General features: G+C 46.9%; 1 protein-coding gene across 1 annotated transcript; it reads right to left on the bottom strand.

The window, feature by feature from the left end:
• Window positions 1-26,839: 26,839 nt before the first annotated feature.
• LOC8051568 (grpE protein homolog 1, mitochondrial) lies at window positions 26,840-58,610 on the bottom strand. The gene is made up of 3 exons (XM_029984181.3): window positions 58,439-58,610; window positions 52,274-52,418; window positions 26,840-28,167 (listed from the first exon to the last, which is right to left on the bottom strand). Exons 1-3 carry the CDS (start codon window positions 58,534-58,536, stop codon window positions 27,739-27,741), a joined length of 672 nt encoding a protein of 223 aa, XP_029840041.2. The 5' UTR covers window positions 58,537-58,610; the 3' UTR covers window positions 26,840-27,738.
• Window positions 58,611-72,089: the final 13,479 nt, after the last annotated feature.

Raw genomic sequence — 72,089 nt, 5'->3', positions numbered from 1 at the left:
GCGGCCGAGATTTTTAGAGCCTTTGACACATGATCCTTACGTTTAGACCCTCAGCCACTATCTAATGCGCTTCTGATGAACCCAAAACGGTGAATATTTGACGCACATCTCCGAGAGATTCGGGAGTAAAAAGTAGTAAGTAGAGACAGCGAATGCAATTGCGGAAAAACTATATACTGGTCTTTACCTCCAGGACTTCTGTCGCAACTCAAGAAGAGGAGGAGACGGACCCCTTCTACGTGGAGGAACTTCGAATGATAAATAATTCGTACACTGTCGTGAAATGTAAGCAGGCCCATTCTATCTATTGCCGTGGTCTGCATCATCATTTCATAGGCCGCACATGAAGTCGGTCAGCTGCTCTAGGCGAGGGTGTAGTAGTCTGTACAATTTTCGCACAGTGCATATTACAGCCTAAAGTGTTTCCTCGAGGGCTTGTGCACATAGCCAACTGATTTTCCGTTTCTGTCCGTGACCGTCTTTGCATGGTTAATCAGAAGTATTCTGAGAAATTTGTTGCAAATTAAACCAGCCAAGCGCTTTGAGTGACTGTTGTCCATGCCCTCTGGGCAACTTAGGATTGGCGCGTCTTCAAGATAGGGTGCAATGGGTAGTTGCAGAACTTCGTGCACATTTGTACGCGGAAAGTGCTTAACAGCCTTTAAAAAAAAAAAAAAAGCAACAATGTTGTTCAGAAGTGCGAGGAACCTAGGATTTAGATAATGAATTCCGCTTTTATCCTGGCCTTGCAATGAGACGAACAGAGGATCACCTCTGTTACTCGTAGTCAACAGGATAACACAGGCGTCGCACCCAAACTCACTAATGAGTTCAATAAACCTTTGCCAAAACAACAACCTACGAAGCTCGAAGGGACTTTCCGAGTGGGGTGAAGTGGGGTGAGGTGGTTGCGCCCCTGGCGGCAAGCAAGTGAACTACCTACGGAGAAAAAATGCCATTGACTCCCCGGCGATTGCAAAGGCCGTAAGAAGAGAAAGAGAGCGCGCGCTTCCAGTCCGGCCGTGACTGCACCTACAACCATGAAAAACTTCGAGGGAACCACAAATTTATTCGCTGTTAACCAGTGTTGGAACTAACACCTTACTAGTAACGGCGTTATTGGTAACGCGTTACTTTTTTAACTAACGCACTAACGTGCTCGTTGCAATTCCAAGTGACTAACGAGTAATGTCGTTATTATTTTACGGTCTCTTCTATCAAATTACGTTACCCGTTACTCGTTACTTTTGATTAAAAATGACCGCATGATTGTTTTGAAAGCAAAATAATTTTTATTCTGTACAACAAAGCTATGTATAAACGGCGTCATTTCAAACTCCTTCGGAAGAGTTCCCACGACCGGGCACAAAAGGCGCGAGATTATCGCCGCACGGAACCACTAAGCGTCCTATGTGCAGTCTTTGTAGAGAAATTCTAAAGTCACCGTCACCGTAACCTGAAGGAGCAGACGTCTCTCTGGAAAGAGACATCCGTCCAGATGGTTACAGTCTGCCACCGCTCAAAGGATTTTAGAAGCGAAGCTCCTTAGGGTCTAGCCTTGTCCGGCGTCCGTGCTCACATCGATTGCCCATCCCATCTGTCTTCTTAAAAAAAAAATGTTTGCGCAGTCGACAGGATTCGAACCTGTGCGGAGAGACCCCAATGGATTTCTAGCCCATCGCCTTAACCATTCGGCCACGACTCCGGGACGAATAGGGGGCTCTGAGATGTGGTAGTAACTCAAGAGCTGGGGATGTCATGGATGAAACGTTGCATGTAGCCGCTCAACGTCTACACAGGAGAGGGCGCTGCGGTCAAATGCGTATATAATCCCATTAAACTTTGCATGCATTGGCTCAACGTTTATAGACCAGAGGGCGCTGCGGTCAAATGCTCAAATGCGTATATAACCACGTTCCATACCACACATTATCTTTCTGACATGGATGAAAACGAACGAAAAGCTCGGCCTGCTGCGGCTCAGCGTGTACGCAGACAGCAAGCTGCTCCGGAGACCAGGGCGCGAGAAGCTGCTGCAAAGCGTCAAAAATGCCAAGCGGACCCGGAGTTGAGAGCTCGGAAGCACCATCAGCACTACCTATGAACAAAATCAGTATCATCAGCACCCACTAGAGCTTCGTCCGAATCAACATCATTCACCACGTGGGGATGCGGTCATTTTTCCTCAGCGTCCCTAGCTACTCTAGCTGGTCACACCCTTCTCTCCAAAAGAAATAAATTCTCGTCCTGTCAACAACGGAAAAAATAAACTAAGTTTGGAAGCGTTGACGCTCCCACGCGTTGAACTAAAACAAGTTTCATGGTTATCGCAGCATTGAACGGCGACTGTCACCAGAAAGACGGCACCACCTTTTAGAATCCCTGCCGCCGTGATACAAAGGCGCGGTCTCTCGCTGGAGAACGACTCCCGTTCAGAAGGTCGCCTCTCACCAAACCCTCTGGGCATCCTTTCTCCCATAGCGCCTCAAAGATTAGACGAAAGACTCCGTCACCACCACGGACGGCACCTCCTTTGTATCGCAGTTCGTCAGACATAAATAGCGTAGTCTTACACAAGAAAGCTCCCTGGCATCTAAAGACCGAATTATCTATTGCTGGACGTTGCGCCCGCCTTTCCTCCTCGCAGTGCCTGGTTGTGTGTGAAGGCTCCTGTACCATTCTTCTATAGAGAGACATTCTTAGCAGTGATAGTGATGGCTTTCGTTTTGCTTCGCCCTTACTTTGCTGCTGCTGCCGGCGTGAAAAAAAATAAATAAAAGGAGCCGTGCCGTGAACGAGAAACTTAGGTTAAAGAGCTTATAAACGCTCGCCACCTTTTTTAGTCATATACACCATGTAAAGATACTACGAGTACGCATGTGATTATAACCAAAGTATGGCCGGCGCTATACTTCGTTTATAATCACCCATAATCATATTTGATTATAATTATGGGTTATAATAAGCGATCGGTGTCCTCTTCTTGTTGCTTCTGTAGCCTAAACCGGACCGTTACTAAAACCGGCGTGGCTATGAGGTGCGTTGTTTGTGAGCTGTCCGTGTACTGAACAGTTGTTTCTGTCACGTAACGTCTGCCTCTAACCAGCGAGGCCGTTTTAGAATGCTTGTTATAAATGCCCCTTCTACTGCCATTTCCCACTGACTTTTCGCGCAAAAGGGCAACGGCCACCTTAACTCCGTTACCATGGCCCGGGCTAAGTGCTATGTTTGAACTGAGGTAAACGAAGTCAGACAATTTGCTGTTCGCATGTCTAGTCTGTATGCCGGAACTCAACCTGCTGAGCACACCAGGGAGGTCGAACTCTAATATGAAAAAGCACATTAAGGTAAGTCATTCTTCAATGGCACTTACTTTTTTACGTAATAATGTCGGGGTTAAGTTTCGTTAGTTAAAAGAACGCACCATTCTTTAGAGATCATTTTGTTAGTCGCACAGTTTTTTCAGCTATATCTCACAGTGCTCATTAATCTAAGTTAGCAAAAACACTTCAAAAACGGCTTTATTGAGTTCATTTGTATATTTCAGAAGGAGGGCATATAAATCAAGGCAGCTATATATAAACACGCCTATTTAATATTTGTTTAAATTTGCGATTTTTAGACAACTTTTTTTCTGTCCTAATTCGTGACGCAATTTATTTAGTTAACATTTCGTTGTACCACACCACTGATAACTAGAAATCAACAACAGTGCTTCGCATCAGTCCTAATTTTTTTTCTTTTTTTCCGCCAGTTCCTCCATTCGCAGAAGCTATCAGAGCTCCTAGGTGCTTTCAAAAAAACGAAAGACCGAGACTAGAACCCACTTTCCCGACGCGCCCTTACCTAAGTAGATGAAGATCAACCGAATGCATCAAGTTCCCATGTCTAAAGAACGGTTCGACAAGCTTGTGGCTGGCGACGTTTGTGGTTGAGACGCTATACAGTCACATCCTAACATTCATATACTAACATCTGTCATATAATAACAGAATCAACAAATTGCAGAATGTTAGAAGGCACGCGAAGCATTTTACGGCTTTCTGAAAAACCGCACAAGAAATCGACGGGTTTTTAAGTTTCGGTTTGCTATCGGAGCGCATCTCAGCCCCGGCGGCACCGCGCCCCGTGGAGAGAAAGTGCAACCAGCCTCGGCTGTGTCGCGCGATGACAGCGCAGCAGAGGTTGGTTGCACTATCTCTCCACGGGGCACGGGGCCGCCGGGGCTGAAATGCGCTCCGATAGCAAACCGAAACTTAAAAACCCCTCAATTTTGTGCGGTTTCTCAGAAAGCCGTAAAATGCTTCGCGTGCCTTCTAATGGCGAATTCCACTGGGCGTTTTGGAGCACGCCGGGATCAGTTGACCAGATCTGGAATGGAGCACACGATTCGAACGGAGTCGCGCCGCCTACGTATCCCCAGTGGAACATGACCACAGCTCCGGAATCGGCGGATGCCTTCCCGTCATTCAACTGCCCGGGAATCCCCCTTCCGCGGCCGCCGCCATCGTTTCGAAGACGTTTTCGCAATCGCGGCGCTAACACGTGTTCGACGCACAAGCGGCAGGAATGGCTCAGGCGCTTCTAGCAAAGATTGCCGGCATGCCCGTAGCGCGGCAAATACCTTCTCTTCTCCTTCCTGGAAAACGAACCGGCTGTCGAGCCAATGGGTAAGCAAGCGGCCATTACGAATTCTGCTGATGTCGAGACAATCTAGGAGCCCAGCCCGCGACGTGCTTCTTCTTCTGAGGCAAGATGGGCGAGATCAGGTGAGATGCCCCACGAGAAAGGAAGTCACGTGTGTGCGCCGAGGGCTGGCCCGGCTGGCTTCCGGTTGAATCCCCCGAAATCGTCGGAGCGACTTTTCTCGGATCCAGATCGAGATCTGGAGCGGGAGCTAATCCAAAACGACCAGTTAAACACGTCGGTCTCGATCCCAATCGCCCAATGAAATAGGCTCGCTCCAGAAAAGTCGATCCCGGCGCGCTCCAAAACGACCAGTTGAATTCGCAATAACATTCTGCAATTTGTTGATTTGGTGTTTTTCGGTGATGCTGAGCAATTTTCTGATTTAAGCCTTGCCCTTAAAAATAATATTAAAAAAGTTAATTACGCAAAAATAATTAACAACTTAATTATCCCGGACTTTAATAATTTTCCTAAATGGGCCCCTGGCCCAGGACCAAAACGCCACAAGCCTTTTTTTGTTGCGATGAGTAGTTTTCGCAGGAGCGATTTGGCCTGCGTTTTCTTGAAACACCCTGTATATATATACAAAACAAATACACACAGAAGGTATACCATGATAGGCGACCGGTTGAAAGGTTTGTTTTTAATTATCGTAGTAAAATTAGTGTGATTTAAATCACGGTCTATATCGTCTGGATTTTATTCTCCACCATGACTGAACCCCACCGAAGTAGAGTACGCTTCAAACCTGATGTCTTCGACGTTAGATCAACATATCCTCGGCATTTAAGTGTTCGTATTATGAATTAAATGGCCTGGTAATTTTCTAATTTGTATCCTTGTAAACACACGTCTCAAATGACCATCGACAGGCAATCGCAATACTACGCTATCACCTGCATGGTGATAACTGTCTGCCAAGAACATCGACAGTTGTCGGACAACGAGGGGAGCAGACGCACGGTCGTCCGTCGAGGGACCGGCCGTTCCGCAACCATCGACCACTCGGAGTGCGCCGGGAACTCCTTATCAGTAGAGTCCTGCGCGGATAAAAGTTGGATCATCCGCGTCCGATCCGGATCCACAGACCTTGTATCCGCATCCGACCCGCATCCGCAAAATTTGGAATAGTATCCGAACCGTATTTCGCGAATTCATTTTATAAAATCAAATGTAAATATAAAAAGTAATAAAAATTTGGATGGTATTTTATAAGCCGTTCGCTTATCTTAGTACAGATAACTCTTCGAGTCGGAATACGATGGTCATTTTATCGTATTTTGTTTTATCGTATTTATGTTATAAAAAAGCGATCATCCTTGAATAGGGTCAGTTGTACAATTACAAACTAGAGAAAAAAAGAAAAAAAAAAAAAGAACGAGCGTGGAAAAGACATACACACCTCTGACTATCAACTTGCTTTTTTTTTTTCCTTTTTTTCTACTACAGCTAGTGATAAAAACTAGGGTGCCTTCATGTGCGCCATCCCCCATGTCCGCGCTCTTGCCCACCCCCACCCCAATATCCTCTTTCTTCCGCGTGGATCGTGATAGACGGGGTGCTCACGCACATTTGACCACTTTCTTCAATGGCCAGGGCTTTAATTACTTCGCGTGCATATACGTTCCAATGTCGCCCTATAATGGTAATGTTGTTAATATTGGGAGTGCAATTACAGGACCGGCAGTGTGCAGAGAGATGTCCGGCCGATGTTCCTTTAACAGAAGCCGCGTGCTCCCTAGCTCGATCGTTCACACACCGCCGAGTTTGCCCTATGTAGCACTTGGCACAGGAAAGTGGTATGTGGTACACAACGCAATCGTGCATTGTTTCTTTTCTTGATTTGTTCTCTCATTAGTTCTGCGGAACTTGAAGTACGACTTGTTTGGTGCCGAGCACGCAACGCGAATATCATGCCTCCCGGCAATCTTTTTTTTAAGTTGTGTGTGAGTCCATGAATGTAGGGTATAACCGCAACGTTTCTTCGATTTGTAGCTTTCAATGAAGCCTCATTCCCTGCATGCTGGCATTTCAATTTCTGGCAAATGGTTTCAGAAAACTCTTATCACTAGCTGTAGTAGAAAGAAAAGGGAAGAAGCATTAAAGCAAGCAAGTTGATAGTCAGCCTATTCCTCGCTCGGTATTTTTTTTATTTGTAACTGTTCAGCTAACCCTATTGAATATGTGCCAACTAGCTCAAGTCAAACCTGACGATCATCCTTCCATAGTCACTTCACGTTGCTGGAAAGATCATTGCAGTTATGAGATCGCCCTGTGAGTCTGCGCCACTCTGTCAAGATGCGATAAAAAAAAATATATATATATATATATATTACTATTTTTCTTTTTGTTTTCTAACATTTATTTTTAAGAAGACACGTTTTTCCTAAACATGAAAATTAACAAAGGACAGACCAATAACATTACGTCATTTTATTTAGGTGACAGAATAGAAAAGTGAGAGAGGAAAGGCGGTCACTCACTGTAGCGAAATACTCGTATATACGTGAATATCACAATATTCAATAATAGCACTACCAGTCCTATCCGTTTCGGGGGGGGGGGGGGGGGGGGGGGGGTACTGCATCTTAAATACGTTTGGGGGTAACTTGATATCTTGCCAACAGCCTCAAATGTCAGCACCCAGTACTCTAACTTTTAGATCATTTTCGCGAGTAACTTGTACTGACTTGTTACGTTACTTTTTTTTATGACATCTGTGTGCCATGCGGCTTACGTTACTTGTAAGTTACTTCCGTCTTTTTTCAGAAGGTCGGCGGCGAACTAGATAGACTTAAAGTCACTGGATCCCGGGAAAGTAGCGCCATTGCCTTCCCTACCTGCTAGCCGGACACAAACAGGTACTAACATACAGACGACCCAAACCTAGCAAGGCGATTGGCTAATCGGTCTAATTAGAAAATTTATTTGCAACACTGTGGACAGGATTTTGTAAGAGACGCGCAGAGGTTAAGAACACTGTGTACACATATATGCGCGAACCAGTGTCTGTACAGTTGGCGGGTCTTTGCCGCGGAGCCACACGCACAAGTTCGAAGGCGCACACCCCGAGGTGTCCCCGTCCGCGCGATCACTCACGCGGCCGAAGCGTCATCCCAGAGCCGCACACCCGCGCCCGCGCCCCCAACGGTACCGCTCTGAACTCAGGGACCTAGAGGTTGTCCAGGTACCTGAAGCGGAGTTCAATCCGCGAGTCGCGAACGCTCAGGTACCGGCAGGACCAGCGCCTGAGGAACTCTTGTTCTCCGAGGAAAAACAGTTGCTCCTCGAGGTGTCCCACGAGCTCCCGCCGGAGCCGCCACAGGAGGGGCCAAAGAGCACGCGATCGACGCGCCTGTCTCACCGCGCAGCACCGGTTCCTCCACAGCACGTACTCGGCCGCGGCGAGGAGGAGACGGACGAAGACGCCCGGAGGGCATCTCCCGCGCAGCAGGTAAAGTCCTACGCCTAAACCGCGGAAGCTGGTGCGGATGACGCGCCAGAACGTCCGCGCCACAACGCACTCCTTCACCGCGTGCACATTCGTTTCGCGATTCCCACAGTTAGGGCACTCGTCCGTGCGCGACACGCCCCAGCGGAGCAAGCGGTCTCCGCTGGGGAGGACGCCCCAACCGTGCTGCCATTCGAAGTCCCGTAGGTGCCCCGGGAGATACGAAGAAGTGAGGCGGGACCAGGAGAAAGAGTCTCCAAGCTCCACCTGCGTTGCCGAAATCTGCGGCTCCAGGAGGACCTCTGTGAGACGAGCCGTCGGTGTCTCCACTACGTCCAGCTGGGGTGCCCGCTCTTTGAGACGTTTGAAGAGCTGTATTGCCCTTCGGTAGTCAGACGGCGGGGTTTCGGCACAGGGGCCGGGTGAGCTCGGCGACTCGACTCCCCGTTCTCGGCGGGAGTGCCCCACGAAGTAGAGCGCGAGGGATCGGGCTGGGCCGTGCTCATCGCGCAATATCTTCAGCATGGTCTTGAGTTGGAGTACTGCGGGTGCGATGTCGACACAGGGAAAGCCCCACCCTCCACGCTCGCGCGGGAGGCAGACAACCGGCCGAGTGACCAGCTCCGTCTTCTCTGACCAGAAGAAGCTGTAGAGCGCGCTTTTCACCGGTCGGATGAAACGTGAGTTCGGGAGCGCCGTTTGCGCCAGATACCAGAGGCGTCCACAGAAGACAGAGTAGGCTAGGTACCTGCGCTCGGCCAGGGGAAGGGCGTAGGTGCGAGCAGAGTCCACTTTCTCCCCGATGTCGCGCGCCAGGCGCGTCCACATGTCCGCCGAGACTCCTGACGAGCGGTAGGTGACACCAAGGATCGTGACCGAAGTTTTTGCCGGGATCGGTGAAGAGGGGTCAGGCGGTCGGTTAACCCACAGCACCGCGCTCTTCTGCTCATTCAACCTCGCTCCGGAGAGAGACCCGTAGGTCTCGAAGATCCGGAGAGCCGCTCCGAGGTCGTCGGTGTCTCGCAGGTACAGTGTAATGTCGTCGGCGTATGCCGACACCTTCACCTCGCCGCTTCCGGGCAGGGAGAGTCCGCGGACCTGGGGGGGTCCTTTCGACGTTGGCTAGGAAGGGCTCCAGGGTAAGGACGAAGAGCAGCGGCGAGAGCGGGCAACCCTGGCGGACCCCCCGGGTGACGGGGAAGCTGGCCGTCACACCGCCGTTTAGATAGAGGTCGCTCTTCATGTCACTGTAGAGCGTCTCGAAGAGTCGAACCCCTTCAGGGGGAATACCGAAAGCGGTGAGCACGGCCAGGAGGAACGGGTGCTCCACCCGGTCGAAAGCCTTCGCTTGGTCGAGGGAGGCGATCAGGCCTCTGGCTTGGCGAGCGTTCGTGTACTGCACCACGTCCCTCGTCAGGGATGTCAGGGTCTGAATGCTGCGGCCGACGATCGAACACGTCTGGTGGGGTGTCACCACGTCCGGGAGCATGCCGTGGAGGCGCTGCGTGATGATCGACGCTAGCAGCTTGTAGCTTGCGTTGAGTAGCGTGATGGGACGCCACGCGCCCGGGTCGTTGGGGTCTCCTCCCTCCTTAGGCAGAAGAATCATTCTGCCTCGGCGGAACGACTCTGGAAGGCGGTGCTCCGTGAAAAATTCCCGGAGCACGGCACAGATATAGTTGCCCAGCACGTCCCAGAAGGTACGGTAGAATTCGGCGGGAAACCCATCTGGGCCCGGCGCGGACCCAGTTTTCATTCTTGCCAGGGCAAGGAGCACCTCTTCGGGGTTGGGGGGCTCGTGCAAGTGTGCGGCTAGGTCTTCGGGAACTTGCGGGAGATCGCGTAGGAAGGGGTGCGCCACGAGGGTCGCACGGTCCACCGCCGATTCGGTGGTTGCCAGGGCCCGGAAGTGGGCGCTGAAACCGGAGACCGACGGTTGGCCTGGTGTTGCTGGCACGCCTGGGGTTGTCGGCACTGAAGGGACGCGTCGCTCCCGCACTTCGGTGCGGTGGGCGTAGCGCAGCACCTCGGGGTGAGCCGAGGGCCCGACCCGTCCGTGGTAGGCTGTGGCTGCGTTGGTACAAAGTCGTAGCTGTCGCTGGTAACGGTCGAGGAGCTGCTGCAGGTAGCCCCGCATTAGCGGAGTCCCCGCGCCGCCCCGTCGCACGATCCGAATTCGCAGAGAGGTGTCTCGGAGCTGCTCGGCGTGCCGCCGACGCAGTGCACGACCCTCCGCCACGCAAGCCACCCGCCAGCTGTCTTGAAGCCGGTCAAAGGTCAAGGGGTCTGGTGCCGCTCCATGGAGGGACCGGCGCAAGGCTTCTCTCAGGCAGTCGCGGCTTGTTTTGTCTCGGAGCAGTCGGGTGTCGAGACGCCAGGTGCGTTGAGAACTGGTTTTGCTGCTGAAGCGGAGCTCTACGAGTACCGGACGGTGGTCGGAGATGTACGTAGTGGAGGGAGGGAAGTTCATCGCGCAGCAGGCGGTGACAGAGGGGGTCAGAAACTCGGAGATGTAACACCTGTCCAGGCGACTGCTCGAGTTTCCTCGTTGCCAGGTATGCTCGAAAGCGGTGCCATGGAGCAGAGTCCAGCAGTCCACTAGGTCGAAGTGTCGCATCAGGCGTATCAGCTCGCCGGCGTTCCACGAGGTGCGTCCGTAGCCTGGGCCCCTGACATCGCGCCGGGAATCGACGACGCAGTTGAAGTCGCCGAGGAGCAGGCAGTGGCGAGCGTCGAGCAGATGGACGTCCAGGCTCTTGAAAAAAGCCGGGGATTGCGAACGCTGGGCTGGAGCGTACACGCCCACAGCACGAAAGCGCGTGCCGTCCACGAAGAAATCAAAAGCGATGTACCGCCCGTCGGGGTCAAAGCAGCACGCGCTGAGACGGAGGAGCGAGCGGTTAAAGATAATGACCCTCACCCCCGAGCTCCGTGTAGTGGCGTATGAAAAGAAACAATCCACCCCATACCGCTGCTTGAAGAGGTCCACGTCGCGCTGCCTGTGGAAGTTCGTTTCTTGCAGGAACAGGAGGTCGCAACGGGCGGTTCGGGCGAACTGGATGACCTCGATCTGTTTTGTCACGCTGCGGAAGCCCTGAACGTTCAGGGTGATGACTCGCAGGTGCGCGAAAAGGGGATGGAGGGGGGGGGGGGGGGGGGGGGGGGTCGTTGTGTTCACTGCTAGTCCGTGGATGTATCGGATGTGATGCACGAGCTGTCAGACAGCGCGACGAGGTCCTTCCGCAACCGCTTGGGAGCCGCTGCCGATGCTGGAGTGGATCCTGGGGACCCTGATTCGCCGCTGCTGGAAAGATCTCGCTTCCCGTCTTCGGCACCGCCATGCGGGCTGCGACTGCGGCTGCAGGTTTTTCGGAGTTCCTCGGAGGTGCCGCGGCGGCGATCTCGGCCGCGCGGCAGAGCGCTGTCTTTGTCGTGGGCAACCTCGTCAATGACGAGGCGGTCGTCCGACGATGAGGCAGAGTCCTCCATAATGTCGCTCCAGCTGGGAAGCGGGCTGGGGCAGAGTTCCGGCGTTCGCGGGCGTTCCTCCTTCACCAGTACTTCCTCTGAGCCGGGACTGGTAGGAGTGGGCGCGTGCACAGATGCGGTGTGGACCGCATTCGAAAGCGCGGCCTCGGCGGCGTCCTGTGACGCGTTCGAATTCGCGTCGGTGGCGCCTGCCGGCTTCGACTGTTGCGATGTCGGGGCGAGCTCGGATTGGGTCGTCACTGGGGGCTCAGCGGGGGCAGGCGTGTCACCGAACCCTTGGGTGGCGGCCGTCGCCGCAGGAGGGGGAGTAGGGGTGGTAGGAGGCCTGCCCTGCGACTTCGGAGTCGGGGACGCCGGAATCAAGGCCGGGAAGTCGTCCTGGCCGCAGCCGGCCACGGCTGAGTAGCTGCGACGCTGGGTGCAGTCCACCGTGGCGTGGGCCGCTCCGCAGCGTCCGCAGCCGGCCGCGCAGCCGACGGTGTCGTGGCCGAAGGCGGCGCAGCGGGCACAATAGGGCACGTTACAGGGCGCCTTGAGGTGGCCCTCCTGCTGGCAGCGTCGGCAGACTCTCTTGAGACCGCGGTAGTCGAAGGTGGCCCGATGACCGGAGACGCGGAGGAAGTTCGGCACTGGGGTAGACTCCTTCATCTCCATTCGGATGTAGCGGGTACCCGTCCGGAGGTTGGGGTGGTCCTGGTAGACGCCGAAGCGAATATCCAGAACCTTCCCGTAAAGCGACAGGGCGGCGGCGAGAACTTCGTTTCTCACATAAATCGGTAGGTAGAGGCACGTAATGGACGTTACTTGCGGGCCTACCGGGACGATGGGGACGCTTGTTCCGCCGATGGTCAGAGCCCCGGCGTTGACGATTCGGCTCATGGCCGATGACGATGTAACAGACATCTGAAAGTTGCTGCCTCCCAGATGCTGCACAGAGAACAATTCGGCAGTGCCGACAATGGCCGCCGCCGCGTCGAAGATAGAATCCACCGACGCGCCGGGCGGGCAGGAAACATCGAACGTACATGCCTTCGTAGGCTGGGCCGGCGATGCGGGTGTCATGGCGCCGCTGACAACGTAGACGAAACGGTCTACGTTGCCAAGGAGATCGCCACCTTGGTCCATTTAAATCTTCGAAGCTTCCAGAGGGTCGTTCTAAACCAGTCGCGCCAAGATTACCATGAAGCATCATCGTACTGGAGGCGTTCCTCGCCAATATAAGAGTCTTTGGCACTTTGTATGCAGTCAACTTATTATTCATGCCCTTCTACATGGATCTCTTACAATTATATTGTTCTTCTTGCGTATTTAAATACAGTAAACTTATTTTTAAGTGCCTCCAAGCACCGACACAGCATCTGGTGGTGGTACGACGGTGTACGCTTGTTTCACCGGTGTTTGGTTAGCATAATCTCGGTATACAAAAAACCACCCCATAAAGTTACCCGTCACCAGCGGATCTAGATCGGCTCACCAAGAACGGAGGAGTCAAGGAGAAATTGCTCATTTCACGGACCAAGATGGCGACCACACGAGGAGCTTGGCGTTACTTTCCCAGGATCCAGTGACTCTAGATAGACTCAGCTCCGGAGCCATCGCTCTTGTGTCCATGGTGGCATATCTTTCGCCCCCAAGGTATCAGAAAGAAGCCTGTTCACTCTCCGTCCTACTGGCGTTTTTTTTTCGTTCCACCCAAGATAATCCTCCGACACGAGGAGCGAGGACATCTTTTCTCTCACACTGAATGGAGGGAAGGGGAAACCTGTTATTTAAAGCTTCTTTTTCTTTTTTTGCTTTTCATAACAATTTGTAAGTTTAGAGAATCTTGGAAGTAACGAGTTAAGTTTACGAGTACTATAGTACTCTACTCAGATACTTTTCAAATTTAGGTATTTAGTACTCCACTCAGCTACGTTTTAGCCTGGTATTCAGTAACTGAACTTACCGTATTTTACGAACTATAATCCGCGGACTATACATGTTTAAAAGTTGAAATTTTACCGTATGCGCACTATGTACAGGCGCGGACTATACACAATCTTTTTTTTCCAGATCCTGCACGGTGACAAGATGTGAAGGATTTTATGAATAACGGAGTATGTCCGTGTATACTTATGTAAGATACAAGCTTCTTTGTGAGCTAATACAGCAGGCATTTGTCAGGGGGTGCTGTGTATATTTTTTTCGTTCCGATTAAGCACTATGTGTGGACTATGCACGGCGTGCTGACTATGCACCGGGTGCGGACCATCTAAGCAAAAACATTTATTTTTTTACCCTAAATTTACTCCTGCGGACAATGCACCGGGTGCGCACTATAGTTTGGAAAATACGGTAAAAATATACTATATATATATTCTTTTTTGGTAACTCGTATAAGTCTGGTTTGGTGGCAGGTTAAGAGTTGAGGGGAAGCTCCCCCCCCCCCCCCCCCTCTTTTCACTATAGCAGAGCAAACGCTGGAGAGGAGGTCGAATTCTCTCCAGCGTTCGCTCTGATAAAGTGGAAAGAGATGGGAGGAGCTCCGTATGAATTCAGGACCTATCACCGACTATACTTTCTTGGCGGCTTGAACGTTTTGTATGTCTTGGGTTTTCTTTGCCCGAAGAACTTGGATTTATTACTTGGATTTCTAAATTTCTTTCTGATCGCTGTCAATATACCGTTGTTTATAACTCAGCATCATCCAAAATGAGCGTAACATCTGGCGTTCTTCAAGGTTGCGTGCTCGGACCACTCCTTTTCTTAATCTACATCAATGACCTCCCTCTTTGTGTTTCTTCGACCATCCGCCTTTTCGCAGACGACAGCGTACGTAATCTACCGTACTATCTCGGGCACCAGCGACCACTCATCCCTGCAAACTGACTTGTCATCCATTGCAAAATGGTGTGATAATTGGCAGATGTCACAAAACCTAGATAAATGCAAAGTACTCACCTTTTCTCGTCTTTTGTCACTGTCTTCTTGTAACTACAGCATTAGCGATATTATACTCGGTTCATCCTCATCTTACAAATATCTTGGCACCGATCTAACATGGACCACCCACGTAAATCACATTGTTGCTAAGACAAACAGCACACTCGGTTTTCTCCGACGGCGAACATAAGACTCGCATCCCCTAAAGTAAAACAAATTGCATATCTAACATTAGTACGCCCAAAACTAGAATATGTTGCATCCATATGGTCTCCGAGGCAAACTTATCTGAAAGACGAACTAGAGCGTGTCCAAAGAAGAGCATTACGATTTATTTATTCTGATTACTCTTTTCACACAAGTGTGTCAGAACTGCGTAAACGAGCGAACTTCCCTGAACTCACTTTAAGGCGGAAAATATTTCGTTTGACACTGTTTTACAAGATTTACCACCATAACCCAACAATTAGAAATAAACTATTTCCTCCTCCCACTTCTTTTTTTCCGAGATTAGATAACAGCTGTAAAATACAACCCATATATGCATCCACGACTTCTCACGCTAACTCTTTCATACCTTTTACGATTAATGAATGGAACGCTTTACCTAACAACATAGTCACAGCTCACAATATAGATGTATTTAAAAAAAAGTGCTAGGCGAATTTTTAGAATCCACAATGAACTAGCACTTTTTGAACAAGTGTATGTGAACTTTTAGTCATCTTTTGTTTGAATATTTTGTTGATTATTTGTTTTGTTGTTCATGAGTGTATATGCTTATATGCATTTCTTATTGTCCTACAAATATGAGCAGCCCATCCCTTGTCTAATGCCCTGTTTTAGGGCCCTTCAAGGTACTAATAAATAAATAAATAAGAACGTTTTCCGCTTTTTTCCTGCCAAACAAGAACACGCTTTCCCAGGTCGGTTGACGCTCCTGCATCTTTACTTTTCCTAGGGGCAGGATATCAGGCGAGAGAGAACGGTTTAAAGCAATATTTGGTGAAAGTCAGGTCTCTCGTGGCGTAAAAAAAAAAAAAAAAAAATTCTCACCTATTGGCTTTTTTTTTTCTGAGTATTTTTTTCCAGCAAAAAATTTGATAATGCCCTTTATAGTATCATTCACTTAATCACTCTACACTCTGCGGTCGCAAACGTTTACGAGTCGTCTCGACAAACATTTACATCCGGATATCGGCACGCGCAGCCGACCCGCAATCCGTCAAATCTGAATCACTTTTATCCACATCCGCCAGTTGACTGCGGATATCCGCGCATAATCCGCGGGTAGTACGCGGATATGCAGGACTACTTATCAGAAAAGAGATACTGCAGAGGAGAATGCGGGAGAGGCGGGCTGAGAGAATGACTTGGGGATGCTACGGGGCATGGTGTCATGCCCCCTCCGGGAATTTTTAGCCTCCTCGATAAAACCCTTGAGCACGGAATTGTGGTAATCGCGGCGCCCGACTCCTCACGGAGACGTTTTCACGAGACGTCTTCGCTCTATATCAGTATCTTTCATAACTCCCATATCCTCAAGACCCAAATCTTCAGATACCGACGATGATCCTGAGCCAAGTATTTGCACCGCCATTTCCCTAATAATAATAATAATAATCATAATAATAATAACACAAGGACGTTGGAGACATTTAGAGCTTACACTTGCTTCAGGGTGACACTACAAACTATTTTGCTTATAAAAAAAAAAAGGGTTACTATCAGATTAACCTGAGACTGGAGCATGGAAGAGAAAATTCAAAGTGGTACAGGTAGAAAAAAGAGGACAGAATCCAAAGTGGAAAAGACAGAAAAAAAGGTGTCCCCCATTTTTCTCTTTTCGCCACTATGGATTTCCTGTTTTGTGTACCAGTTTCAGTCCTCGCCTGCAATAACAGGGGGGTAAAGGTGGGTGAGGAGGAGTGGCAAATCCCGTGCGGCGACATCCTGGGTCCCGAGTGAAAGATCGCGAAAGAGAGGGACAGAACACGAGAGAAAGAAACCAATGTTGCCAGCTGTAGGACGACAGTCGCAATGGTAATCGCGAAGACTGAAAACTCTCAGCAATATAAACAGTGATAATTTAGCGTTGTAAACTGAATTCTGAGCTATTCTAACGCTTATAAAAAGCAGTATACTCATTACGCTGCATTAACTTCCCTTCTGTTGAAATCTCGGAAATCTGGTGGTTGCTCGGTTTCGTATTCCTGGGGCGCGCCCACTCGCGCCCCGTCCTTGAGGACGGTTATCTGGTTTAGTTTAGCGTTGATGCGAGACCGTACATCTGCGCGCTATGCAAAAAGAAAGCTTCGAAAGGAACGCGAATATCTTTCCACCGGTAAGTTCGTGGATTGTTGAAGTTCATGAAACTGCACTGATGATATAATTATATTCGCGAAATCGAAGGCAGTTGGTAACAATGTGTGGGACCCCGAGGGTCTGCCTGCGTGCTCCGCCGCTTGCGGCATTCAGAATGCATGGGAAAATGGCGGACCTTTTCCTCTAGAATTAGTATGTACGATCTCTACGTGCAATAAGGAGTGTCACTCGTTCCACCCATAAAGCCCGACCACGAGTGTGACTCGTTTTTCGTTTTGGCGCTTGTTTAGTGCGCTCTCCGACAGATGGCAGCACCGCCCTTGTTGCTCCACTTACCTTTAGTTGTTTGCTCGTTTGTGTTGCTGTTTGATGAAATAAAAGCGCTCCATTGAGCCTAAAAACAAAAGCGCACGCTGGGTAAGCGTTTGCGCCAAAACAACAAGGCTTAGATGCGGAGGTCCGCTTTAGCCGACGAAGAGATCCAAACACTTCTTTTTGAAAGGGAATGCTCAGGCATAACGTGACGACAAATCTTGCAACCTTTCTGATTACTCGGAATCAAATAGTTCGATGAACAGTGATGAAAACGATATGAATCGTTTTCATCACTCCCATCAGGGTGGCTCTCCACCTTACTGAATGTTTTGAGTGCTATCACACTGTGAAGGACTACTGAAGAGGACCAAGATCAGAAGTCCTGATTTATAGCAAGATACCACACCTGGAAGTCAAGGAAAGGCTTTCGTCTTATTTTGATGCAAATTGCCTGTTTAAAATTAAGTTTTGCTGTATGTTCCCTGAAGCAAAAATATGAGTAGGCAAAGAACTAATGTCTTCGAGGCAAACTTCCAACAGCTTGCCTGCACACTAATAGCGAGTTCGTTTCACACGCACTGGCACCGTTCGAGTTCTCTCCCAGAATGCATCGCACTCGCAGAGTGTTGCACGGAGAATGGACTTCTTCCAAAACCGACGCGCCCCATCGCGGCGAACTACCACGCAGTGCACTCTGGGAACTAGTTGGCCGCTCAGTTTCGGTTTCGACTGAGCAGCTTCATCTCATGCTATCACGCCGCGACCGAAGGCGCTGCTTGCGTTTTCGATTATCTGACTTTTCACGAACGTACAATACACTCATTCTCGAGCGATACAAAACGAAGACCGGGGCACTTTTCTTGGTTCCCGAAACACCGGATATTATGAGTGCGTATGCAACCGTAGTAAGACGTGGCTTAGTCACCTCACCCCACGAGTGCATCTTTCAGTTCAATTTCAATAATACCGTCTATAATACCAGTGAACAACAACTGAAATTTGTTCATCTGGAGCCTTTCACCTATTTTGTTTGCCAAACGTCCGCTTCTTGTTACTTCATTGGGCAAAAAGCAAGCCGCATTCTCACAGGAGTATCAAAGTTGAGCCCAGCGTCGACGCATGAACTTTTAAGGAAACGCAATAAATTCGACCTCTCAACTGCACAAAAGTTACTATGATGTCTTCCTCGTGTCATCATGTATCTCCCACTAAAATTTTATGGTGATAGAAGATTAAGTTTTCGCAAACGCTGAGATCGGCGAGCTACGACGGAGGCCCTAACAAGCGTCCCCTACTCCTCGCTAAGCCTTTTTGGACGAGCTTTTACTAACGCCCAAGATCTGTGCCTGAACAGTGTGTCTGAAATTATCTCGACGTACTCAGGCAGGAAGAAAGCAAACACATAACAAATATTATGGCCATTAGCAACTGTCAAACGCGCTTTGAATAATTTCGTTCGTTTGGCGCACCGCATAGAGGTTCATGCCCGTCCGGCGCACTCCCGGCGAACGGTGCGAAATTCTTCACAAAAGTGCTCGACTTTTGCTTTCTTAAAACGGTTTGTATGTGCGAATGTGCCTAAATGATTGCAGGATAACTTTATGCGCACACGCCATGTTGAACATTAGAGGAATGCCAAGCGGGTGGGGACCTCACTTCGTGCAATGCTGCGGGTCAGTACAGATAAGAGATAAGAAGTGTGTTAAAATTGAGCTTTTCAATGACGCCTCCGTGTTTTACCTCGCGTACTCAGGCGTATTAAGGAAAACAGTAATTGCAAAAAGTGATATTTCGTCTATGGACGCACGAAACAAACAAACTTTCTGATCAACAACACTAAAGTAAAGGCCCGAGCTCGATGCATGCATACTTATTGGTTGCTACCGCTTGTTGATTCGTACACAAGCAAGCTCCCCGAGCTTCGCAGCGTCGAGATTCCCAGCACTGGCTCGTCCACATAGCTCGATTGGAACGCTAACAGAAAGGCTCAAGTACAAAAATACAACAAGCATGAGTTAAGACAAGCTATACGTCTCGGGCTTGTCTAAAGCTTCGAGGTCTGGTCATTTAGGTTAGTTTAGAGACCACAAATGACGCTCTCGGGACCAGAAAACATGAGATAACGGCCGTTAATAGCCCACGCTCTGTGTATAATCTCTTGTCGACGCGTCGATCGAAACCGAAACCGTGCCACCCTCCTCCCTGGCTGGCCAACTAGTTCCCAGAGTGCAACGCGCGCCGTGTTGCATGTAGGGCTTTATGGAAGTAGTCTATTGGACTCAAACGAACTCGCCAAATGCACCCAGTACAGAAGACTAATGCTGCCGCCATCTATGTTGTAGAAAAGGTACCGACCTCAAACCGAAACTAGCGCCTTTCTGTTCGGAGTGACGGGTGGGGATGCGAGAGTGCAGTCACTACCAACGTTTATCTACAAACGTTGAACGCTGCAACCTGTAGTTTATAGTTGCGATAACTTCAAGCAGCTCGGCTGCCGTAGAGATAGTTACCGACGGCGTAAATTTCCGCACCCAGCTGTCTACAGAGCAGCTGGTTGCAATCTTTCAAATCTTATAACCGTTTACACTGAAGAAAACTGATGATGCTGTCCGAGCAGAAGCTTGATCCGTTTGAGCATGGTATTATGCGTAAACCACTGAAAGGGTACGGCTTAAAACTAGTCTGTTGGAATATCCAGCAAAACTTTTCGTGGGACTTTTGATATCGATCGTCATTACAGGTGGATCAGATATTAGCCTTGGTGAGGACGCGGAGAACGAGAGCTTCCTCGAACAAAATACGACGGGGCAAGTTAGCTGACGTAGGTAAATGTTAAACATGATGATGTTGCCCAAGCCTCGGGTAAAGTCACTATGTTTAGCTTTCTCTGATGCTTATTAGGCAGTCAGAGGATTCTGCTGGGGGAGTTTTGTCGACAAGTGTTCAATTTTTCACCCGCACACGGATGGTGATAAACATCTCGGAAGCCGGTGATGAGTTGGTTCTGAGCATTTCTTTACACACTGGTATATTTCAGCGTCTGTACGGCAACAGAGCGACTTAAAACCTGCAAATAAAGCACGGGATGTCAATTGCTTCCTTGATGAAATAGCAGACACTCGCAATTCAAGCTCGGGTTTGATTCCGTTGCCCGCGGGACGCGATTTCTATCAGAAAATCTACTTTTTTTTTTTTTTCCTTTCGGTTCCGCGCACTAGATCAGTGGTTCCGCTACACATCGTAGCAGACGAACCCTCGTCGACTGCTCCCGCCCCTCGCCGGGCTCGCCGGAGCGAGGCATGACGGGATATCATTTTGGCGCACGCCCGATTTTCTCGGTGCAGCGGGTGCATGCACGCGTGGGGTGCCGCCGCTGAAACGAACTCGTAGAGTGCAACCACTCGTGGAGTGCCTGCCGAAACGAACTCGCTTTACGCCGCGAGTGGGCACGCCTGGACACGAGTGCCGTGAAACGAACTCGCTATAACCATCTTTTCTAAGGTGGCAGGAACCACCTCAGAAAATGCGGTCATTTTTTTAACTATTCAAACAAAATGCATTTTCTGACTACCCGGACTTCAGTCTTCACGGTATGCTACTTATTTCCTCGAAATTCAAGATAGCAATTGAAAAACCCGTAAATGAGGATGATGCCGAAACCAACATTCAAATTTCCGCGCGCTCTCCAGTTGTGTGACGTCACAAATGGTAGACTTTCAGGTCGCGCAGGTAGTCTTAAACAGAGTATGTCGAGTGTTTTTTGCATCCTTCTTAGTGAATCAGCTACCAAGCATTCTTTTTACACTGCCAAAAGTCTTGTAATCAGTTGGGAACATGTCCGACTGCCCACTTCATACCATTTCCGTTGTCACACTTTAATGTTGCCAGTAGGGGCTCCCGGTTTGAGAAACAAGTTGAAAACGAAATCAGAACTATCAATAACTTCGCAAAATGCTTTTCTTTAAACACAGTACTGGGGAACTGGTACAGCTGTGTCTATCGGTGTGTTGAGCCAATTTTGAGGCAAATAAGAGACCATGAAAAAATCGCCGGGTACTACAAGAATACTACAAGGAAATTTCGGCGCTTACTTTTTAAGGAGCAGTATCACATCGTACATATCACACCGCACAGATCAATATCTTGTTAAAAAAGACACGAAAAGGAATTTTAAAACAAATAGCAAAAAGCACCTGCTGGGTGTCGCTAAAGCATCCTTTGTAACGCCCGTCTAGGAACCTTGACAGGTAGTGACGATAACTGTCTCTGTGGGTAGCGCCATTTTGGGAGCGAGAGAGGAAAGAGGAAACGGCTACCGGCGCTTTCCCCCTTGCTGGTTGTGTAGAAAGAGTGAAAGTCCCGGATGAGAGGCTTGGCCGGTGTTGGGTGTATGCAGTGCCTGAACTTCGTTAGTGCCTTCTTCTCTGTTTCAAACTCCCAAACCTAATCAGAGCCATGGTCTTCAATGGCGACTGTCCGCCGGTCATCGGGACACCATTGCTCGGTCACAAGGTGCACGAATAACTACAGAAAGCGTCGCATACTGTCCGAGGACCAATGTAGCTTGCATGAAATCCGGCAAGGCGAGTGCGGCTGCAATGTTTTTAAGCTCCATCACTTTCCGCATGACTGAAAATGATGAACCAATTATCTATTTTTGCTTGCAATGGGCCTATTTCACCGTAGCCGTTTTAGTAATCAACAAACAATACACCGACACGGGAACCTCAATTAACTTTTGTAAACACCCGGAGCTGCTACATATCGTTTTGCTGCGCTGCTTTTATCTTGCGTGTCCGTGTTCTTATATTTCCTTGTGGAGGAATGACGAAGACGTTCTAGATGTACTTATATCGAACCGCAGCCTCAAAGCAGCCATGAAATATTAAACTAATTGATGCAGTATATTTTGAGTTCCCTCCGATTTCTATCGCTGGCACGTTCGCTCCCGCTGTTCCCCCCGTCGCCGCACTGGCGGATTCCATGACTCGAACAAAAAAACGTGCATAGTGGGTTTGAAAACGCAGATCGCAACACACGAGACTACCCTGCAGCAACTATCCAGCGCTTCAAAGCACCCAAAGCGGCACTCCAAGCAGCGCTTTTGCCGGCTTTCTGATATCGCGCTGGAGATTGCGATTCAGGAAAAACGATGGAACTAACTTTTCAACAAATTTCAGCCTCACCCGGCGGCGGAACTGAGCTTTCAACTAAGTGTTGTAGATGATAAAATCGAGTCAGTCACCACTGCAAATTATCAATATTAAGATAAATTCAGTTACAAAATTTTACAAGATGAAACAGCAATTATCACGAGAAAACTCGCATGCACCTTGCGAGTGTATAGTTCGTCGGCGGTACAGCGTTGGGTGCGCGCTCCATTCACAAAATCTTCCGAGCACAGTCGAGAAAATGGCGTTGAGGAAACGTCTTTCGGTTTATGGACGCAATCCACTGCCGCCACAGACCGGGGTTATGTGGAAAGCGATGAAGTCTAAAGACATTGCAGCTGCTCTCGCCTTGCCGGATTCTATGCAAGTTACATAAGTCCTCGAACAGTATTCGACGCTTTTTGTCGTTATTCGTGCATCCTATGACCGAGCAATGGTGTCTCGATGACCGGGGGACTGTCGCCATTGAAGCCCGTGGCCCTAATTAAGTTTGCGAGTTTATAACAGAAAAGGAAGCGCGAACGAAGTTTAAGCACTGCAGACACCCCAACACCGGCCAAGCCTCTCATCCCCGGGACTTCCACTCTTTCTACACACCCAGCAAGGGGCAAAGCGCCGGTAGTCCTTTCCCCTTTTCTCTCTCGCCCTCTTTCAGTCTTTGAACCTGACGTCATCCCGACAGCTCTACGGCCAGCACAAGAGGGGAGGGAGGAACTCCCCACACAACAGCGGCCCTAAGCTGGACGCTTGGCGAAAACGACGGCGAGAAATCTGGCGGCCGCGATTGGCCAATGCCACACTTGACCTTGGCGCCGGCCAATCATAGCCGCCGAATTTCTGGCCGACTTTTCCGCCAAGTGTCCAGATTAGGGCCCCAGGAGTCTTTTGTGACCCAGACGTCGCTATTCTCCCTCTACAAGATGGTAGACCGATTAACCCGTCATTCAAAATTCAAACAAAAGCAACTTTGCAGTTAGTTGCGGTGGCCCGATCACTGGCGTGCTTCGACCGCTTCGGTGGCTAGGGCATCCTGACGACGTCAGCCTCGCCGCAGCTCTGCTCATCCCGAGGCAAACTATGTCAGGATTGTGCCGGATGTGATGTGCTCTTTTCTGGCTGCTCGCCAAGCACTTGCCAGAGGGTCATTTATAACAAAAAATAATCAGGCTCAAAATACAAACGTGCAATTGTCATTTACGGGTATTGTGGATAATATTCATACTATTTCTGAACACGACAGATACATTTCAAATTTCGTTGAAGTATCCCTTTAAACATCGCGCCCTGCAGAAGAGGAACCACGTTTTGTACACTTGTGAAAGCATCAATAAAAAATATAAAAAAAAGGAATTCAATATGTGTGGAAATAATTACTTTTGACACATTGCGACTTACGAGTAACTTTGGTGCCAAAAAGCACCAGGGTTACACTCGACCTTATTTTGCTGGAGACATAATTAGTGAACATATTTAGTATAATGCTGGAATGAAGACCTAGAATGCAATATTCAATGGAGGAAGTGAATTACTCTTTGATACGAGACATGCCTACTTTCGTTTAGTAATCTCTCGTCAGTAAGATCATAAAGCCTGGCGCGTCGCGAGAAAAGACGGCCGTCGTAAATGGGAAAGGAGGGGCGAGGAAACGGGAGCGGAGAGAACCTTGTCTGCTAGCGCCACAAAAGAGCGAGCGGCCAAACGCAGAAACAATCTTTTTTTTTTTCTCTCTCTCTTTTCTTGTCGCTATCGTGGAGAGGAGAAACTTAACGTCCACCCTTTCCCGTTTCTCCCTGCGCCCTTTCGAATCGCCGCGCCCGTTTCTCCCGGAGTACGAAAACGACGGTGATGAAAACACAAAAACAAGCGTGGTTCGGGGAGCGGCCGCTCATGACCCAAGCGCTCGCTGTCTAGGTCTGCCCTTTCTGCTCTGCGCTACCATATTGGTCACCGTTCGGCGCGCTCCTCCTCTCCTTTTTCCTGCGGCCGCGCGCCCTATTGCTCCGTCGTCGATGTGCCAGGCTTTCTTCGTATAGAGGAGGCTATGGTAAGATGCAAATAGAGCGGATGACAAAGGTTTGACAAGAGCAAACTGAAACTAAAGATTTAATCGGCGAACTTGTGCCACAAACAAAAGAAAGAATGAGCGTCGAGAAAGCAGCAGCGAGCATTGATGGCGGCAGCAGCAGGCGACGATGTGTCAGCGTGACCGCTGGCTAGCACAAGAGAGCGAGTCGGCAAGGCCACGTTCAGCTCCTTATCTGGTCAGCTCCTTATCTACCACACTCGGTATTTCGAATATTCAATCTAGAATGTTCGGGAGTGAGCTATTGTAAAATTTGACTCGGCAAGGTCACGTTGGCCCATCTTCACACTCGGCAAGAGTAGACTCGAATCTCCTAGAAGTGCTTCCCATGAAACCATATTTACACTTTCTATCTGCTTCCAAACCACATTCATAGATTACATTATTTTATCCGCATCCGAGGGTCTTATGCCTAGATCCGAAGTGCCTGCACATGTATTCAGAAAGGAGTTATGATTCAAGTGCCCTAACACTCTTTTGAAGGTCACACGTCTAGCTCCTTCAGCTTGCACAATATTGCATGAAAACATTGAAGCTGAGCTAAGAGACAGTAGCTGCCATCAGAGGCATTATGAAAACCAAACCAACAGCTAAGCACTAACATGGCAGAGAGTGCAGTCCGAGAGGCTGGCAAAAGGACAACCTGAAAACTGCCTGCCCTTCCACCTGGGACAACAAAGTTCTCGGAGCGCTGCAATCGATAACTTATGGCAATTAAATTATCTATGTAGACGGGCCATTCATGTTTCTTGGCGAGCCAAATTACATTTGCTTCAGACGAGGTGCCTTTTCGTCACAATACCAGTCATCAGCAACTGCAGCATTGCACACCCTGAAGTTTCCTATCTCCACTCAGCCCATATACATATACAATCTGATATTAGCAAACTTTTATCAACTTCTATCTACATTCAATTTCACTACAGACACCCATGGTTCATGAAATGTCTAAGTACATCTCCCATCACAAAAGCTGGTACACACTTAGAGGACCTAAAACAGAAGTACCTAAACGTCCCAACTTCAAATACAAAATTCCTCCATGGTCCCTTATGCAGTATCTTTTTTCTTCCTTAGCAAATGGCACTAAAGAGATAAGGAAACTCAAGAAATTCATGACTGCTCAACTTGATATGAATACATTAAGCCAAGAGGTTTGCAGAAGTTCCACAGGAAACTCGGGGAAACATGCTGTGTTGCTCTATCTGGGTGGTGCAAAGTCATTTTTGTTCTTGAAAGTTCCCCCTATGTAATGTGCAAAAGGGCCTTTGTGTAAATAAATAAATGCAGAGCTACCACTGACCAATTTAAAAAGGGAGAGGTGTAGAAGGTTGTGCTGAAAACAAGCAAGCTCTTACTCAATCTATTGATGTTTGTGAAATGTAGCTGGTCTGATCCCATTTTCCTCATAAAAATGCTATTCTAGAAATTTTTCTAGTAAGCAAGATTTTGTGGAGTAATACACATTGTGCTAAAAAGAATTTCTAATTAAAGCCAAATCAATAAAAATAATTTCAAGATAATATTATAAAATATATGCTCACCACCATGGCAAGTAAATAATTTGTTCATGAATATGAGGTGTGAAAATATTCAGAGACTCGTTTTGGAGCGTAAAAAGAGAGGGCAGCACAATGATGCGCATGCAGCTGTCGAAGGCTTTGTGTGTCATCATGCCAAAGGGCATGGTTCTGTGAACACTTGGATCTGTGTTACACGAGTTTTTGTGACCATGTGTACGAACACATTGGTGATTTCAGCATGGACTACAACCAGAGCAAAGTGCAAACATCAATTCTGCATCTAACTTGGCAAATCTGGAAGATAAACGTCGAAATGAGTCGGGAAGCTTGTGGCGGAAAAGCAATGAATTGTGCAAGGTGACTTGAGTGGCGTTCATGCTTCAAGAATGGCAGAACATCACTGGAAGACGAGAAGAGGTAGGGGAAGGTCACACAACTTTTCTACATCTTCCAGTGATGCTCTACCATTCTTGAAGGGTGCCCGCCACTCGAAACACCTCGCACAATTCATTGCTTTATCATCATAAGCCTGCACTCATTTTAAGGTTTCTGTTCCAGATTTGCCAAGTTCGACACAGAAGTGATGTTCGCTCTTTGCTCTCGTTGAAGTCCATGCTGCAATTGCCGACGCGCTCGTACGCGTGGCCACAAAAACTCTTGTAGAGCAGCTCCAAATGCTCCCAGAATGATGCCCTTTGGCATAATGACATAAACGTCCCTGCAATCGATAGCTGCACACACATCACCATGCTGCCCTCTCTTTTTACTACAAAGCTAGTCTCTGAACCTTTTGATCATATCTCATATATGCAAGGAAATGCTTTCAAGCCATTACATGGCATTCAGAAAGAAAGACAAAATAGAGGGTTAGTAACAAAGCAATTAAATTTTATTATTAATGTGCTGTGCAACCAAAGTCGAAGTTCATATGCTACTTGTATGCATAACCGGGGGCCGGTTTCAGTCCCTAGAAAGACCACCCCATGGGGTGCCATGCTACACGCAGTCAAAACCTTCTGGACGCGACACTCATGCCGAAATCAAGCTATGCCGTGACGCAGGCCACCCCTCTTTTCCCTCACATGTGTCGGTTGGAATGAAAAAGTCAAATTTATCTAGAACGTAGAAAAAAACTTTCCAACAGTATCCGGCCACAAGCCTGTCGTTACTGTAAAATACCAAGAATGCACCCACCTCGCAAAAAGTGCCCACCCCTTCCATTTCGAACATCTTTTATATAAGCAAATGACCATGTCAAGCACCCATCCCAACAAACGCCTGAACACACAGAGCTAACCAACGTGCTCCTCCACTCCAGCTGCCTGTCCGTGAAGCCGGTGCTAAGTGGTGCAGCTTCATGCGCATGCACCGGTGCAAAGCATGACACGAGAGCGCTCGCACGAAGTGGACATGACAATAGTGGCACGGCTGCTTATTGTAATTAAAGGTTCTGCCAGATCCCTATACTGCTCCTATAATGTTCCGTTAGATGAAGCAAAGGCCTACCCTACCATGGGCCCCTTCTTTTACGCTGTCAAACCTAACAGGCGCCCACCCCATTTTTTTTGTCATAATCTCCAACTTTCGGGTAGGCACTTACTTGGTATTTTACAGGTAGACCTTTCTAAAATTGTGCAAAGATAGTTTTGGAGAACTTTCCTAAAACAACACTACGATCTGTGCTGATCACTCGTTCCCCTAAAAAAAAAACAAAAAAAAACTACTTATGACAGAGAAACAATGATGATCTAAACCAGAAAGCAAACGCCGTCAGGTTCGCTCCACCACGCCCACCATGGCTGGGCGGATTGTGCGGTCCTGAAGTTTGTAGCCTATCTTGGAGACCACTGCCACCGTGCCAGGTGGCTTGGTGGCATCTTGGTGCACGAATACTGCCTGGTGCTCATTTGGGTTAAACTTGAGGCCGATTGGGTTGAGCTGAGTGAGCCCATGACGTCGAAACACCGTCTGCATCTGCGCCTGAGTCATCTTGAGTCCCGTGAACAAACTGTGCAGGTGTGGGTTGTCTGGAACAATGGCCTCCTCAGGCACGCTTGATAGGGCGCTGTCCAGCACATCTGCCACATCCAACAGGTCTTTGCAGAACTTCTGAATGCCAAAGACCCGAGCCTCTTCCACCTGTTTCAGCATCCGCATCCGGAGGTTCTCGCTGTCCGCCAGCGACCGCTTGTACTTGTCCTGTCAGGGTGTGAAGCAGACATCAGCTGGCCAGTCACAACTTGCAACATGTATGTTTTAATAACTACTTTACTTGAATCTATGCAGCAGATGCCATTCCTTTCCAACAATACAAACATGTCGGTGCACTACAACAGTAGTTCTCAACCACTGATGTTTCGCGGACCTCTTGTGGATCGGCGGAGATGATGGAGTACCCCGTTCGTGGCAAGGGGAAGAGGAAGGTATAGGTTAATTATGATAATGATTTAATAAATGGATATATCTAAGGGCTAGTTTGAAGTAGAATTTTCTAATTGACATACAGACGAGAAAACTCACCCAAAAATTGAAACGTTTGATCTCAATCTAAAAAGAAATACAACTTTTATTGCCGGGCTTAACTGATGAGGCAGGGCTTTGCGGACCCCTAGAATGCCGTCGCGGACCCCGAAAGGTCAGCGGGCCCCTATTTGAGAACCACTGCACTACAGTATTAAAAATCCCAAAAGAAACAAGAAAGCAGTCGCACTGCCTTCTACCTGTGAAACTAAGAGCTCAGATCAGATCTTGATCGCATTCAGTAGGAACACCCATAGAGTGATGTCTCATTAATATGGACACCTCCGTTCCCCAAAAAATCGTCCATAATGTGAGTTGTCCATAAAGTATCAAGGTCAAGATTCCAAATAATAAACAAATGCATAGCCACGAAAGGTACTGTTTATTTTTTGCGACACCTCCTTCAGAGTGTCGTAAATTACTTTTAAGCACAAAGGTACATGACCCATGAATGTCTAAGTTTGTCATCCACAGCTATGACGCGCATGGGGAAAGAAGGAGGAGTAAACCCTTTGGCCGGAAAATCCCAAAAATATAACCATTCTTCGGTTCCCGGGTCTTGTATCTTTCTCAGGAAGGGTAACCAATAGCAGACAATATTGAAGTGCTCAGTGTACTGCAACCCGAAAACTTCACTTTTAGGTTCTTGTTTTTTCGTTCGTGGACCATTTTTAGAAAATTTATTTTCACAATAACAATACGAAAATGCATGTATTCACCAAGTTCATTCCCGAACTGACTGTCCATAGTCCAGACTGTGGGTTTCTATATTAAAGAGGCACAATTTTGGGGGCTGGATTGGTCCCCGAAAATTTTGTCTACATGCAGGGTGTCCATATTAATGGGGTTCACATTAATGATACATGATTGTATTTAAACCGAAAACCTCACAACATGCAATATAATTTGTCTCCTTAGCAGCAAAGCTCCACAACCTGTACAGCCGAAGAACAGTCAATAGAAAAAGACTTCAGCAACCAATATGCTGTAAAAAGCTTGGGTTTTGCAAGACTCACTTTGCACTTATCATGCATTCCAAAATTGTAAAGTAAAGAATCACTATAAAGTCAACTAGACTTTGAGTAACAGTTTGAAAAACTGTAATTAAAGACAAAATTTAAAAGCATAGTAGAACATTAGTCCCCCAGCATACTTAAGCAGACACACAAGCAAAAACTTGCCTCACATCAAATTCTTTTCTCTCCCGACTTAGCATTAAATCTGCTTGCTCCCGACTCTAAAAGGGACATAGATACTTAACAGCAAGAGTGAGCTTAAGAAAGATCTAAATATTAACTATGCCTGAGAGAACAATTACAGCTACCTGCCAATGTTTTGCCTTCCAATTTGTCTTTCTGCAAGTCTCCTCACCAAGACTGCTATTAAGCACCTCCAACTCAGTCTACAACATCTCTGGTATTTTCCCAAGCAAGCAGAGCAGTGTTTACACAGGGTGTTTCAACTAATTTGTGACAAAACCAAAAAAAAAAATTGACCGCATCTCCACGTGGTGAATGATGTTGATTAAGCCAAGCTCTGGTGGTGCTTGTCTGCGTAGACGCTGAGCCACAGCATGCCGAGCCTTTCGTTCGTTCTCATCCATGTCAGAAAGAGAATATGTGGTATGGAACGTGGTTATGTACGCATTTGAGCATTTGACCGCAGCGCCCTCTCGTCTATAAACGTTGAGCCAATGCATGCAAAGTTTAATGCAATTATATATGTATTTGACCGCAGCGCCCTCTCCTGTATTTATTTATTTATTTATTGTACTTTTCCGGTGCCCCTAAACAGCCCATAGGCCTACATAAGGGTGCACCGTTGACACCTACATGCAGTTTTGCATAAAAAAGATGCACGCAAACGCATACATAATTTGAACAAACAAAAACGTGAAATATAAATGTAAATGAGAAAAGTGGATAAAGTTGAAAACAACACTGTTTGCCAAAAAGACTGATACAAGAGGGCGTCACATTATAAAAGCACTAGCAGAGACCGCAAACTAAAACTTTCCCGCAAAAAGATGTCTACTTCGAGCGTGTTTGCGACATTTGACATTTTAAAATTATACTGGATACGCTCCATGGGTCTTAAGCTTTTTGGATCAGAGGAACCGAAAACACGATGGGAGCGAAGAGACCTGCCAGGTACAGCAATGAGTACGGATGAGGTTAGCTTGGGGCAATCTATGAAACCGTGAAGACATTTGTGTAAAAATAAAAAGTCTCGTGCCTGCCTCCTTTCGGAGAGGCAATGCAGGTTTAAAATCTTCAACAATCGCTCATGGCTGAAATAAATTCGCCTGTTAAAATAACGATCGTAAAGTAGTCGAACAAACTTCTTCTGTACATTTTCAAGTTCATTCGAGTTTGTCTGGTTTAAACGATTCCAAACAACGCTAGAGAAATCCAGTTTAGACAGGATGAGGGATCAGTACAAATGCAAAAAGCAAGAATATCCTCTAAAGTTTCGAGTCATTCTGGTAATTGCGCCCAAAGTACGGTAACATGTATTGCTCAAGTATGCCACATGATCAGAGAATTTAAATTCACTGTCCAAGAAAACTCCTAGATCACGTACAACTGAGACGCGCTCAATCGAGCACTTGTTCAAAGTGTAGTCAAAGGTGTTAAAGAAATGTTTTCTCGAAAAAGATATGACTTTTGTTTTAGCAGGGTTGAGAACCAACTTGTTGTCCTTGCACCAGTCTGCCAATGCTGTAATATCTTGCTGTAGTTTATTGCACTCAGAAATGTCCACAATAGCTCGGAAAAGCTTAACGTCATCGGCAAATTGTAACATTTCCGAGTGATTTATGCATGAGCAAATATCGTTCACGAAGATGTTGAAAAGCAGAGGCGATAGGCTAGAACCCTGCGGGACTCCCGATTTGGAGAGGTACGCGGTTGATTGTGCACCACCGTATGAAACAGAATTCCATCTGTCATGCAGATAGCTCTGAATCCATTCGCAAAGTGGTAAGGAGAAACCATAGGACGCCAGTTTCTTAACTAGCAGTGAATGGCTCACTAGGTCAAATGCTTTTTTAAAATCAAAGTAAATTGCGTCGACCTGCTGCTTCGACCCTAGTTTGGCACCCACAAATTCCGTAAACGCTATTAAGTTTGTTTCCACAGAACGATTTGGCATAAAACCATGTTGTTGCACGTTTATACGTCTGGAAAAAAAATGCATGATATGACAATGCATGGCCTTTTCGAACACCTTGGCAAACGAACAGATCAGTGAAATTGGACGATAATTAGTGACAGTTAGTGCCGACCCATCTTTGAATATTGGCACAACTAGAGAGTACTTCCATGCAGTTGGAAAAAGCCTATCTTTCAACGACCGATTAAATACAAAAGTTAAAATCGGAGCTAACACGTCACCGCACCCTTTCACTATAAACAAAGGAATTCCGTCGGCTCCAGCCGATTTCTTAGGTGGTAACGCCCGAATCGCCGCAAAAACGTCGTCAATGCTGAGCTCGGGAATTGATAAGTATGCGTTTTCCTGGTCTGGCAGTGTGCATGTTTGAGACGTATTTCCCGTGGAATCAAAAACACCAGAAAAGAAATCTGCAAACGCTTGACAGACGTCGCTCGGACTGCTGATATGTTCCGAACCGTTAGATAGTGTTATCTTCTGTGCCGTTTTCTTTTTATTCGAGAAGTTCCTGGTATACTTCCAAAGACTTTGCGGGTTTTGCTTTAGGCTTGATTCAACACTTTGAGTGTGGCTTCGGAGGTCCCGACGATAAAGACGCTTCGCTAAAGCTCGCTCCGACTTGAACTTTTCGTACCAGAACAGATTATTAGTCAGCTTGTAATGTCTGTGATAACGTAGCTTTTTCCTCATTGTATGTTTCAATTCGTGGGAAAACCAAAAAGGGTAGTGATTTGTGACACCATGTACGTAAGCCGGAATGAACATCTTCATAGCTGATGTCACTAGGTCTGTAAGCATTAGTACTTGTTTATCTACTTCATCTTTACCTGATGTAATGACTGACCAATCTGTGTTCGCAAGAAACTCGTAAAGCTCCAGGTAATTCCCCTTTGCATAAGAAAAAGCAGTCGCTTGCGGACATGCTGTACCTTGGTTATCAGCTATACTCAAATCTACTTCAAACGGGACATGCCAGGTGTCAACAGGGACAAGTGGGGCGCTAGCTTGTTGTAGTATACATTCGTTATCATTTGTAAGGAACAAATCCAACACGTTGCCTTTGTAGTTCACAAGAAAATTTTTTTGGTATAGTTCCAAGTAGTTCACGAGCTGAGATAAATCATTCGCTTTTCTTCGCACCTCTGAGTTGGACGAGTTTATGATACCAGTGTCCCAATTCACACCAGGCAGGTTAAAATCGCCCGTAATAAAAACACGGTATTTTGCGAAGTCTATCATGCTCAAAGCGTGATTAATACAAGAACTAAAGGTGGAAAAGTCGCATTGCGGAGGGAAATAGTAATTCCCCAGAAGAATATTCTGTTGTCCGTGAAGATTAATTTCGATCCACACTGATTCCTTGTAAATTTCCATATCAGGTCTGCGATAGGATTCTAAATTGCTTCGGACTGCTATCAGAGCACCGCCCCCGTGAATTTGATTGCACATTTCGTAATCTCTGTCCCCACGATAGACTGAAAACTGAGACGGAAAATACTCGGTACTAGGAATATCCTCCCGCAACCATGTCTCAGTTATACAGTATATATCATATTCAGAAGCGATACAATTTTCCATGAACTTCGCAGCCTTTCCACGTATGCTACGTGTATTCTGGTAATACAAAGATAGTTTGCGTGCATTATTCATCGACGTTCCTGGGTTGGTTGCCCGTTTGGTCAAAACGCATGCTGTCCTTTAGCGGACCGTAAAACGGACGGAATAGACAACCCTCAGGCCACAGTTCAGCGTCGCTGATGACGTCCAACTTATCATCGTCTACAGCAATGTGGAAGGATGAATAATTGTCAAACTTACTTCGCAGCCTGGTGCACACAAAGCAGGTGACCTCAGTAACTGACGCCAACAGTTCACAAACATTTTCAGACGATGTATCCGGGTGAAGGCGTGTTACAAACAGAGACTTCCGCGGGCGACGAGCACTTGAGATGCTCGACGACTTGCATTTGCCGGCTCTCATGGTGCTCTTCTTCCGTCTAACCTCTTGGAATCCATCGTTGGCTTCATCTGTCGTAGCATTGTTGATGTCGCTCTGTCGGCCCTTCTTGTTGTGGGATGTAGTATTGGCACTGGGATTCGAAGCCGTCATCGTACCGCTTCCTTGCGTCGCGGTGCGTTGCGCAGTGCTGGCCAACTTGCCCGGTTCTGCCGATTTTTGCAGAGCGCCGGCGAACGTAGCCCGTTGTTTCTCAGGTGGGGTCACGGTGGGGGGATTTTCGAGCACAGCACGAAGTTGATTCACGGCGTCCAACGTCTCGCTCGCCTTGGCTCGTAGCTCTCCATTTTGATCTCGGAGCGCAGCAATCACTTGCCCCTGAGTCGACACCACCGCTGACAGCTTGTCTACTCTTGCGAGCAGCAATTCCACGAGGCCGAGAAGCTTGTTCTCGGTGTCCGCGTTGTAAGCCACCGTTGCTACCGCTGGTTCCTTGGCGCCAACTTCTTTCGTAGAAGGGGGCGTGTCGCTTATCGATATTCGCCGCCGAGTGCAAGTTTTGCATTTATATTTGCTCCGTCCGCTTGCCATAAGCACATCGTAATCTTCCGCGTTTACGTTGATACATTTACAATGAAACCGTTGGCCACAGTCGCCGCAGCACTCGAGATACTGCTGCCTGCCGAAGATTTTCCCGGAGCAGTCGGCACACACGTCCTCCGCATTCGCCATCTTGGCGTATAGACGTTGAGCGGCTACATGCAACGTCTCATCCATGACATCCCCAGCTCTTGAGTTACTACCACATCTCAGAGCCCCCTACTCGTCCCACAGTCGTGGCCGAGTGGTTAAGGCGATGGACAAGAAATCCATTGGGGTCTCCCCGCACAGGTTCGAATCCTGTCAACATCGCAAACATTCTTTTCTAATTTTTTTTTTTTTTTTTTTGCTTTAGACGAGCACGTGAGCACGTGAGCTCACGAGCACGAGCACGAGTGCCAGCAAGATCGATGTGAGCACGGACGCCGGACAGACAAGGCTAGACCCTAAGGAGCTTCGCCCCTAAAGAGAAAAAGCTGGTGCTTGCTACGCATGCAGGGGTAGAACGGCTGCGCCATTTGCGCCAGACGCATTTGTCTGCGCCATCCTGCGCCATGTTGCAGAAACTGCGCCACAGCCAACACCTCGCGCCATTATGCACCAAATCTCCAAACATGCGCCAAAAAAATTGTATTTTGTTTTGGTTTTTGTTTTGGTTTCGGTTTCTATTGACTCGATTGGCAACAATGAGCACGTTTAGCTTATTGGCCTTGCAATTCTTTGTTCTGTTTATTCTCCCTGTGTATCCCGAGTAAGAAGCGCGCGAAAAAACTCGGGGGTCGGATTCCAAGCGCTACACCACCTGCGACTGGATTGTTATTCTTCAACCATAAGCGGTTAATCAAGTCGGCCAAGGTGAGGTCGAATCATTAAACGTTAGATTGCCTGAGGCTCTGCGGCCCGGGATCCGGATGTCAGCCAGTTGAAAACAAATGAGCGAAATATTATTTTTAGTACTTCACCGTTAGAAGTTGGAACCACATTCCCGCAAGATAAATCGTGATTTGATAGAAGTGAAACGTGGTCCGATCCGAAACCTTGCCGGCCAGCAGCTCTCATGCGAGTAGTAGATCTGCTCGGCGTACTCTAACCATGCTCCTGCTTATCACCTCGAATAAAATAACTCCGTTAATCGTCGTCTCCTGCTTCAATATTGAGTTGCACAATAGGATAGACTCGAAATTTGTTGCGCTGTTCCTCCGCACAACTGCATGTCTATTGCTTACGCAAATCATGTGGTTCGCACATATAATTACTATGTCGAGCACGTGTGGGTTATGCGATAAGCTGTGCTGGTTTGCATTTTGAGCAGCTGAAAGCCACTCAAAAAATATCAAGGACACTATCTTCAGAAACATATGGTACTTGCTTTTTGATTATCATTAAGGCTCACAAAGTTTCAAGTTTTTGCATCTGTTACACTGTTATCCCATCTACCTAGGTCCTAACCACTCATGTTCATCTGTGCTGCTAAGCACAATTAAAATTGCTCCCGTGCTTGCCTAAGACACAAGCTGAAGTGCAATGAAAACAGATCTGAGCTGCTCCTAGCCTGCTTCAGAATGTAGTTTTAGCTGCGCCAAACCCGCTCCAAAACAGCTGTTTCAGCTGCTTCCTTGGCTGCTCCCAAGTAAATTTCATGAGTTCCACCACTGCGCATGGTAAACCAATGCAGTATTGTTCACAGTCCTGTTGAGCAAGTCCAGATATTTTTTTGCAATGTGCCAAACTGGCTAATTAGCACAGATTAAATAGCAAACTTTTTAATAAGAAATTTGCGCGCAAACAATCCGATACAAAAGTTAAAGAGCACATTAAAAAGCATCCCATCGTGTCGTTCCCATAAAGGTAGACTGTGTGTCTCATTGTTTCGAGCTTTAAAAAAAGCTAAACAATTTTGCGCAAGATTTAAGAACAATTCTATGCAACTACCTGCTAGTGCTTTGCAATGTTAGTTCCCTAGTCACGTGGGATTTTTTAAAAATCTCGAGTGCTTTGTTCAAAACTTGACAATGTTTGACCCATTAAGGAATACTGCAACGAAATTCTTGTGCCTATTTTATTACCTAAATGTCAACCATATTATGGCCACACCATGAAGACATCAATTTTTTGCTCAAAAAGACAAAAAAGGAACAAAGCAAATGCTGTTACGTCACTATGAACTCAAAGCAGCGATGCTCTGTTGAAGTACGGTGGCAAGCTGCGTGAGCGCGAGCCCTGTCGAACCTGATTTCCCTTCTCTCCCGGCCTATCCAACTCCTGCGGGAAGGGGATACTACCACGGCCAGGTTGTAACGCATTGACAACACCAAGTGGCGGAGCTCATAACCACACCAGCCCCCAAGCAGCTTTGTTCGCGCTGGGCCAGTTGACGTGACGTCTCCCGTGATGCATTGCGCTCTCCAATGGCTATCTTGGAGTGCTAGCTGGAATCAGTCCTTTGGAACGAAGAATATAGGCATCCAATCAAACTACAAGCGTGTGATTGTCATTAGCAGATAGAGTAGATCATGTTTAACTTATTTCTCAATGTGAAAGTTATAATCTAAGTTTCAATTCAGTATCTTTCCTATGAAAATGACATAATAGCATGTTTCTCAACACACCCTACAACTTTTGTATTGGCAGGTTTCCACACAAATTAATATTTAGAAAGTTAGCTAATTAATTTGCATTAACAGCCAGTTTGATATAATGCAAAAAAATTTCTTGACTTGCTCAAAAAGGACTGTGAGCAATAGTGCATTGGTTTAACACAAGCTTTTTTTCTGGTATATAGAGAGCGCTCGGCGCATGCTCGCCGAGCATTCTGCTCGCCGAGCAGCTTCAACCAATCCATCGAAAAGCGGCGGAGCGCGTCGAGCGGTCTGGAGAACTTCTCTATGTTGCCTTTTTCGGAGGAGTTTGATTTGAAGTCACTCGCAACATTTCAGTTGCACAGCACTGCGCAGCTATAAAATCGCATCTGGAAAGGTGCGATGCAGTCGGCACAGCATACTGGCCTGTGCCATCGCATCCATCTTAATGACAGCCGCGGCCCCACAGGCAGCGGCGCACATGACCACGCCCGGTAATCACGCCTAGTTTGGAATTAGTGCTGCTAGCTGGCGCGGCATCGGTGAGAAGACCTTTTAGTCATCTTCAAAAAATACTCTCTGTATTTGAGCCTTTGTAGAAATGCAAGTGAGCATCGGTACACATATCAGATTAAGGGTTTTATCCAAAATATCTGTATATTTCTGCTGTATTCACCAACAGAATAAAAAGAGCGAAGCGTCTCTTCCCGATGCCTGGCCACGAGCATATGCTCGTTGCTTTCAGTCATACTTTGGCCACGCATGCACGCTTAAGGCTCAGGAGACACTGAAGCTTTATTAAAAGTAGAAAGCTTGTGCTGGAGGTGGACCACCTGAAGGATCTTTGACCTTCCAATCCTATCAGGGACTTTCGAAGCATGCGACAAGACGGTGGCAACATGGTGCAGCTCCTACCAGAAGCACCTGGAGCACATATTGTGGGTGGGAGCCGGAGAGAGCACGCATTGCATCAATTGTAGTTTCTAATCAATGTCAGCTTACTGGAGCATCGCACTACACCAAATGTTTGGCACCATAGTCGGTAGTAACTTGCTTTACGCTAAAGATGGAAAACGAAAGCACTGATCCCCTCCAAGCAGAGGCAAAAAAAAGCCACAAATCATCTCATTCCCAGCAGGCCCACTCGATCCACAAGCGAGCAAAGAGCAATTTCATAAAATGAGGAGCGAAAGATACTTGTGATAGATTTTACCTGTCACCGACACTGGTGAATGTCGTTCCGTAGCATTTTCCTCAAACATCCAACCCACGGTAAGTCGCCATATTGAAAATGACGTGTACATGTACTTTCTGTGGTCTGTGCAACATATACTTTTTCAATCAACGTATTTGCAGCTTCTTGGAGGCAACGAAAACTGAGGTTCATATTCTTTTCTATTTTTAATATTAAATGTGTCTTAGATAACTCATGACTTTGAATATATTTGGTACACATAGTTTGAACACCATTTGACCATGGAAATGAGAGTGAGTGCGACTGAAACCGGCAAATTCTAGACAGGCTGTTTACAGGCAGAAAGAAAACGAATTTCGAGCCACAAATTCTCTTCTGGGTAGTTGGGCTCTTATAAGTCATGTTCAAATCAAAACCTCGGTAAGCATAGATACCCTGTCAGTGTCCCTTTAAGGGGGCACACCCCCTAGAAGGGTCAACTTTTGAACCCTTGGCTTAAAATTAATGAAATTTACAGTGTAGGCTGGTGGTCAGGCTAGAGGGTGCATAACAAAATTTCATGTCTGTCGGTTAAGTGGGAAGGAAATTAGGGCAGCTTTTATCAGCAACACGCCTACATTGTTTAGTTAATCTATCGTCGGAAAACTATCACTAAGAGTTTTATTCGCTAGATATGTAGCAGAATGCCTAGGAGGTGCGGCTATGGAAAGCTTTTCGTAAAAAGTCATTTATTTCTATCAATTTTCTCTTCTACAATTTCGGTCAACTTTTGGTCTTCTACGTCTTTGACAAAATGTCAACATTTTTTATAAAAGACATCTGTAAAGTGACAAAAGCATTCCATAGCCACATTCCTTATTAAATTTCAGTCAGGAAAAGTGAAGAACGAGCCTTCCTTGTATTGCCATTATCAAACGATAGGTTGACTAAAATGGAATTTATACCGAAAAGTGGAATGGAGAAAAATGTGGTCAAAGTGCTCCAAACCCTATCTTTTCTTTAGCTTCGGTGGACAGAAAATAATTTATAAAAAATTAACTATGCAGTGTAAACTAGTGAAAATTCCTGAAAATACTCGCTAGATTTTGGTGAATGTAAATATGTAATTTTTCAAAATCAACGTTTTTTACAGAAATATTTTTTTGTGGGTAGTGTCCCCCCTTAAGTGAGATGCCGATAGCGCACCTAAACTACTTGGTGTTTTTTACTTTTCTTTTGCTGCTTTGATAAATAAAGTAAAACCTGGTTATACTCCCCATGCATGATTTAGGCTGAAACATGCCTACAGCTAGAGTGTAACTACATCTCAAGTGCCACCTAAATGTAACCTTGCATTGAGGTTTTTTCAACAAACGGAAAAGCTGTACTATTGTGGACAATACGAGCTGAAACAGTCCTCCCTGATTCTTTTCCATACCTGTCAGTTTTTGAGAGCACTGTGGTTCGAACTAGGAGTGAAATGAGAAGATGAGGTCCCATACTTCGGATTATTTGACAAATAGAACCTTTCCGAAATTGTGAAATAATGCATAGATTATGTGCAGCAGCCGTTAGTTTGTCTCATCGCTTCCAGCGTGAAGCCCGTGATCGGTTCCGAGTTTGCACTGAACACTGATGCAGCACTCGTGTCGTGTGGAATGCGTTTTGATCCGAGTACACTCCGAATGCTGACAAAGCGCTTGTGTCAAATGCAAGTTCACAGTGCATGACCAACTAATGGCGGCCGCACACAATCATGTATCATTCCGAAATTTCGAAACTAGTCTACTGAGAGATACTTGAGCTTTTGGGGGCCGCAGATGCAGCAAAAGGCCGAATTGAGTATTTCAGCCTATATTGTATGCAAGGCTACAGTTGCAAAGCATTAAGCATGTGAGCATGCACTTTCAGAACAAACTAGACATAAAGCTAAGGTTGTGAAACAATCCGCAGCCGTACATGATGGTCATCAGAAGGATCAAAGGATGGGGTCCTTTACTTTTCAAGTCACCCTAACGTTGTCATTAGTAGGGGGCTCCACGATCTGGTTTAGTCTGATTCAGTGATAAGAAGTAGGATAGTCACAAGGGGTGCTGAACAACCCCAGAAAAAAGCAGAAGCTCCTTTTGCGAGATCTCGGGTCAAGCCTGATTCACACATTTGCGTTTGACTGTGACCGAGTACATTGAACGCTTGTGATTGCGTCAAGGGCACAGGAATCAAGAAGAGAGGACACGCCTACAACTTTTGTGCCTCGTGGTGTGCTCTCTGATGTCCTCATGTCGCTTATCGTTTAAAAAACATAAGCAAAGATTATGGAACTACAGCGATGTCTCGTTAATCTGGACAACTCCGCTACCCCCAAAAATCGGACATAATGTGAGTTGTCCATAACGGGAAAAAAATGCATGTATTTTTCCAGTTTGTCCCCGAAAATGATGGCCACATAGCAGGGTATTGATATTAACGAGACATGACCGTATAACCAGAGGGTATTTCTTTTCATGGGAAAGCATAAATGACGAAAATTGCAGACGAGATGCAATTGTTTTTGCGTTTCTTTAGTTTTTTTTTTCCTACTATTTTCTACAAAGTGATGGCAGAGCTAGTAAACAATGAAAGGATTGTAAGGTGTGTAGTTCTAAAGATTGGGGTAATGTATGCAGATAAAGGAATCAGTGGTGGTCCAGCCAGCTTTTGAGTCTGGAGCCATTTTTGGAGCAGAAAAAATCTCGTTATGAAGCAACTTTGTATCAGAAAAAGTCTCTTTTTGGAGCAGCTTTGGAGCAGCACATATGCAAGTTTGGAGCAATTGGGTGTAGTTCCCTATTAGCAGTGGTGGAACTGACAAGTGGTGATTTGGAGCAGCTCTTATAGCAGGGAACAATAGGTTTTGGAGCAAAGATTCCCACTTTTGGAGCAGACAATTTTAAGCTTTCATGTCAGAAAATTCTATACAATCTCTTTGACAGTTATCCTGTGAAGAAAACTGCAGTTGTTGGAGTGTTGGGAGATCATTTAAAGTGTCATACCTATGGGAGACCTGGCCGCTACAGATATTTATTTATTGAACAAGCATACGCTGGCAATTTTGCAGATGTCTCAGTTAAAGGGCAACTCCGGTTCAAACCTCAAAATGAAATAAATTACTGGTATTGCTGTAGTGACACAAAATACGACCCCAGCCAAAATATTATGTCCGTGGGACGCCGGATTCTCAACTAATGCCGATAATAAAAATGCGACCTGCCGCGAGCCGCTGCTCCTTAGCGGGCGGCCAGCGGGTAGCCGATCGCTTAAGCAACATTGGGCCGTGACGTCAGTATCGTTCTCTTTTTTTTCCTCCGTTCCGGGCGTTGCGCGGAGTGCGCTTCTTTGAGCCGCTACCACCACTACTTCGGCTTGTGATTGGCGTGTTTAGCCATTGCTTTTATCTGTAGCCCGTGTAGCTTTGGCATAGCCTTTTGTTTATTTGCTTGTGAGGACTCCAAGACTCGTTTTAGCGAGCAACTCAGTGCGCCCAAGACTGCCCAGCTGTTCCTCGAAGGATGCCGAGTGCAACTTGCAGCGCTGTGGGCTGCTCAAACAACCCGCTGCGCAACACGGAGATGCTTTTTCACAAGTTTCCAACGGACCAGAAATTGGAGAAGGTGTGGGTGAACGCTGTTCAACGAGCGGACTTTGGACTTCGGCTTTTACGCGCCCGAGGAAAAAAGAACGAAAAAACAGACGGGTACTGCATAGCACACATGTGTTAGGGCGCCGCGGCCCGCGCCAGAGAGCCTCAAAGCTTCGTGTCTGGGACTGACCCGCAGCGCGAAAGCGTGAGGGTCCCCAGTACTCTAGGTCACTGGCAGCGCAGCATAGAGCAACGCTGCTCCATCCACGGAGCCCCGGTGACAATTTAGGCCTAGCAACGAGTACGGAAGACCGCGCACATGGCGACAGCCGCCAAGTACGGCACCGAACGAGTTCACTCGTTTTCCAGTTGCTAGCTTTTAGGTATGCAAGCGACGAGTACGGCATAGCACACGCACGACGGCGGCCGCTGAGTACGGCACCGTACAAGTTCATGGGTTTTCCAGTCGCAAGCTTTTGGGTATACGCACTAACTCTTGCTACATATGCTGGATAACTACCATGTATACAGAATTAAAACAAAATCAGCTTACCTCTTATCTTTAGATGGCTAGCGCAACAGAGATAGGTGCCACTCAGCCTGCGTACTCGTTGAACGAGAACGATCCTGACGTCACGTTCACATAGCGGCTGATTTCCAGTGTTGCCGGGGCCTCGAGCGGCTAGCTCCGGTTTTGTTAGCCGCCCCAAACAAAGCTTTGAGGCGTCGATATCTTTAAAACTACGCACAATAACGAAAAAAAAATTACACCTTGCAATTCAGAGACGCTGACTGCACTAAAAACAGTCATAATCCCAAAATCGAAAGTATGAACCGGAGTTGCCTTTCAACCTATTATGAGTACCGATGGTGTCTTGAGTCTGTGTTTGACATAAAAAACGCTTTTTGGCTACTATTTAGGGTTTGTATCACACTGACCTAATTGTCGCGAGTTTGACATAATACGGACAGTTAAACATTAATGTGTCTCACGCTGCCCTCGCTTGTACTCAACCTGCTACTGTTCATACAGCAGCTAAGCGGAGCACATAGCTATTCAGACCGATCACAACGAGTAGCGCTAGCTATCACTGCGATCAATGTCAGCACCATTTGCACAAAAACTGACAACTCTTCGTTAGGCATGTGCAAATATTAGATTCTGGGTTCAAAGCAAATTCTAAGTAAATAGTGGTTTTGGCCAAATATTTTTTAATTGAATATTGAAAAGTTGCTGCGCCTTTCCCCACGCCTTTCACTACTGTTACACCATGCTTAAACTAAAATTCAGCTGAACTCACGAAGGTTGTTCTCAAGCTTCTAATTGCCCATTTATGAGCTCTGTTAAATTTAATATAGCTATATTTATAGACTGTGACCTCAGAAACTCCTACAACTACATTGGGATGGCACGTAAATGGCAGGCTTGACAAAATTAAGCCATAAAGGACCCCAGCCATAACTATTTGAGGGGATTTATTAAATCTTCTTGCAATATGCAAATAGTTTCTTCAATTCTAAATTAAAAAAAAAAAAAAAGCACAAATAATGAACACAGGTTGCTAGAACAGCCCTGCCTAACATACCCTTGCATAATAGCCACAGTTAAATTTTGAACATTTTACTGCAGGGTGATTCCACGAGAGATCAAACCTGCATGTCTACTTGACTTTTTTTTTATATGTGATGTACACACAAATGAATTGTACGATACTGAACTTTTTGTCTAGAGAACGCGTTTTCACTACTAAAAAAAAATGCTTTGAGATTGCACGATGGCCCGGCTCCCACCGTGAACTGAAATAGTTGCCAACTTTGCGGCCCTGTGGAAGGCAGGCAAAAAGCAGTACGCCAAAGTTTAAGTCAACTGCATGCAATTATTATGTGCTCTATGAATTTATAAAAAAATATATAAAAAAGTCATAACTTTAGACCAGGTGAAACAAATATATTGTGGTCCAAATCACCAGGCATGATCTAAAATGGACCGTAAAAATCTATGCCTGCACGTAGCAATCTAAACTTTTCATCAAAGGTGTATTTCACAGGTCGGTTTTTTCTTGTAAAATTACGAAGCATAGTTCTCTTTCTGTAAAAAAATAAGGCCAAGAAACTTGACAAGGTCTACAACGGGGAGCGACGCAGACGACAGGGGTTCAGTAGCAGGGTGTGCTTGGCATTCGTATTGATAGGTGGCGCTACCTCCTTAGCGCGACCACCATGGCTTATTAAAATGAACATAATCTTTTTGAAATGTACCTTCGGTTAAAAAATGCAGACAATAAAAGCAAAACTGAAAGTAAAAAAAAACGTGTTTGCATAATGGCAGTGGATTTCGTCTGCGTGTCGTCTGCTTTCTTTCACTCGTCGGCTGCACCTTCAAACGCTGCTCCCAACGCCATCTATCAATATGAATTCCAAACACACCCCGCTACTGAACCCCTGTCGTCTGCATCGCTGCCCGCCATAGACCCTGGCAAGTTTCTTGGCCTTATTTCTTACAGAGAGAGAACTATGCTTTGTAATTTTGCAAGAAAAAACCGACCTGTAGAATACACCTTTGACGAAAAGTTTAGATTGCTATGTGCAAGCGTCGATTCTTACGGTCCATTTTAGATCGAGCCTGGTGACTTGGACTACCCTATACACTAAATTTGAGGCCTTCTACCTCAATATTAATGACATTACCGAGTTTGAAAACTACACATAATATAGGCCAGGGCATCCATATTATTCCTGCAAAATATGAACTTCCGATAAAAATAGTGACACAAAAAAAAGTTATTTTGAAAAAACACATTTTCAAAAAAATTCTTAGGTATATGTCGAGACCGGTTTTAACGAAGTCAACAGAAATCGGAAATCGCTTTGCTATATCCGCTTCTTCGTTATATATGAAGATGCACTCATACAAATAACATTAGAAAAAAAAAAAAGATATTACTGGCTGTCAAGGGCACGTTTATCGAGCTTGCAGAAAGCGGTCGAGGCTTCTCTGCATGAGTCTTCTGCTAGATCGGAGCTGCTTCTCGCCCATTGCGAGAAGCTCAGATCAAACAAAAGATCCTGCTACGTATGGACCATGTCGAAAGCTGCGACAGCCCAGCAGAGGATGCCAACAGTGGACGCCATTCTTTACGTTTACGCACACTTTGTCAAGGACGGCACACTTTTGATTCAAGGAGATTGTCTTCATCTTCCCGTTGAGGTGTCGGCGGCCGAGCGTTTCGACCCGTGGCCGCTATCACAGCCATCGGGGAAGGGAGACCACAGGAATCCCCACATCTACGAGTCCTTCCCGAAAGCGGGAAAACAAGCAGCAAAACCTCCTCGCCTGTCAGCAGTGATCCGCATCCGAGCGGGGGAACGGAAAGAGGTTCCCCCGAGAGAGAGTGAGGGGAGGGCCCTCCAAGACAGGGGACACTCCGCTTCACGAACAGGTGGGAGCTCATGGCAAAGGCGCGGCCAAGCGTTTCAACCCGCGGCCACTATCGCAGCCATCGGGGAAGGGAGAACACAGGAATCCCCACAAGCTGCTTCCCAGATAAGGAGCAGGGAGCAGACGGCATTGCAGAGACTGCTGACAGTGGCCTTTCCAGCATCTTCTGCAGCCTTTTCTGGGTGGTTTCTTGGCCGTAGCAAGAAGGAGCAGTCAATGACTTGGTCAGGTCATTGACTGCTTCTTCTTTTTGCGAAAGTGTCTCGGTTTCTTCAGGTGTGCCCGCAGATGAGGATATCAGCTCTTCTTCCTGAAGAAAAGTCTCGTTGGTTTCATCAGGTCTGACGGCAGATGAGGATAGGAGCCCCTTCAGGCACCCAAACCAGTGCTGGCAGACCTGGTCTGTATACTGCAAATTATCAGATCATAGCATGCAGCTTCCGCAGTGATTCAACATCTAGGAGCTTGACACTGTGAAACTGTCTGTTGGAAGGTATGTTCTTCTTGTGAACGCAGAGGTAACCAGCGCAAAAAACTGAGTGAACTGCGAGCTGCGTGCACAACGGCGACGCCTGTCACTTCTCCCGTTGCTTTGTCTGTGCCGCCAAACCAACTGACGCCCGAAGGTTTTGCAATGCTGATGCGACCGAGGAGTTCCCCCGCTGACGACCCACGCCAGTGGCCACGAACCAGGCAGAGTCAAAGTTCATGTGCAGTTAAGCTCTGCCTCTGTGCCCTTTCCTGGGTATACACACCAAACACACAGCTGTCCAGATGACATCACTGACGCGCCGACACCAATTCTGCCACCACGCATTCCTAAACACTCTAGCTGTACTGTCGCAGTAATACACTTTGATGCGCTCAGAGTTTAGTGGTTTCTCCAAACCTCCTTCAAGGGAGAGCGTTGACGAACCGTCGTATTTAGGACGCTGCTACGTTTTTAAACATAAGGAAAGAAGCGCATTAACAAGTTTTCGTGCCGGAGTTGGTCTGAATCATTTATTAGAACTGTAGAGAATAAAGGCACGATGCCTTGGGTACAAGGGTCCCTGGCGCTTATGTTACTGAGAAGCCAAGGGGGATGTGTACGTTTGCTACAAGGTAAACGCGAGCTCAAATATCTTACCAGTTCCTGACAGCGACCGCGAACCACGTATACAGCGTGACAAACGTAAACCTCCTCCTTGGCTCCACTGTAGCATAAGCGCCCCGTACCCTTGTACCCGAGGCGTCATTCTTTTATTCTCTACAGTTTTAATGATTGAGAAATGCGAAGTCCAAGCGCGATCAAGTTCAAGAAGCCCTGCCTTGCCAAGCCCTCCCACACACACTGGTTCACCAAGTAGGAGCTCGTATTTCGCTTACGAGGCGCCGAAACAGGAATCATTGTTTCCTGTTCGTACGTTCCTCCCGAGTGCCTGGGTAGCTACAAAAATAGTGTGAACAAAGAAGTGGTATATGCTGGTTCTCCACTAGAATGTGCACTGCATGCATCAGCGTAACCTTTCATAAATGCCCGTAAACAGCCACAAGCAAAAAAATAAATCTGAGAAGATATATTCTATTACAGCAAGCGACAACACATAAAATTCTTATTTGTGGCAAAAAGAAAATGTTGCTTTTTCCTAGAAAAAGAAAAAAAAAAGATACCAGCAGCGGGTGAAGCGAAAAACGGCAAAGTCAAGACGCTTTGCCACCACCACTTTGACCGCCTAGAACTTTTGTACCAAGCAAATGGTGCAACATGTTTTTGTACATTGTTTTTGCTTAGCTTAAGGAGAATTGTACCCCAATTACAACAAAATCGAGACCAGGTTTCTTTTTTATTTCGTTTTTTCAATGTGAATATTTTTGTTTATGTGTTTTAGAAAAGAAAAAAATTTAATACTGATATTTTTATGGGAAGTTCGTATTTTGCACAAATATTTGTGATGCCCTGGCCTATATTATGTGTAGCTTTTAAACTCGTTAATGCCACACATATTGAGGTAGAAGGCCTCAAAGTTTGTGTATTTGTTTCACCTGGTCTAAAGTTGTGAATTTTTTATATTTTTTTTAATTCATAGAGCACATAATAATTGCATGCAGTTGACTTAAACTTTGGTGCATTACATGAAACGGGAAACATTTTTGGCGTAATACTCTTTGCCTGCCTTCCACAGGACCGCAAAGTTGGCAACTATTGCAGTCCTAAGGCGATGCAAGCGAGTTGGTTCATGACTTCTGAAATTGGAAAACAGCGCGCAAAAAGACGAAGACGACGAGAGAAGAGCACAGGACAAGTGCTTGTCCTGTGCTCTTCTCTCGTCGTCTTCGTCTTTTTGAGCGCTGTTTTCCAATTTCAGAAATATTGCAGTCCGCAGTGGGAGCAGGGCTGTCGCGCAATCTTATACCCGTGCCCCACGGGCAACTCGAATGCCATTTACAACGAATGACATTTGAACGATCGGCCAATCAGCGCGCGACAGTCCGAGCATGGGGCGTTCAACGCGCGACAGATCGCGAGCCGATTCGTCAATCGCACGAATGTCATTCGTTGTAAATGGCATTCGAGCTGCCCGTGTGGCAGAGCACTCAAGCATTTTTATCTCGCAGTGAAAACGCTTTTTCGAGACAAAAGTTCAGTTTCGTGCAATTCATTTATCTGTACATCACATATAAAAAAAAAAAATTAAAAACATGTTGAGTGGACATGCAAGTTCGATCGCTCGCTGAATTACCCTGCAATGTAAATATCACCAATTAAAAGGTTTCCTGTTTGTCTCCCCCCCCCTCCTTCTCGTTTTATTTATTTATTTTATTACACCAGGCGTGTGCATGCACCGTCAGGGGTAGACAGGTGAAACAGATTTTGGAGCAAGTTTTGGAGCAGAAAAATCAGGATTTTGAAGCCGCTTAGGAGCACAAAATTCTCTTTGTGGAGCAGCAGTTTATGCATTTTGGAGCAACTTCAAAGCACAAAAAGTCTACAGTTTGGATCATATTAGGAGCAGAAAATGTTAGAGCAGCTATCAGCAATTTAAATCATAAGAAATCTGATTTAAATAACATAAATCTGATTTTTCTTTTTTAATCTATTTTTTTCCATCCTGGTTCCGATAAGTCATCAGTGCCGATACGCACCGAGATAAAATATAAAAGAAAGAGAAAAACGGAAAAGACAAACGTGAGTTTTATGCGCATAGATGAAGACAGGAAACAGGCTTGCTGCAAAGTTAGGTGGGCACCAGGTACCTCAAGATTATACGAACTGGTGTCAAAGCGGAACTTTTTAAAGCGGTGATTCGAGAGCATCAACAGGGAAGCATGGTTTACTACAACCAGACATTGATTGGATGCTCGTAGAAAGCATGTGCAGATAGAAAAAACTCCAAACAAAAGTGAGTCACAAGGGAAATAGTGAATTGGTAGAAAAACCATTGAATTGGTAGAAAAACTATGAGCAGCACATGCATGCTAAAAACGGGTGTGTTACTGATTCATTCGATTGTCCACAAACTGGAAGCATGTGTGTGATAACCAAAAGTACCCTCACGGCGACGGCGCGTCCATTTTGACCAGAAGATTACGGACACGAATGAACAATTACAAAATGGAGGCGCTCAATAACACTTTTAAGAAAAGGTTTACTCTCAAGACGAAAGAAATACTTAGGTTTGCTCATCTTGATAGCCTGTGCGTCGTACCTCCCGCGGCCAGACAGCGAGCCGCATGACAGCGAACCGGTAGCATGCAGTCACAAATGACAGCGGAAAGTAGTAGGAAAATCGGGAAAAGACAATGTATCATAGGTATAGAAGGGTACTACAGCTGAAATCTTCGAATTCGGCGGTTGCTTGTGCCACCCTGTGCCCGTGCCGTGCACTATAACTCTAACGAGATTGAATATTGCCAACCAAGCTCTCGTTTCCCGCTAAATCTAGCGTAGCCGCCAACTTTTTTTGTTTTGGTTTTGAGTTACTTTGGTGCACTGTGGCGCAATTTTGAGAGATTTTGCGTTTTTGGCACAACTAGGCGCAGAAAATTGGGTTTGTATCAAAATGGCGCAATTGGCACATATGTCACAACCCTTCACCATACAACTTTGAAGATGTCTTTTTCGCCTAAGTGCGCGGCTGCGCTGCGGCAAAGAGAGTCGCGAGTATGCGGTGTCAGCTCCGCGGGTATTGCTTCTCCACAGTGCACCAATGCTTGAGGAGAAGTGCACGCAAGGGGGCTATCGCGCCGTGATCAACACTTCGAAAAATATTAATATTGCAGTCCATTTTGAAGCGAATAGCACGTAGTGTAATATTTGGAACTACTTTTCGATAATTCCAATATTCACGCAGCCCTAGTCTTCGCACATAGTACTCAGGCAACTGAAAAAATAAAATAAAACTACTTTCTTAATTTTCAGTGGCATCGCCAAGAATGACACGTGCCAGACACTTTCAGTCTCCTTTTCGAGAACAGTTCCCTTTGGCGCAGACATGGCGCAAATTGTGCACACATACATCATTTGGAGCAGCATGTAGCAGGTTATCCGTTCTGGTGCAGTTTGGCATAAAAGGTGCAGCAGTTCCACTACTGTGATGATGGCATAAATTCATGCAATCAGTTGTGTGATGCCCGTTAAAAACCCAAAGTTAGCAATTATACTATACTACAGTTGGTGACAGGTTAAGAGTAAAGTGGAAGCTCCTTCCCCCTCTTTCCACTTTTGCAGAGCGAACGCTAGAGAGGGGGCAACCTCCTCTCCAGCTTTCGCTCTGCTGAAGTGGATAGAGGTGGGAGCAGCTTCAACTTTACTCTTAAACTCACAGACTACAGTCAAATTGCCCTTAGACTGCTGTGAAGTTGTGCCATAAACAGTCAAATTTGTGTTTTGTTTGTATTAGTGCTAGTAGACAAAGGTTAGCAGAATTGATATAAGCTTGCCAACTATAACCATTGAGAGGTCGATGCAGAGTACCAATTTAACTCTCTAGATTAGGCATCTACGTTTTGGCTAAGGGACCGGATTGGGGACCCGTTGTGGAGTCAGGGTCAGAAAATAGACAAGATTACATAAATTAGGAAATACTACATAAATAAGCCTAAATAAACATTTAAATACAAAAATTAAAATATAGAGCAAAACTAAAAAAAAAGGTAAGGTATGATGTTACAAAATAATTGTGCTCCAGAGAACTCAACAGGCATAAATCAGTCCATATATTAACACAAAGCAGAAGACTAATGACAATGCTAGATCTGATGATGAAAATATGCAAGAGTTATGACACAGATCATAGTTACACAGATATGAAAGAAAAAACTATGAATATAGTGATGCTATTGATGACAATGTACAACAAATACTATGGCGAGAGAACCCGCGTTCTGATGCAGATTTTCTCCAATCATTTTTATATCTTCGCTTTTGCTTTAAAAGTTTGTTGCAACGCCATCTTTTTTTCCCTTTTTTTTATGTTTTTTTTTTTTTTTTTTTGTGTGTGTGTACTTGGACACCCACCACGCGTGGAGCACGTGAGACTGACGATCCCAGGTGCGCATTCCTTGCACCCAGGCTCGTGACTGGATTCTGACCGGCGTTGGCAATCCAAAAGTGCAGCTCTTCCAGAATAAAACCTTTGGGTTTCCACCATCCTTGTACTTTGCTTCATTTTTATTTTTACATCTGTGATAGTGGGCTGCGGGCCGGGCATCACTGGAAAGACCGCGGCCAACTGCAGGCCGGACGAAGCACCTCTGTGGGCTGGGGTTTCGAGACCCCTGCTCTAGATAGAGAGGTAAATTGGCACTATACAAAGTCTTCGCACGTGAAACGAGCAAATAATCAATAAAAATATTCTGGTTTCTTTCCTAATGTATAGAAATTTTAATGAGTAGTATGATCAAGGATTCACATCAATCGACGTGAAAAAAGGCAACAATTCGTAAACAAGCAGTCCCGACCAAGCATGCTAACGAAATGGCAACCATGTGCGAGCACATTCCTATAAAACAGAGTCACGCTTCTAAACATGAGCAAGAAGAAAAAAAATTGCTTTTGTTTGCTAACTTTTAGTGGTGCACTTCAAAAGGCAACTAAAACCGTTAAAACTGCAGTGTGTTACGAATGTTGGTTAAATTGGTGCGAAACATGTGAAACAGTGCCATGGAGCCGGAAATCTGGATTGGATTGTGATGGCCAAACCCCACTGTATTCCCTCAGTTGCCAGACTCAAACGAAAAATCTTTCAAAAACCAATTTGTTCGCAGATTTGTTCGCTTTGGCGCAGTTTGGCGCAATTTTTCCCTTGGGGCGCAGCAAGGCACAGGCAAGCGGGAATTTATCGAAATGGCACAAATGGCACTACTGAACCACCCGTGCAGGATCCCTACTAAAATTGGTCTTAGAAAGGCTCTCAGTTTCTGAGCAGGCTGCCAGCAGGTCAACTGCTGCTGAAGCAACTGGGCAATGTATCATAATTTTTATGTAGCAAGTGCTTTTCCACTGCTGTCCGAACAAGCAATTAAAGCTACTTCTCGAACGAACTTGAGCGCAGCCACTTAAGTTGGGATGCAGAAAAATCTAGCAACAATAACTGCAATGAGTGAGCGAGCAACAGATATGTGGCGTGGCACAAAAGCGACATCACTATACTCCGTCCACCCCCAAGCTGAAACTGAGGTGGAAGCTACATCCTTGTTGGACCAGTCATACGCTCTCTTTTGACACATCATCATGCTCCCACCCATACCCACGAGCAGAAAGCCGCATCAGGTGATAAGAGGGCTGATTGCTCCGGAGGGCACGAAGCTCCCACTGCAGTCTCTGCTTAGGCATGAACGGAGTATGCCAATGCCACAGCTAATTACCAGTGTTGCTGTCACTACAAGTCTATAGTTTCAGTTTCACAGTAGGCCCCCTGGAAATAAAATATGAAACCTGACACACAACAGAACCATCAGAAAATAAAAATTGTACTTCTTCATACAGGGACAGCAACTGTCCTAAAAAATCAATCCCTAAATCTAGAAAACTGGGCAGAATTTCTGAACAACATTCAGAAAAGGCACATTCAGTCAACACTTGTGTAACCAAGATTTCAGCTGGACATTAAACGACTTCAGATGATTGAAATTAACCGTCAGTCCCTTATCAAAATGTCTTTCCTGCTCTTCGTTCGTTTAAAAACATAACCCTTAAAACTTCTGTGCCTCCAGAACATTGAAGATACCCTACGAAGAACTAGCCAAAGCATTTACTCACATCAATGGCTTTGATCTGCTCCACAAGCTTGCGGTTCTCCTCTTGGCAAGCAACTAAAGCATCATCCACCGCTGCTTTCTCTTCTTTGGGTGACTCTGTTTCCCTTTCGCTTGGAGGAGCTGTAGTGGCTGTGGAAAACTGGACCCTGCAGTAATGAAGAAACCTTGCTGTCAAGTCTCCATGAAACTTCGCAAAACTAATCAGTCAACTCATACGTCCCAATTAACTTACTGGCACAACTAAGCATGACAAAATACCACAACGAAAATGAAGCAACTACTACTATAAAAATCAGTAGACACAAATGGGAGTTACTGAAATGGTGGAGCAAGAGTGCTGCAATCTTTTTCCCTTCAAAACAAGCTTCTTACTGGTGAATAAAAGGCCACATGCACAAAAATTAAATACCGTAGAATACCGCGCCCATACCCAAATTAAGAACTGAGAAAATATGCACAGTACATTGATATGTAAAATTGATGACCAGACAAGTGCCTATCCTTCATTTTTTTGCGATTATCACTAAATTTCGAGAGGGCGCTTGCTTGATATTTTACAGTACTGTACAGAAGCAATGAAGGGCCATGCAGAGCAGAGTTTTGGGTGTAACCTAATTTTTGCTTAGCGTTCATAACATTTATAGCTTACACTGAAGTCTGACGAGCTGGAAGCTATTCCAAGCTCTTTGAATGTTGTGTGCACAAGCTGGCTTGTGTACAATTGCATTTTTTATAAGAAAAGTAATGTTTTAATGTGCTTGTCACAAAGTCCAAGCAAGTAGACAATGCATACTGTTTCGTAGCTGCTGAGGAAGAGGCACAGCGGCACATGCACAGCCAATGAAGTGGAGAATTTCCTGTAAAACTTACTGAAGAGTTTAAGTAGATTCTTTTGATACCTCTAATAACGTCCAATAACAATACCCGATACCGACATGATGCATGCGCAAAGGTGTCCGTGGAGTATCGGGTATCATTATCAGTCATCGCAACGATCTACTAAAACACCCTACTCTCATCTCTAGCAATACTGGGCATCAAATGGCAAACAATTGCAATACCTTAAAATACTGCAGAAGCACCCAACATTTCCCATACATGGGAATTATGCAAGTAATATGTTAAGCGCCCATGTCTAGATTAATCCAGTTTCCAGTGAAAGTGGGGTGGGCGCTCCCCCGGTATTTTATGGCACCCTGCTCTGCAAGTGGAGCTATATAGTTACTTTAACTATTGAGAAAGCAGGACAAAAAAGAAGCAGCATTTTAAGGGCCTCAGTCGGTCACTAGACTGCTGACTAGAAAGCAAAGACACTCTGCTGTGCCACATGCCAAAGGTACGAAACTGTTAGCACACAGTGCGACACTGTTAGCACAAACAGAACATTGGCACTTTTCCACATTTTGTTCAGAAAGAGTATGGCTGGCACTAAACTTCACCGCTTACACTACTGCCCTCGATGAGGACATTCCGCCACATTAGTAATTTGTGTGGCAGCGGTTCAAATTAAAAAGAAAAAAAAAGAAAAAACTGGCAATCGCTTGTTTGCACTGTATATGCCATCCATTAGTACAGGGGAGAGCTACAGCCTTATCACAAAGGAATTTCATATTACGATTAGACGAATTCCATTCAGGCGATCGGCCAATCAGCTTCTTGCACTTTTGGGTGTTCTTTTGTTTGTTCTTTCATTCCCGTGGCACGCAGCGATTCACAAATATTAACTAAGTTCTGAAGGTTTTATGTACCAAATCAACAGATGGCATCTGGCATACCTCAGTAGAGTACCGAAGACCAAGTTTGACCACCAGGGGATCTTCTGACATGCAGCCAAAAGCTAAATTAAACGGTGCTTACTCGATAGCAAACCTCCATAAAACTGCAGGTACCTCGGCCAGGATTTGAACCAGCCAACTGGGGCTCTGTAAGTTATCGCTTTGTCTCGGAGCCACTGAGGATGGCCATGCACAAATTCTCAAGTCATATTCGGCTAAGTAATTTCTTGCTTTGATACCAACCGAAATAAATGTGGCAAATGCACCAGCCAAACAAGGTGCAAAATAAAATTAGGTAAATAATTATAAAAATATGACAAGTTATGAACTATTCGACATCTTGTAAACCCTGAGATGGGGTTTACAAGATGTCGATTAATTACCAGCTCCAGCTCGCCTGCACTCTCTCACTGCTTACAATATGAACTATTCCTTATTAGAACAAACTGTTCAAGTAGAAAAGACAGTCTGTTACCACAAAGGGAAACATTGATATGAGGTTTCCCAAAAATTGAGAAACTATCTGCTGTTCCTATGGAAACAACACTACACTGAAAATTTTATAGTTCTTATAGCAAACGCTGCTCCAACGACCGACAATAGACCCTTTTCAAATATCAGCACCAACACCTGCTTGCCATTGCTTGCTCACATACTCTGAGCATTTATTGGACAGAAGGTCTTGCGTCAGCGTTCGGCGCGAACTCTGATTCAATCACGCACTTCGTGAGCAAGCGACGGTGACCACCAATGTTGCCTGATGGAGGGGGATCAGTGGCCGAGTGGGGTAGCACACACCAGTTCGGAGAACGTGGAGCGAAAGCTTGCGCTGCAGAACCCAGGGATCCTGGATTCAATCTTCACCTTTGCTCGTTTCGATCTGGATGAGCATTGTACCGGCGTACGGTTGTGTATCACTACTGCGTGGTGCACACTAAAGACCCCAGGCTAGCGCTTGTACTGCACTGGCTAAATTGCTCATCTACAGCGAGTGACTCGTCACAACTTTGAAATGGCTGACCAACTACACGCTGTATAAATATCAACACAACCCCAATTATAATTTTGCTTGATGGACTTTTGAAAATGGTCTATTTACCGAATGGTGGTCACTTTATCAATTGATCATTTTATCAAATGACGTTTAGCGAATAGCCATATGTTTTGACTCAAACTTTTGTTAACATACTGCAAAAACTAAAACTTTAAGATGTGGTATCATTAGACCAGGGGGGTACTCAATTCACTTGCAGATATGAGGGGTGTTCAGTCATTTATATACCCGAGTATGAAAGAAAGTAGTAAGCTTGTCTGGGCATGTTGTGAAATATCTCAAGATTACACATGCACAGTTGCAGCTCAGTGCAAGCCTAACATTTTAAGGGACAAGAGTTAAAGTAAGAAAATGCTAGATTTGAAGAAACCATCAGTGGTAATATTTCGTAGAAAAGAAAAAGCCAAAGGAGATTCGTGAAAGCAAGACTGCAGACCCCATCACATTGAAAAGTAAAATTTTGGTTCAAGATGTCCCTCACACTGGACGGTCTTCGTAAGCAACTTCCACAATATTGTGCAAAAGAGTCAGGGATTTCATTTTGTCAGACAGAAGAATTATGGATTCTTGAATAGCTAAAGAAATGGGCATCTAGGCAGGTTCAGTTTGGAAAATCATTCAACAAAACTTAGGCATGTCAAAGGTTAGCACAAAATGGGTTCCAAGAATTCTAAAGCCATGCCAGAAGGCCACGAGGCTCCAGTGCTGTCAGAACTTGAAGATGCCCCGTGAAGGCCGAGTGATTTTTTTTTCATTGTTCGGTAACTGAAGATGAGACTTGTCTATCACAGAGATTCCAAGCCCAAAATGGGGTCAACGCAATGGAAGCACAAGTCATCCCCCATTTCATAAAGTTTTAAGGCAAACAAAAATCTGCTGGCAAAATCATGGCAACTGTTTTCTGTGATGTTGAAGGACTTTTGTTTCTGGATTTCATGCCACACAAGACAACCATAACCGGCGAGAGTTAAGCCAACACAATGATCGTTTTGCGGGAGTCAAGCAAGAAGAAAAGACAAGAAAAACTTGCAGGAGGCATGCTCTTTCTTCACGGCAATGCACCGGTTCTCATGTTAAGTCAATCACAGGCTGCAATTCGTGAATGCGAGTTCCAGCAGCTGAACCATCCATCCTACAGTCCTAACCTGGCTCTTTCATATTATTTACTGTCCAGAGTTTTAAAAAAAATATTTCCGTAGACAGTGAATTTCAAATGACGAAGGCATCAAGGCAGCTACGACGTCCTGTTTTGAAGATCAAACAGAATTTTTTTTTTTTTTTTCAAATAGTTTAAAGTTATTGAAGGAATTCTTGACAAAGTGCATATGGCTACCAGGGACTATTTTAAAAAATAAAACAAAAAATTGTGAAGATGCTCTTCCTTCTTATTAAGTTAGATAAACTGTTGAACACCCCTTGTGTATGCTCCTGAAGCCCCCCACCACAAAGGCAAGCAATGAACCATTTGCACTGTCTCGTTGGCATTACGCTTAGAATGGTCACACACGAAAACAAAGCCATAACGTGATTGCTTCGTGCCCACAAAATACATATCTCACATTGCCAGCAGTTCCCTTATCTTTGAATTTCATCTAGTTTCAACACATTTTGCCGAAATGAACAGCACACTTTGCTAAATCGTCCTTCGATGAGAGCCGCTTGTTTGATTAAACATTGATCCTTTGCTCAGACTAATACCACCCTATAAAAGATTATGTTTAGAAAATAAAGTCCTGCATGGGCCCTGCCCAAGCCGAAAGCCCAGGACTGGCCAGACCGGGCCTGGGCAAGCATTGTGCTCGGGACCGAGCCGAGTGCTCGGGATCAAGCCGGGTGCTCAGACGGTTCGCACCTGCATCGATAACTACATACAAAAGCAATATATGAACTATCTCCTCTCTTCTTTGCATCAACAGTCTAATTTAACATGATTACCCTCCCAACTGACTGAAACAAAAGCCACGTGCCTAAGCATAGAGCTCTCCAAAATGCTTCTCAGGCTAAAGTTGTGATTTCAAACACACAGCTTTGGTTTAACCCCGTAACTAAGCAGTGCATCTTCAGATGTGTGGCCATTTTGATCGCAGCTTGGGGGGGGGGCATGTCTGTAGATGCACTGCTCTTCAGTTGGTCTTCTGGGGCGCATCTTTAGACGGTTGCTCTTTTTATCACACAGGAGAAAGCGGAAGCGCCTTCTGTCCCAAAACATTGGAGCTAATTGTGCTTCAGAAACCAATGCATAAATAACAACACACAAAAAAAAAAATGCTCGACGAGATATGCGGTACCAAAAAATGTTAGCAAAATAAGGACCAAACAAAAAAAAAAACTTTTTCTTTTTGCCAATGTCTTTTGGCCATGGAAGTCCTCGTTAAGGGATTAATTTAGATTAATGAAAAAGCCTATGATCGAAGCAGCGGCAATTTTTTTCTGAATACGCCACCAACACCTTCCTAAGGCGGCTTCGAATTTAGGCAATGAAGCAAGCCTCGACCTCTCGCCGGGGCAAGACGTCTCCCATAGCCTCCAGCCGGGCCGGGCCCAGGCCGAACCTGATCAGGTAAGATACCCAACGGGCAGGGCTCGGGCCGGGTGAGACAGTCAGCGGGCCCAGGCCCGGCCAGGCCTTCAAAAAATAGGCCCGCGCAGTGCTCTAAGACAGATATCGGAATGGGCCATTTTTCGAATTAGCAGATCGATATCATGTTGACAAGATTTAGGCTTTAGGGAACGCGAGTTCACGCAGCCAGAAACGTTCATCGCGAGTACGCATTCAGACTCAGGGGCTTGGATGCAATCCATTTAGCCTGAAGACAGTCAATTCCAAAAGAGTAGTGGGCAAGTGCGATCGCGGCTTCACGTTAACATTAAGCGCCGGAACACGTGAGTCATTTAACGAGTTGTCACTAAATTGCATCAGCAGTAATCGTTTTCAACCCCCTTACAATGCGTGAAGCAGACACCAAATGTATCTTACTTCAAGGTATACACGGTATAAAATTATACCAGTAGACTCACTCACTGCCAGAAAGAACACGTGATTCATTAATTGAACAAGGTCACTGAACGAACCAGCGGAGATTCTTCGGCAAGCATCACTTTTTAAACAAACGTCAGACGCTTACACGCAAAAACAACTGGCTCTGAATTGAACGACACGCTACACACAATTACCTATGAGTACCACACGCAAGAAGCTAAAGCAGGGAAATCAGCCGTTCTGCTGTTGCCGGCGTGAAGAAGCTGACGACACAGAGCCGGCAGATTGAATTGACGGATTTCAGATAGATTCCCATACGAGTGGTATTCCATCATAACCCTCGTGCTGTTAACTTACCTTGTAGAAGACGGTTTAAACGATTTCAGAGGAAGGTAGGAGCCTGCGCGGAAAATTTGCCGAAGCATGGGAGAACACATGGTTACGTGAGGAACCATTTTTCACCAGCGTCGAAATCCCGTTCTCTCTCATGCTATTCGAGCTCTCGCGAGACCGATAAAAAGTCAATGGTGAATAGACAGCGCCACCTCTTGGAAGTACTGAGAAACGCACCGGCACGCTGTTTTTCCGCTCTTCCGTCAGATGGCACCAAGCACCAACAGTTTAGTCGACAGAAGTAGAAGGGGAGGGCGGATGGGTTCTTCTCTTGTTTTTCGCGTAAGCAATCGGGTAATCAGGGCAATCAGTATTTTGTACGGAATATGGGCATGCGCTGCAAGTGGTGTGCAAAACAAAGACAAGACGGGATAGATTAATCGGACACGACCGACCAACATGACGTTCACTGGTAAACGCAATCATGCTCCGTCTCACTAAAAACGTGCAGTACGGCCAAAGCTCCAGGGGTCGGGAGATAGAGCGCATGTTCAAAAGGAGGAAAAGGAGGAACGGGAAAAAAGGGCTGTGATTGCCCGGTTCCTTCTTGCCCTCCTCTTGAACAGGTCGGGGTACACGGTACACTCAGTCTAGAGCACTGCACGGGCCCGGGTCAGTCCGAAAACCCAAACCCGGCCCGGCCCACGGGTAGGGCTCGGGCCGGGTAGCGCGCATTTTCTCAGGCCCGGGCCGGACTCGGGTTTGAACAAAAAAAATCTTCGGGCCGTGCCGGCTCGGGCCGTGGTTTGGCACTCGTGTGCCGCAAATTCTAAATTGTTGATAACAAAAAGTGTGCTCATTGATCTTTTAGGTTAAATGAAAACAAGTGCAATGCAAAATCACACAAAAAAAAAAAAGAACAAAAGACGTCTTGCACTTGGCAAGTTTTCAGGTGGATAAAAGGAGTATGGATTCCACCAGCGTAGCGGGAAAGTGTGGTCAAGAAAACGAGGGCAGTTCAGTCGCAGGGTACAACATGGGAGTCCTTTTCCTCTGTTTCAAACTAAAAAAAAAAAATCAGCAAAAATTTCAGTTTGACTTTGCAATTTGTGCAGGGAGCCTTACTATGCCACCAAAGATTATGCTTATACAGCCTTTTGTAGATGTGCTAGCGTGATTGTGATTGTTTCTCCACAAAAACATGCAGAGAGGAAAGTTCTCTGTAAAACGAATTGAAAAAAAAAATGACAAAAATAAAATATATGTTACTTTTTTTTTAATTACTTCTCAACTGCATATTTTCCCCATATTCTCGAAAATACATCGCCCAAGTCGGGATATTTATCGCGTCAAAAAAATTCTGCCCAAGTGTAAAAGAAATCAAAAAACAAAATGGACAGTTGGGTTGGTAAACGTTCATGATGAAAAAAAGCGCGAAACACAAGGACACAGAGGAGAGAAATACATGCAGGAACAGCGCCTCGTCCTGTATGTATTTCTCTCCTCTGTGTCCTTGTGTTTCGCGCTGTTTTCATCATGAAAAAATTTAAATAAAATATGCATGCTTTATGCTAAAACAGTTTTTAGGTTAAAGCCTGCAAACTTTTTCGAGCTCATGTAAATAATCTGTCAGGATCGGGCCGGGCTCAGGCTTATATTAAAAAAAAAGAAAAAGAATCGGGCTCAGGCTTATTTAAAAAAAAAAAAAAAAGAAAAAAAAAAAAGAAAAAGAATCGGGCTCGGGCCGGGTTTAAGCTTCTGTCTAAAAATTCTGCCGGGCCCGGGCAGTGTCTCTTCCGGGCCGGGTCGGGCCGGGCCTAGAAATTAAATATTCTATCGGGCTCGGGCCGAGCCTGGGACGTGCCTCTACCGTGCCGGGTCAGGCCGGGCCTAGAAATTCCGGGCCGTGCAGGGCTCTAGTGCACTCTGCCCCCTTGTAGCTTAGGCTGTACTGCATGGTTTTAGTGAGACCGAATATAATAACTGTTTTCGCACCCCACCGTTCAATGAACCACCAAGGGCGATAAATGAAAACCATTAAAAATGGCGAAAGCATAATAAAAATGTAGCAGTCCCGTGTTAATTCACAGCAGAGTCACAGTGCTGCGAACACTGATCTGATAATTGCTGGACCGCGCATCCCCGCTCCGCGAGTGCAGCCACCGGACAAACATCTTGCATGCCATTTTTTTTTTTTTTTTTTTTGCTAGCGTTGCAGAGGTTGTCGGCAGCGTTCTAAAGACCCGTTTTCTGCTCGTTCGTCGCCATTCGCCGAAGACGTTCTTCAAGATCCTGTGTGAGCCGTGATATTTGCCGTTGAGAACACGTAGAAATTTTTACGAAAGCGCAGTGCCGCAGGACAAAGGCACAACTCGTCGAAAGCAAGTTAGGCCGGTCTCGCGGCGTGTTCAATGCTTCCTTGGCACGCCGAATCGCTGTGTCTCTGTGCCTTCGCACGCTTGGATACCGATCAAAAATCGACGCCGCACCGAAATTTTGAAGGTGTGTCGCGCGTAGATGTCTTTAGATTATATATATATATATATATATATATATATATATATATCGGCCATGGAGTTCTGAATCGTCCAGCTGTTCCGGTGAGTTGCTATCAATAAAAAGGGGGGGGGTGATCTGTACGTGCTCTTATGAACTATTAACCATGGCTATGTTCCAAATCTACTCTAATGGATCATATGGGAGCACGAATAGAGCAACGCTGTGGAGCAAGGAGGGTTTTCGAAGGCAAAAGTACAAGACGGCGAGAATGAACATTTTTGAAGCGCGGCCCATATGATTGTGTACAATCTGTTGACCAATAACAATTAGGCAAGCCGCGCTCAAACGTCAAGTACAATTAAATAGGGTGATAATGAGCCAACACTGATCAGTGATGAGGAGCTGTACTGCGCGGTATTCTGTAAATCGTCTAACGACGAAAAAAAGACGTACTTCCCCCCCCCCCCCCCCCCTCTTCTGTCGCTACTGGACGCTGGATCAAACTGGTTTCTGGACCGCGAGTGCCGCAAGTATACAGTCGTCAGGGTAAATAAAGTAAGACGCTGATCCAGAGGCACATACTAGCTGCTTCACGCACATTGCACTCGCAAAACACGTCCACACGGCATCGATTCTTGATCGGTATCCAAGCGTGCGAAGGCACATACACTGTACTTCGGCGTGAAAAGGTAGCTTCGAACACGCCGCGAGACCGGCGAAACTTGCTTTCGACGAGTTGTGCCTTTTTCCTGCGCATTGCGCTTTCGTAAAAATGTCCGCGTGTTCTTAACGGCAAGTATCACGGCTCACACAGGATCTTAAAGAACGCCTTCGGCGAATGACGACGAACGAGTAGAAAGCGTGACTTTAGCACGCTGCCGCTGGCCCCTGCAACGCTAGCAGTACGAAAAAAAAAAAAAAAAAAAACGGCATGCAAGATGGCCGTCCGGTGGCACTCACGCTGCAGGGAATAAGCGGGGATGCGCGATCCAGCAATTGTCATAGGTATAAGTGGCTGCGACACGTCACGACGAAAGTTGGTCATCGGCGTCGCGTTCGCGCAGCGTGGCGCAGTGGGCTGCATGAACAAAAGCGTTCGGAACAAAAAATACATCTGTTTTCACAATCACAGCCTGCTGCTGTCAGCCGTGGCCGTTGCAAACTTGATGTACGGCCGTGTCGGCCCGCAGCCAACCATTGGAGGGTTGACGCCATGTGACTTCGACGGGGTTTGATACTATTGGTCGAAACTTCTCTGAGAGCGAGGGAGTCAACAGCCTCGGACGGTGCGAGGGAAGGCGATTTTGGACTGAATTTGGACATCTGTTAGACCTATTCGATGCCAATATGCCAACATCCCCTAGGAACTCTGTAAAGATGTACATAGTTTGTAAAATAAATTGGTTCGCCAAAGAACTCGCAAAGTCTCCTCCACCTCCTGAGAACTTCAACGGCCGTCAGCCTGCAAAACTTTGCAGGCCCAAAGTACCAACAACTTACGAACGAACCATTACTGCACCCGTGGCCGTTTCAATATATGGTTGAGCAATCTTACCGGTGTGCGGCCGTGTATCACTCTGCTTTATGAAAGCTAAAGACCCCAAGGCTATATATACTCAGCCGATGCTACAAGCGCTATACTCCGTTTCACCTTATGTTGTACCGCAGCAAAGGCTAGAAGCGCGAGCTCATAGCGTTGGCAGCTAGCTGCCCTTTTGGTGCACAAGAGCTTGTGCCGCCGAGATCTGCCCTAGAGCAAGGAGCTCGCGCATGTAGCCTTTCCTGCGGTACATCATAAGGTGAAACAGAGTATAGCATGTGGCCCTGAAGTGTGCCTGTACTGCACCAGCGCGCGTGCTTGGCAAAGACGCTGAAAGCCCGGAGCTCGCTCTTGTAGCTTCTGCTACGCTCACACTTAAATTGAAACGGAGTATAGGGAGTATTCACTGGCGGCCATATCCGTGTGCGCTGCTGCTGAGCGCGTGCTGACGGCGAGCTTCCGCAGTCCTTTTGGAGCGTGCATTTAGCACCATCAAGGTCGCCGGTCTTAGCAGGCTATTAATGTGAGCTCGTACTGAGCATGCGCTCTAAACATCGCCCTCAAATATGGCGTCCAGTGAATACCTCCTATAGCAATCATACTGCGCTGGTAAAAAATTTCATTTACAGCGCAGGCACCTGACGCGGAATTGCGCTGACTAACTTCCTGCTGTCTAAACACACACAACGCAATTGTAAAGTAAAATGATTTCCATCGACGCATACCCGAATATTTACTGACGGATAGTGCCATCTGAAGAACGCAGTGCTCGTATACACTTCGTGAGCTGGGTTCGAGTGACGTGCTTGAACACTGCGGATGCATTACTGTGAAAAGGTAGAAATATTGTCGAAGGTAAGTACCTATAGACCGTTTAGTGAAAGAGGGCGAGAGAGAAAAGGGGAAAGGGCTACCGACGCTTTCCCCCTTTCTGATTGTGCAGAAAGAGTGAAAGTCCCGGATGGGAGGCTTCGCTGGTGTTGGGTGTCTGCTGTGCCCGAACTTCGTTCGCGCTTTCGTTTCTGTTTTAAACTCGCAAACTTAATTAGAGCCAGAGGCTTCGATGGCAGCAGTCCCCCGGTCATCGGGACACCATTGCTGGGTCATAGGGTGCAGGAATAAAAACAGTAAGCATAGAATACTGTCCGAGGACATATGTAGCTTGCAAGGAACCCGGCAAGGCGAGAGTGGCTGCAATGTCTTTGAGCTCCATCGCTTTCCACATGACCCCTGTCTCCGGCGGCAGTGGATTGCATCCGTAAACCGAAAAGGCGTTTCCTCAACGCCATCCTCTCGACTTCGCTCGGAACATTTCGTGAATGGAGCGCGCACCGAACGCTGTACCGCCGATGAACATGGGGTACGCTCGCAATGTGCGTGCTAGTTTTCTCATGATAACTGCTGTTTCAGCTTGTAAAATTTCGTAACTGAATTTATCTTAATAGTGATAATTCGCAGTGCTGACTGACTCTATTTTATCATCTACAACACTTAGTTGAAGGCACATTTCCGCCGCCGGGTGAGGCTGGAAATTGTTGAAAACGTAGTTCTATTGTTTTTTGTTTTTTTTTTAATCGCGATCTCCTGCGCGATACCAGAGAGCCGGCAAAAGCGCTTCTTGAAGTGCCGCTGGTGGGTTGTTTCCGTTGACTAAGGCGCTTTGAGGCGCTTGATAGTCGCTGCAGGAACGTCTCGTGTGTTGCGATCTGTGTTTTCGAGCCCAGTGTGCACGTTTCTTTGTTTGAGTCATGGCATCTGCCAGTGTGGCGACGGGTGGAACAGCGGCAGCGAACGTGCCAGCGATAGAAATTGGAGGTGAGTACTCAAAATATTGCTTCAAATAGTAAAATAATTCGTGGCTGCTTTGAGGCTTTCTGCGGTTCGATAAAAGTACATCTAGAGCGTCTTCGTCGTTCATTCACAAGGAGATATAAGAACAGGGACACGAAGATAAAAACAGCACAGCAAGACGATATGTAGCAGCTCCGGGCGTTTACAAAGTTAATTGAGGTTCCCGTTTCGGTGTATCGCTTGTTGATTACAACTAAAAGCGGCTACGTTGAAATAGGCCCATTGCAAGCAAAAATGTATAAATGGTTCATCATTTCCAGTCACGCGGAAAGTAATGGAGCTTAAAAACATTCCAGCCGTATACTTGCCTTGCCGGATTCCATGCAAGCTACATAGGTCCTCGGACAGTATTCGACGCTTTCTGTCGTTATTCGTGCACCCTATCACCCAGCAATGGTGTCCCGATGACCGGGGGACTGTCGCCATCGAAGACCATGGCTCTAATTAAGTTGGGGAGTTTGAAACGTAGAAGAAAGTGCGAACGAAGTTGGGGCACTGCAGACGCCCAACACCGGCCAAGCCTCTCATCAGGGACTTTCACTCTTTCTACACAATCAGAAAGGGGGAAAGCGCCGGTAGCCCTTTCCCCTTTTCTCTCTCGCTCTCAAAATGGCGCTACCCACGATAAAACGGTCTATATAGAAGGATGACTGGACGTCTGTGCTGGAACTATTCAGAGCGCGCGGGGACACCGGAAAAAGGGAGCAAGCACGCGACCAAAGCATTGGATCTGCGACGACCACGGCCGCTTGATCACGAGCTGTGCACCACGACGAGAAGAGAAGAAAGAAGATGAGATGGCTCCCGAACAACGTTGACAATTCTGTACCCGATGTCGGACAATTAAATTATTTTGTTTTTATTAGATCGAAGCATCGACCTCAGACCAAAAAGGATCCGTCAGTCCTCACCGACGGTTCCACAAGCCCGGCGAAATGGACAGCCATATCTCTTCGGGCTCCGTCGCATGGGCGCTGCCATCTTGGAATCACGTGACGTGGCCGCCGTAAGGTGGCTTCTAGTGGCTTCAACTCGTCGCTCCACTCTCCCCTCCGCGACTTGGCGAAGGCGTCGCATTCGCGTTTTTCGTCGCGTTTCACCGCGTTTCTCGCCTTATTGTAAATTGCCGCCCGATGTTTACATTTACAACTTAATTGCATGTGTAGGAACCAAAGTCTTGGCACTACATATTTATGTACATTATTTACAAGGATAAACGGGTCGGTGATGTTCACTGCTTGCCGGAACGGTCGAGCGCGCGGCTTGAGAGCCCGTTGATCTCTCGTGTCCCGAGCTCCTTCCTTCTCCCTTTCTTCTTTTTCATCTGTGGGCGGTCAATGTATGCCAATGCCCACAAATACTCACCTTCCCCTCCCTTCGCTGCGCCGCAACAGAAGAAGATAGACATTTATTTGTGCTAGTCCCATATGTGAGTAGGTGCTAAACACCACGAAACTTGTCGAGGTCCTTTTCGTTTGCGCTGTATCACGCTCGTGGCGCGAGCGAGGGCAGGCGCAGACGTTTTGGCTCCTAAGTGTCTGGAGCCATATCGGTTGACTTGAAATGGCGCGCAGGGCTCGTGGCGGTTGAAGTTGTAGGGCAGTATATTAGTTCGCATCGAATGACTTCGGGGGAATTGACTTGAAGGGAGGCAGCAGGGGTCAGTGGTTGGGCGAGCGGTGAGGATATGAGGATGGGCAGCGTGGTTTGCATTAGGAAGAAATTCTAGGTGAGCTGGCTTCAGACGGTCAACAGAAACGGTTTCTTGCCGTCCATTGTAGTCGATGGTAAAAGTTTTAGCTGCCCTGGAAAGTACTTTGTGAGGCCCAGAGTACGGTGGTTGCAGGGACCTCTTGGTTCCGTCTCTTCGCAGAAATATGTGACTGCAGTTGTCGAGGTCGTTCGAGACGTAAACTGCAGTTCGATCTTGTGTGCGTGGGAGCGTGGGCCGGAGGTTTTTCATTATCGTTCGAAGCTGGTTTGTGTATGTCATGGGATCGGGAGCTGGTTCTTGTAAGGCGGATGCAAAAAATTCGCCTGGTAGGCGAAGAGTTGAACCATATACCAGCTCGGCTGGGCTGTAGCCAAGGTCCTTCTTCAAAGCTGCTCGTAATCCGAGAAGTACGATGGGCAAGCTTGTATGCCATCTGTTTGGTTCAGGTTGCGCCATTAGGGCCGCTTTAAGTGAACGATGGAAGCGTTCGACGAGGCCGTTTGCCATGGGGTGGTAAGCTGTTGTTCGAATGCGGCTTGTTCCTAAAAGTGAGAGTAGTTGGTGGAAAAGTGCAGACTCAAACTGACGTCCCCGGTCGGTTGTGATAGTGGATGGGACGCCGAATCGGGAAATCCAGCCCTGGATGAAGGTGCGAGCCACGGTGTCCGCTCGGATGTCTTGGATTGGAAGTGCCTCCGGCCAACGGGTAAACCTGTCGACGCAGGTAAGGAGGTAGCGGAACCCCTCACATGGTGGGAGGGGTCCCACAATGTCGATGTGGACGTGGTCGAAACGTTCTGTGGTAGTTGGGAATGACTGAAATGGCGCGTAAGTATGACGCTGGACCTTCGACTTCTGGCATTCGATGCAGGTTCTGGTCCAGCCGCGTACGTCTGTGTTGATTCCGGGCCAGAGAAATCGCTCAGTTATAATTTTTTGTGTAGCCCGAATGCCAGGGTGGGAAAGGCCGTGCATGGAGTCAAAGACTTGTCTGCGGAAGTCGGTGGGTATGAAGGGTCGTGGTGTGCCTGTTGACAGGTCGCAGACTATTTTCTTGGTAGACGTAGGTAAGATAATCTCATCGAATATGAGTCGACCAGGGAATTGACGCATCTGTTGAAGCTCCTTGTCCCGTTGTTGCGCTGAGCTAATGACATCAAAATCGACAGCGGGCGGAAAGCTCAGTCCGCCAGAAAACGAAGCACACCGGGACAACGCGTCGGCTACAGGATTATCGACGCCTTTCACGTGACGGATGTTGGTTGTAAACTCGGCGATGTAAGCCAAGTGCCTTGTTTCGCGAGGTGAATATGTGTCCCTGCCACCTTGCAAGGCGTATGTGAGAGGTTTGTGGTCGGTAAGTACATAGAACTGCGTGCCTTGTAGAAAATTTCGAAAATGCCTTATAGCAGTGTAGATCGCCAGCAGCTCGCGCCCGAAGGTGCTGTAGCGTTGTTCCGCTGATGTGAGCGTTCTCGAAAAGAAAGCAATAGGCTTCCAGATTCCCTCTATCAACTGCTGTAGAACGGCACCTACTGCAACTTCAGAGGCGTCGACCATAATGTTCGTTTTTGTGTCGTGTTGAGGATGTGAAAGAAGTGTAGCGTTTGCCAGTTCACCCTTAATTCGGCTGAAAGTCTGCTCTGCAGTCGAAGTCCATTCTAAGGGGGTTGACGGGGGCTTGCTCCCTTTTAGGAGTGTGGTCAGCGGTGACAGGACTGCGGCGCACTGGGGAACAAATCTTCTATAAAAGTTGACAAGCCCAAGGAATTCCCGGAGTTGGCGAATGGTTTTAGGTATTGGGAAATTGTTGATAGCTTCCACCTTTTGTGTGAGAGGTCGTATGCCATGTTGGTTAACTTCGTGGCCCAGAAATTCGAGTGTTGTTGCTGCCAGCTTGCATTTTCCTCGGTTAATATTGACTCCATATTCGGCGAGGCGCTGGAACAGCTGCCGCAGGTGTTGGACGTGTTGGGTCTCATCCTGGCTGAAAACTAGTAGATCGTCGACGTATGCGAAGCAGAAAGGCAAGCCTCGAAGGACGGTGTCAATGAACCGCTGAAAGGTTTGGGCTGCATTTCTGAGTCCGAACGGCATCCGGAGAAACTCGAAAAGGCCGAAAGGTGTTGTAACGGCCGTCTTGGGAACGTCTGCCGGCTCCACAGGTATCTGATGGTAGGCCTTGACGAGATCTATTTTCGAAAAAATAGTGGAGCCGCGAAGAGAGAGCGAAAAGTCGTGAATATGTGGTATTGGATATCTGTCCGGAAGAGTGGCGTTGTTAAGGGCGCGATAGTCTCCGCAAGGGCGCCAGTCTCCAGGTTCTTTCTTAGGCACCATATGGAGGGGCGAGGCCCATGGACTCGAGGATGGACGGATGATGCCCAATTCAAGCATATGCTCGAATTCGGCCCTGGCAATCTTGAGACGTTCTGGAGCCAGCCTTCGTGGTCGAGAATAGGTGGGAGCACCCGTGGTAACAATATGATGCGTCACATCGTGTGGTACCGGTTTCGAAAAATTATTAGGACACGTCAGACTCTTGTATTCATTAAGAAGTCTATCGTAAGGTGTCGGAGAGTGATGAGGAATGGACGGGGGAGGAAGAGGCGACGTCATTCTTACTCCCTGTACAGTCAAACGAGTGGTGTTGTCTACCAGGCGAAGACGAAGCATGTCTACAAGGAGGTGGTAATGACGGAGGAAATCAGCTCCAAGTATGGGGTAGGAAACCGCAGCGATGAGGAATACCCAGCGAAACGTGGAGCCCTATGTCGAGGGTGAGGGAACGTTCTCCATAAGTTGCAATTGGTGTCTTGTTGGCAGCCTGCAATGTACACGGCTGTCTCTTACTCGGATGGATGCTTGGCGGTACGGGAAGGATGCTCACCTCGGCGCCCGTATCAACGAGAAAGCGTAGCTTGGAGTTTTGGTCGGTTACGAAAAAGAGGCGGGTGGGATGGCGAGCGCTCCGACTGGCCGCCTCTAGCGGGGCGCTGGGCAGTTTTCCGACGCCCTGCATGGCGCGCGACATTTTTGGGCCTTGCTGCCAAATTTCCAGTGGTACCAGCAGATTCCTGGCGGAGGGGAACCAGCTCGTGATGGTGGATTTGAAGATCGTCGTCTTGAGGGGGATCTTGACTCATGTCGTGATCTGGACTCAGCCCCTGTTACGAGTGCGTTCACTTGCAACGCCAGGCGGTTGATCTGCTGCCGCATGTCCTCCATAGCAGTAGATTGTGGAACGTCATGTGTTGAAGCGTCGGTTGCTGATTTGTGGGAACTTGAAGCAACCATAGAGATGTTAGGGGAGGCCACTTCGGCGACTCTGTCCGCCAGCTGAGCTAAGGCGTCGATGGAAATATTCGCTGTTGGTGCGAGCACCATTCTGACGTTCGCCGGCAAACGTTGGAGGAACAATTCCTTCAGAAGCGAGGGATCAAAAGTGGTCGGAGAGTCTCCGAGTAGTTGCTGGAGGCGGCGAAGCATTTGGGACGGTGTCCTGTCACCAAGTTCTTCGGACGTCAGCAACTGTTGGAGCCGTCGTTGCTCAGAAATGGATGTTCGCCTCACCAGCTCAGCTTTTAGGGTATCATAAGGGTTCTGGGGTGGTGGAGCGAGGATGAGGTCCCGCACCTCTGTCGCAATTTCCGGTGACAAAACTGCGATGATGTGGTGGAATTTCGTAAGTTGTCCGGTGATTTTTGCTGTGACGAATTGCGCTTCCACTTGGGCGAACCACAAGAGAGGATCAGATGGCCAGAACTGAGGAAGGCGAAGACGAACCGCCGCGATATTTCCGTCCTCTTGATTGGTGGTCATGGTGAGGCTGGTTTCGATGAAGACGGTCAGGGATGGTGGAGTAACCGGGTCACCAAATATGTAGGAACCAAAGTCTTGGCACTACATATTTATGTACATTATTTACAAGCATAAACGCGTCGGTGATGCCCAGTGCGCCGCAGTCCTGTCACCGCTGACCACACTCCTAAAAGGGAGCAAGCCCCCGTCAACCCCCTTAGAATGGACTTCGACTGCAGAGCAGACTTTCAGCCGAATTAAGGGTGAACTGGCAAACGCTACACTTCTTTCACATCCTCAACACGACACAAAAACGAACATTATGGTCGACGCCTCTGAAGTTGCAGTAGGTGCCGTTCTACAGCAGTTGATAGAGGGAATCTGGAAGCCTATTGCTTTCTTTTCGAGAACGCTCACATCAGCGGAACAACGCTACAGCACCTTCGGGCGCGAGCTGCTGGCGATCTACACTGCTATAAGGCATTTTCGAAATTTTCTACAAGGCACGCCGTTCTATGTACTTACGGACCACAAACCTCTCACATACGCCTTGCAAGGTGGCAGGGACACATATTCACCTCGCGAAACAAGGCACTTGGCTTACATCGCCGAGTTTACAACCAACATCCGTCACGTGAAAGGCGTCGATAATCCTGTAGCCGACGCGTTGTCCCGGTGTGCTTCGTTTTCTGGCGGACTGAGCTTTCCGCCCGCTGTCGATTTTGATGTCATTAGCTCAGCGCAACAACGGGACAAGGAGCTTCAACAGATGCGTCAATTCCCTGGTCGACTCATATTCGATGAGATTATCTTACCTACGTCTACCAAGAAAATAGTCTGCGACCTGTCAACAGGCACACCACGACCCTTCATACCCACTGACTTCCGCAGACAAGTCTTTGACTCCATGCACGGCCTTTCCCACCCTGGCATTCGGGCTACACAAAAAATTATAACTGAGCGATTTCTCTGGCCCGGAATCAACACAGACGTACGCGGCTGGACCAGAACCTGCATCGAATGCCAGAAGTCGAAGGTCCAGCGTCATACTTACGCGCCATTTCAGTCATTCCCAACTACCACAGAACGTTTCGACCACGTCCACATCGACATTGTGGGACCCCTCCCACCATGTGAGGGGTTCCGCTACCTCCTTACCTGCGTCGACAGGTTTACCCGTTGGCCGGAGGCACTTCCAATCCAAGACATCCGAGAGGACACCGTGGCTCGCACCTTCATCCAGGGCTGGATTTCCCGATTCGGCGTCCCATCCACTATCACAACCGACCGGGGACGTCAGTTTGAGTCTGCACTTTTCCACCAACTACTCTCACTTTTAGGAACAAGCCGCATTCGAACAACAGCTTACCACCCCATGGCAAACGGCCTCGTCGAACGCTTCCATCGTTCACTTAAAGCGGCCCTAATGGCGCAACCTGAACCAAACAGATGGCATACAAGCTTGCCCATCGTACTTCTTGGATTACGAGCAGCTTTGAAGAAGGACCTTGGCTACAGCCCAGCCGAGCTGGTATATGGTTCAACTCTTCGCCTACCAGGCGAATATTTTGCATCCGCCTTACAAGAACCAGCTCCCGATCCCATGACATACACAAACCAGCTTCGAACGATAATGAAAAACCTCCGGCCCACGCTCCCACGCACACAAGATCGAACTGCAGTTTACGTCTCGAACGACCTCGACAACTGCAGTCACATATTTCTGCGAAGAGACGGAACCAAGAGGTCCCTGCAACCACCGTACTCTGGGCCTCACAAAGTACTTTCCAGGGCAGCTAAAACTTTTACCATCGACTACAATGGACGGCAAGAAACCGTTTCTGTTGACCGTCTGAAGCCAGCTCACCTAGAATTTCTTCCTAATGCAAACCACGCTGCCCATCCTCATATCCTCACCGCTCGCCCAACCACTGACCCCTGCTGCCTCCCTTCAAGTCAATTCCCCCGAAGTCATTCGATGCGAACTAATATACTGCCCTACAACTTCAACCGCCACGAGCCCTGCGCGCCATTTCAAGTCAACCGATATGGCTCCAGACACTTAGGAGCCAAAACGTCTGCGCCTGCCCTCGCTCGCGCCACGAGCGTGATACAGAGCAAACGAAAAGGCGCTCGACCGTTCCGGCAAGCAGTGAACATCACCGACCCGTTTATCCTTGTAAATAATGTACATAAATATGTAGTGCCAAGACTTTGGTTCCTACATATTTGTGGGCATTGGCATACATTGACCGCCCACACATGCAATC

The sequence above is a fragment of the Ixodes scapularis genome, unplaced genomic scaffold (genome assembly GCF_016920785.2).
Source record: "Ixodes scapularis isolate PalLabHiFi unplaced genomic scaffold, ASM1692078v2 PGA_scaffold9__187_contigs__length_104089568, whole genome shotgun sequence".
Taxonomy (NCBI): Eukaryota; Metazoa; Arthropoda; class Arachnida; order Ixodida; family Ixodidae; genus Ixodes; species Ixodes scapularis.
This window is presented reverse-complemented; position numbering and strand designations above follow the sequence as displayed.

Coding starts and splice junctions, on each gene's coding strand:
- LOC8051568 (XM_029984181.3), bottom strand. CDS start 58,536: ATGGTTCCTCACGTAACCATGTGTTCTCCCATGCTTCGGCAAATTTTC. Junction 52,419..58,438: donor TTTAAACCGTCTTCTACAAG/GTAAGTTAACAG, acceptor TCATTACTGCAG/GGTCCAGTTTTCCACAGCCA. Junction 28,168..52,273: donor AGCAGATCAAAGCCATTGAT/GTGAGTAAATGC, acceptor ACACCCTGACAG/GACAAGTACAAGCGGTCGCT.